This window comes from Mustela nivalis, assembly GCF_964662115.1.
Source record: "Mustela nivalis genome assembly, chromosome: 8".
Classification (NCBI taxonomy): Eukaryota; Metazoa; Chordata; class Mammalia; order Carnivora; family Mustelidae; genus Mustela; species Mustela nivalis.
The window spans coordinates 34,358,697-34,425,076 of NC_139027.1; the positions used below are offsets into that span (position 1 = coordinate 34,358,697).

The following is a 66,380-nucleotide window of genomic DNA, read 5'->3' on the forward strand; positions in this document are numbered from 1 at the left end:
TTTTGTCCCATTTCCCAGGGATGATTCTGTTCAGTGAAGCAAAGCAGAACGTGTTTGCCCCCGCGCATGTCAGGTGGACCAGATGCACCGTTCGTGTCTGACTAGAGAAGAAGAGTGCTGTTCTCTGGGCTCCACTCTCACTAAACCGTCTGCCTTGGATTCTTCCAGTGGTCCTGAGTTCATCACATTTTATTCTTCTGGATAAAAATGATTTATGAAAGAGAAGGTGGTGGTTTCATTTGGATACCTTCATAAGATTTCCACATGAGCAGGGAAGAAAATCAGGGAAGAAAAGAAAAACCTTTGTTGGGTTAAATGGGACAGTATTGCATCTGTATCTCTGGCACAGGCTGTGTCGTGCCTCAGTGAGTTGATACTTCAACGTTGTTCATTCTGGATGAAGTGTTTCTTCATGTTTATATTGTCCCTGCCCCATCTCTGCAATGATAATTCCGACTGTGTAGAGCAGCAGTGGGTGGTGGAGGTGGTTGAATTTCCAATGTAGATAAACTTCCTTTGTCCTTTAGGGATGGCTGACGGGAAAGTTTCCTTTTGGAGCTCTGCTAAGCAAGACTTATTATTATTATTATTTTTAATTTCCCCCCAGGAAGGAAGTAGAACAGTTTCCCAAATATCCCTGCTTGTCAGGAAGCTCTGGGAGCAAACTGTTCCAGATCTTTTGAATCCAAGGGCAGAGTACTTTTCATAACAGAAAATTTTCCCCAACCATAGAGATTGTTTTAACTGGAAAAGAATGAGTGGAATTCATTTATACCTGGGTTTTCCAAAGTGAAATCTGGAGACAGTTCCTGAGGAATTAAAAAGACTGCAGAACCAGAGTACAGAGAGGCTATTCCCTAAAAGAAAATGCTAAGGAATCAGAGCTGCCCTCCCTTTTCCTGCTGAAGGAGCCATCAAGACACCAAAAACTGGAGGCGAGTGGGCACCTGAAGGCCGGAGGGTGAAAACGTGCCCCTGTACCAGGAAGAAATATCGCCAGTGTGGAAAAAGAAATGAAGCCACCAGGGCTGAAATGCTCACCTTCACCCCGGATGTCCTTGGCAAGAACACTCGAGAACAACTACCTTGTCAAAACGGAAGACCCATTTGGGAAAACCATCTCCTATTCGGATAAACAAGAGCACTGAATTCAGGATATTGCCTTAAAAGTGTCCCTCTCTGTCTCTGTCACCTCCTACAAGATAAAGAGAGTTTCTGTAAAATAAGGGTGGGCGTTTTAAGAGTGACAGTTTAGTCAGGAGACAGAAACATGTGACATGAATAAAGAACTTATTACAAAGAACTGTTGACTAGGTGTGCTGGGAATCTAAGGTGTCAAGTAGCAACTGCCAGAAGCAACCAGCGCCAGAGCGGGAAAACAAAAGGAACAAAGAGGAAAACAAAAAGATTTCGAGAGGACACCGCAGAGCAGAAACTGCCCCCCTCCCGCCCCAGAGGGTGCTACCCAGCGGGTGCTGGCGCCCGATGAAGGATGCCGCGTAGGGGGTTCCGCGCATGCTCTTTTGGAAGACCTGTGAACCGCGCTGTTGGGACTGCCCACACCAATATGAAGAAGCGCCACTGGGGGCGCTCACAGGCTCAGGAAGCGGACAAGAGGAAGCACGTCCCTTTTCTTCTCCAGCCCTGCAGTCTCTTGCGGGAGCCTCCCCTTGACATAAACTAAATGGGAGTAGCTGGCAGAACAGAAATGTGGTTTGCAGGGTGGCCCAGAATAGAAGGTGGGTTTGGAGCTGAGGGATGATTACTCCATAGCCGGCACAGGCTAGGTCTCAACTATAAGGATTCTAGAATCCTTCCTCACTGTTTGACTTAGATTTATTTATATTTGCTCACCTATTGTCAGTGAGATGCTGGTAAATGTTCAACTGACTCTAAAGGTGAGGCTGGGGAGACCTTGAGGGACAGACAGTGGCCCATCTGCCTTGGAAGGGTCAAGACTGGCCACAGGCATTCCTGACTGACAAAGGAGCAAAGGTGTGGACTGAGGAACGTACAGGGGTACAGGTCTGTGATTCACCAGTCTTACATAATTCACCCACTGTTCAGGGGTACAGGTCTGTGTTTCACCAGTCTTACACAATTCACAGTACTCACGATAGCACATACCCTCCCCGGTGTCCATCACCCAGCTACCCCATCATTCTCACCTCCTTCCCCTCCAGCAACCCTCAGTTTGTTTCCTGAGATTGAAGAGTCTCTTATGGTTGTCCTCTCTGGTTTCATCTTGTTTCATTTTTCCCTTCCTTCCATTATGATCCTCTGTCTTGTTTCTCAAATTCCTCACATCACTAAGATCATATGGTAATTGTCTTTCTCTGACTGACTTATTTTGCTTAGCATTAATATCCTATGGTTCCATCCGCATCATTGCAAATGGCAAGATTTCTTTTTTTATGACTGCACAATATTCCATCATATGTATGTGTGTATATATATATGTGTGTGTTGTGTGTATCTATACATATGTATATATATGTATGTGTATGTGTATATATGTGTGTGTGTATATATGTATGTATATATACACACACACATATCTCACATCTTTTTTTTTTAAGATTTTATTTATTTATTTGACAGAGAGAGATCACAAGTAGACAGAGAGGCAGGCAGAGAGAGAGAGAGGGAAGCAGGCTCCCTGCTGAGCAGAGAGCCCGATGCAGGCCTTGATCCCAGGACCCTGAGATCATGACCTGAGCCGAAGGCAGCGACTTAACCCACTGAGCCACCCAGGCACCCTCACATCTTCTTTATCCATTCATCTGTTGATGGACATCTAGGCTCTCCATAGTTTGGTTATTACAGACCTTGCTGCTATAAACGTTCAGGTGCATGTGCCCCTTTGGATCACTACATTTGTCTCTTTAGGCTAAATACCCAATAGCGCAATTGCTGGGTCATAGGGTAGTTCTATTTTCAACTTTTTTTTTTTTAAGATTTTATTTATTTATTTGAGAGAGACAGTGAGAGAGAACATGAGCGAGGAGAAGGTCAGAGGGAGAAGCAGACTCCCCATGGAGCTGGGAGCCTGATGTGGGACTCGATCCCGGGACTCCAGGATCATGACCTGAGCCGAAGGCAGTCGTCCAACCAACCGAGCCACCCAGACACCCTATTTTCAACTTTTTGAGGGAATGCCATACTGTTTTCCAGAGTGGCTGCACCACCTTGCATTCCCATCATTGGCTTTTTAAAAAGTTGGTTGGAGGGGCGCCTGGGTGGCTCAGTTGGTTGGACGACTGCCTTCGGCTCAGGTCATGATCCTGGAGTCCTGGGATCGAGTCCCACATCGGGCTCCCAGCTCCATGGGGAGTCTGCTTCTCCCTCTGACCTTCTCCTCGCTCATGTTCTCTCTCACTGTCTCTCTCTCAAATAAATAAATAAAATCTTAAAAAAAAAAAAAAGTTGGTTGGATACACAGGTAAGGCTACAGTGCCTCAGGGAAACATCACTGGGGCTTGGGACTTGGATTTCATCCCATCTGGCAGTCTGGGGTATGGGGAGTTGACTGGGCAGAGACTTGCAGCTGTCAAGAACAAAGAAAATCAGGGCCCAGAGAGGAAGACGGGCAGGGGTGTGGTAAGATGCAGTGCAGATATGGCCTATTTGCTCTTTCCCTTTTTTTCCTTTGTTTATTTATTTATTTTAAAGTTTGCTTATTTATATGGTCTCTACACCCAAAGTGGGGCTCGAACAACCCTGAGATCAAGAGTTGCATGTTCTGACGAAGCCAGTCAGCTACCCCTGTTTTTTTTTTTTTTGTTTTTTAAAGATTTTATTTATTTATTTGACAGAGAGAGAGATCACAAGTAGGCAGAGAGGCAGGCAGAGAGAGAGAGAGAGGAGGAAGCAGGCTCCCTGCTGAGCAGAGAGCCTGATGCGGGACTCAATCCCAGGACCCTGAGATCATGACCTGAACCGAAGGCAGCGGCTTAACCCACTGAGCCACCCAGGCGCCCCCCTGTTTTTGTTTTTAAAAGCTCTACTCTGCAATGGAAACTGGAGAGAATGGGATAGTAGGGAGAGGGAAAGCCTAACAGGAGTTTCCCAGGGCAAGTAGGAAACTCAGCTTGTTTCAACTGTCTGTCCTCCATCTGTGGCAGAAGCCAGTCCTTGAAGCTGCAAGCCACCAGGGGCCTCATTGGGAACGGATCCCTCACAGAACCAGTATGAGCCGCACCTTGATATGTGGCTGGCTTTACAAGGAGTCCACCTCATATATGGTTAGGACATTATTCCATTTCTCAACAAGCATATGGCAACCTGCCCTCCAAAATGAGTTCTCAGGAGGCTCTGCGAATTAATCACCTGGTGAGGTGACATGCTTAGCCTAACAACGTGGCCCCAACCCACAACATTCTGGCAAGGCCACCCAACCTATAGCCACGCTACTGGGTATTCCTTGTCCTGGCCAACTGTCATCTCCCACGTGATGGCAGGAGTTTGGAGAAGAGCCAACAGCCATTCAGAGCCAAGTCTTGGGTGGAAGGGCCATGGGGTAAGACCATTTATAATAAACAAGGGTATGACAGAATGAGACAGCTTTCCCATGTTCAATTACAGACTGCCTCCAGATACAAAGTACTTCATAAATGCTTTTGAGAAATGCAGCTCTGTCGGACAGTCCTTTACCCTCACTATTTCCTGGCGGAGTTCTAGGTGCCCGGCACCCCTAAGGAGTAGGTAAAACTATCTCCATTCAACAGAGGGTGCACCTGAGACAGCAAGAACAGACCTAAGATTGCACAGTTGGGAAAGGGTGAAGCTGGGATTTGAACCCCAGCAGTCTGACACAAGAGATCATGCTTTTAATCACTACATCAAACTGCCTCTTGGTTAAAACAAGGACATTGCTTCCTATGGCGAAGACCTGGAAGGGAGCAAAGCCTGTTTAGAGATGTACAACAGATGAATTAATTAGGAAATCAATTTTGTCACTACATGGTTCAATCTTAAATAGTCACCTGCCTAGAATAGGTCTTGTTTGCTGGTGCAGGCCTGGAACCTGGTGTGATGACTGGCACAGAGGAGACAATGAAATTTTGCTAAATGAAGAAGTAAAGGAATGGAGTTCAAAAGTGTGCATGACTGGGTGAACTGATATTCTAGGCAAATGGAGACGGAACGTCCATCTACTGAATCCCTTCTCCACGAAGGACATGGTGTTTACTGGGGTCATTCAAGTCAGCCTCACTCAAACCCCAGAATGTTAGTGTTCAATCCTAGATCAGGAGGCATTTCACCACCTAGCACACAAGTTTCCAGGGGCTTTTTGGTGACCCAGTACTCCTCTTATCCAACCTCCATGGTTCCAGCAAACTAAGGGCTTCCTGGACACACCAGAGACACACCAAATCCCTTTGAATTTTGCTTCCCTGTCTAATGTTCCATTACCCCTGCCTGTGGTACGCCCATCAGGTACACATCTCTTGCTGTGCCTCCTTCAGTAGCCCTCCAGCTGTACTTCCTGTTTCTGATCCCCCCTACACCCCAGTCTCTCAACTACACCTTACCTAGCAATATGGGAATCACCTTCCTCATGCCCACCTCTGGGAGGAAGCCTCTGTACAGGGGATCTGGGATGAGACAGCCTGGCTTTGAGGTAGGTGAGGCCAGGCAAGTCAGTTATCTTCTCTGGGCCTTGCTTTCTTCATTGATAAAATGGGGGAATTATATCTGATAGGGCTTTATGGGGATTAAATAAGACCATGTATGCTGGGCGCCTGGGTGGCTCAGTGGGTTAAGCCGCTGCCTCAGCTCGGGTCGTGATCTCAGAGTCCTGGGATAGAGTCCCACATCGGGCTCTCTGCTCAGCGGAGAGCCTGCTTCCCTCTCTCTCTCTCTCTGCCTGCCTCTCCATCTACTTGTGATTTCTCTCTGTCAAATAAATAAATAAATTAATAAATAAAAGACCATGTATGCTAAAGTGGTACTAGGCAAATCCTTGCCATGTGATAAATTGTAAGTTTTTGCTTAACCTAGATGTATTCCCTCTAATCTAATACCTGCAATAAAGCTGCAAAGAACAAACAACCCCCTCCCTGCCTGCCCAGAAATCTGTATGGGTTCCTATGGTCTCCTAAAGTAAAAACTCTCTACAATGGCATTATGTTTTCAAGAGATTCTAAATTTTATCTATCCAAATTATATTACATTGTTCCATTCCTTACATTTGCCCTTCACTCAACTGAATTGAGTTCCTAACAGTTCCTAGGACATGTCTTTGTCTTCCTACCTTCTTCCTTTGCTTCTTCTGTGTTGCCTTGAAATCTCCTTGCTTCTATTGAAATCCTAGCCATCCTTTACGACTGTAAACTCTTGCTCATGCTCCTGAATCAAGTGGCTTCTCTGACCTCCCACAACGCCCCCTTGTGGCTATTGCTGCACCGTTGTTTTTTTTTGGCGAGGGTGGCGGGGGGAGGGTGCGGGGGGGGGGGGCGCTGTTTTTATGAGGAGCTAGTTTCCTGAATACCCTGCAATAGACAGGGGGTCAGGATAGGAAGGAGAGACTTTCTGACAGAGGTGGTGCTGGGGGGCTGTAGTTAAGGGGAAGAGGTGAAGAGGTATGGATCACATGGGATTTTTCTTTTTTGGTAACTTTCACTTTTTTAATTTATTTTTTAAAGATTTTATTTATTTATTTGACAGAGTGAGCGAGAGAACGCACAAGCAGGCAGGGCGGCAGGCAGCGAGAAAGGGAGGAGCAGGTTCTCTGTTGAGCAGAGAGCTCCTATGCCAGGCTTGATCTCAGGACCTTGGGATCATGACTTGAAAGGAAGGCAGAGACTTAACTGACTGAGCCACCCAGGGGCCCCAGTTTTTTTTTTTTTTTTCCTTAATTAAAACTTTTTGTAAAGGGTTTATTTATTTGAGAGAGAGAGATATGAGGGGGTGCAGAGGGAGAGGGAGAGAGAGAATCTTGAGTAGACTCCCTGCTGAGCGTGGAGCTTGACATAGGGATCGATCTCAAAACCCTGAGATCCTGACCTGAGCCAAAACCAAGAGGTAGATGCTTAACTGACTGAGCCACCCAGACACCCCCACTCAGCTTTTTAATTGCAGTTATTGTTACATTTCATTTCTCCAAGACTATAACTTCTCAAAGGTTCTAGCTGCATTTTGTTTTTCTCTGAGTCCCTAACAGTGCTCACAAAGTTTAGTGCACATATTTGAGAGGTTACTAAATGAAATGACAGGTCTTAAGGTACAGGAATGCAGGGTCCAGGAGCCTGAGTAACCCTGTGTCCAGGCATGGTACTAGGGAATATTGAATTCTGAATCTCTGGGCAGAGGCAGCACAATGGGGCACACATAAACTGGAAGAAAATTAAAGTTGAACCCAACTTGGTAAGGAACACCCCCCACCAAGGGCCCGTGCTTGTCAGGGTGTCTGGGTCCTTCAGCTTCCTGGGGATAATCCTGTTAAAATTAAAAAACAAAACAAAACAAAACACCTTCACCGAGATATAATTTATGTACCACACAATTCTTTCACTTAAAATGTATGATTCAGGGGCGCCTGGTTGGCTAAGTCAGTTAAGCGACTGCCTTTGGCTCAGATCATGATCTCAGGGTCCTGAGATCAAGCCCCGTATCAGGCTCTCTGCTCAGCGGGGTCTGCCTCTACTTCTCCCCTGCTCTTGGTCTCTTGCTTGTACTCTCTCAAATAAATAAAATCTTTTTTTAAAAAGGTGTATGATTCAATGATTTTTAATATGCATTGAGTTGTGCACCTATCCCCATAATCTAAAACATTACCAAGACCCCAGCAAGAAAACTTGTTCCCATGAGTAGTCAGTCACTCCTCACTCCTCCTCTGTTTCACAGATAGGCCCACAGCCCAGGCTTGTCTGTGAACATGAATACCACTCCTATAGAAACACAGAGCAGAATCCCTGAAATATTTTTCAGATATGTTTGTGTCAGGTGAGTGAGCCACAGGATGGTCACAAAATAAAAGTCAGTCTTGAGGATTCAGATTTAAATAACCTTCAGTGAGCCCCCACCTTGAGTCAGGCAATTAATTCATTGGGGCTTTTAAACACAATACCTCATTGAATCACAACACATGCAGGGGGAAAGTTATACTGACTCAATTTTAAGAATGACAAAATGATGCTTACCCCGAGAGACCAGGTGACCTCAGAGTCACAAAGCCACTGAGGAGCAGAGCTACCACAAGGACTTGACTGTCCCTTGGAAGGCCCAGGTAGACAAAAATAGGGTCAGGGCTGCAAACTACATGTCTCCAGGAGCCAGGTATGAGAAAACAGGAGCAGTGGGAGGAGCATGTGTATCCTCGAAGACAGCAAATTGCTGATTAGCACTGGACAAGGAGGCCAAGGAGGAGCGTGGGTCTCATGTGGCCAGCTTTCTCATTTCTCCATAAATGCTAAAAGTCCAGATTTTTCATGAACTATCCCAATTTTTAAGTAAGGAGTCAACAGCCAAAAATACCCCTGCAGGTCAAAATTGGCCTAGAAACTGCTATAGAGGGTGTGCATTCCTTTGGCTTACTATTATTTCCCCTTTCATTCCTTTTTCAACAGGCTCTAAGTGAGGTAACGTTCAGCTCGTAGCTGCCATTCCACAGGCGAGAACAGGTTGGTTAACTCGGGGTGGGAAGTCAGCGGTGCCTCGTGGCCCCGGGGACTCTGATGCTGAGGAGGAAATTAAGTCACTGCCTTCAGGGAGCTGGTCCTGCCAAGAGGGCAGCTAGCTGCCTTGGCCTCTGTGAAGGAATGAGACAAACATTTGGGTGCGAATAGGGGCCCGGGCCGGCCCAGAACGAGGGTCTTGTTGACACGTATGGGTTTCAGGTGGAACGGGTGAGAGTTTTCTTTCAACTGTTAAATACAGAATTGAAACCCAAAGTAGGATACCAGTAATTCCCACACACACACTCTTTTTTTTTTTTTTTTAAAGATTTTATTTATTTATTTGACAGAGAGAGATTACAAGTAGGCAGAGAGGCAGGCAGAGAGAGAGAGGAGGAAGCAGGCTCCCTGCTGAGCAGAGAGCCCGATGCGGGACTCGATCCCAGGACCCTGAGATCATGATCTGAGCCAAAGGCAGCGGCTTAACCCAATGAGCCACCCAGGCGCCCCCCACCCCCACAAACACACTCTTAAATCTCTCGCTGGGTGGGTGCTTCGGGTTCCTCAGCTGGAAAAGGAGCGGACTGCCACCCCTCGCCAGCACAGCTCACACGGGACGGTGGCCAGTGAGGAAGAAGCAGGTAGAAAAGCTCTTGGGCGAGGAGAGGGGGCTAAGCAGGAGGACGTTTCGCTCTGATGTGAGGGCTCCGGGAAGTAGTATCGCGGAGACAGCCTATCCGCGGTGGGCCTGAAGTCGCAAGAAGTGGCCAGAACCCGAGTCGGGGGTGACCGGATTCGCGGATCTGGGCGCCTCGGCCCCGCCCACCCCACCCAGAAGGCCGCGGGTCAGCTCTGAACGTTCACCGGAGACACGCCCCACTCACGCTTCAGGCGTGCGACCCGGAAGCGGAAGGGGCTCGTCTCTTTCCCTCTCCTGTGCGTCCATCCTGCGTTGTTGCGGCAGAGCGGGCTGCAACGGTTTTGGTAGCTTGCGGTGAAGGGAGCGGACTCTGAGATCCCCGAACAGCCGCCGCCATGGCGGATGTGACCGCCCGTAGCCTGCAGTACGAGTACAAGGCGGTGCGTGTGGGCTCGGGGAACGACCCAAGCTAGGAAACCCACTGGGGAGCGGGAGGCGGAGGTTCTAGTCTGAAGGCCTGCAGGTGAACCACGAAAACGGAGTCGAAATCAGATCCGGGAGAAGGTGGGGGTACATGGCGACATGAATAACCCCTGTAGGGACTAGGGCGGGAGGGATAGGCTAAGAGCTCTGCTAGGAGTGTTTGTTCCCTGTCCCCTCGGCTCCATACCCGCCCCTTTTGTGTCACCCCCAGCGTGCCAACACTTTTCCCAGGTGTGGGTTATCGCGGGCAGTGTTAGGAGCCAGGATCGTTCAGTTGATTTGATCTCTCTTTTCTCGTGCGCAGTTGTGTGGCGCTCTTCCATCTTAAGGAAGTGCTTATCAGCACTTAGTTGCTGCAGTTCTTACTAATTTTGATATTATCAAGTCGTATTCCTGTGATACAGGAAGTGGCCCTACTCCTGTCAGTACTTGGATAACATTGTGATCTTTTCAGAACTCGAATCTTGTCCTCCAAGCTGACCGCTCTCTCATTGATCGGACCCGGCGGGATGAACCCACGGGAGAGGTGCTGTCCCTGGTTGGGAAGTTGGAGGGCACCCGGATGGGAGATAAGGCTCAACGGACCAAACCACAGATGCAGGAGGAAAGAAGAGCCAAGTGAGTATCAAGAAGAAAATGATTTTGGGGGGATACAAAATCCAACTCTTCTTGAGCATTTGAGCAGTGTTTTTGCCAAAATGTTTAGTGCAAGATGAGTACTGAAGTGAGAAAACAACTCTTATAATGATTTTATTTATTTATTTATATATTTAGGAGACAGAGCAAGGGTAGGAGCAGAGGGAGAGGGACAGACACGTTCCCTGCTGAGCAATAGCCAACTCAGGGCATGATCCACCACTCTGAGATCATGACCTGAGCCAAAATCAAAAGTCGGACGTTTAACCAACTGAGCCACCCAGGCGCCCTGAGAAAACAACTTTTAGACCTTTTTCTAATATAAATGTTTCTGATCCTTAGGGAGATCTTAATTTTTTTCCATGGTATTTTCCCTGTCTCATTAACTCTTTTTCTTCCATTATAAACTTCCCACCCCTGCTTCTTTCCTCTGATGTTGCCCACTTCTGCTTTCATTGGTGTGGACTAATACTGAAGTATCCATAATATGAAAGACAGGTTGTTTTTTTGTTTTTGTTGTGTTTTGTGTTTTTTTTTTTTTTCTTTTTGGGGGCTATATTTCAAAACTGAAATGGTCATTGAACTTTACTTGATCCTTATATTTTGAAATCCCTGATATCTTTGTCTCTTTCCTCCCATGATGAAGTCTCAAAATATTGGTAGGCCCAGTTTTAATTAGTTATATTTGGGTTTGTTTGTTTTAAGATTTTATTTTTAAGTAATTTCTGCAGCGTGGGGCTTGAACCCACAACTCCCGGATCGAGTTGTTTGCTCTTTCGACTGAGCCAGCCAGGCCCCCTTGATTAGATATATTTAGAATGAGTTAATACGTCACTGGTTCTCCACTTTGCAGATTATGGCTTCCTTTCCAGGTTTGTTACAATTTGTTGGGAATCAATGGCAGTAGATTCTTTTGGAGCCTCTTTCTCTGGCTGGAAAAAGAAAATGTATGTGAAAGGTGGCAAGTCGAAATTCGATTAAATAGTGTTGTCATGCCAAGTAACAAGGGGTCCTTTTTCAAATGAATGAGGAGGCTATCTCATTGCAACGTTTATTGCATCTAAAGAGAATAACAAAGGATTCCCTTCCTGCTACTACTGTGTTCCCATAAAGATGGCCTAGTGGAGGGACACCTCGGTGGCTCGGTTGAACATCTGCCTTTGGCTTGGGTCATGATCCTGGGGTCCTGGGATCAAGTCCCATATTGGGCTCCCTGCTCAGTGGGGAGTCTCTGTCTCCCTCTTCCCTCTTCATGGTTTCTTTGTTTTGTTTTGTTTTTAAGATTTTATTTATTTGGGGCACCTGGGTGGCTCAGTGGGTTAAAGTGGGTTAAAGCCTCTGCTCTCTGCTCGGGCTCTCTGCTCAGTGGGGAGCCTGCTTCTTCCTCTCTGCCTGCCTCTCGGCCTATTTGTGATCGCTCTGTCAAATAAATAAATAAGATCTTAAAAAAAAGATTTTATTTATTTATCTGATAGATATCACAAGTAGGCCGAGAGGCAGGCAGAGAGAGGGGGAAAGCAGGCACCCTTCTGAGCAGAGAGCTCCATGCGGGGCTCGGTCCCAGGACCCTAAGATCATGACCTGAGCCAAAGGCAGAGGCTTAACCCACTGAGCCACCCGGGTACCCCAGATTTATGTTTTTAAATATTACCTGTGTGCCATGAAGCTGAGGAGAAGAGGGTAGGCTTGATTTAGTTTTGCTTTTGGGATGTAGGTTGTGCTTGTTAAACATCATGTGTTCATTAGGCGAAGAAAGCGTGATGAGGACCGACATGACATTAACAAGATGAAGGGTTATACCCTGCTGTCTGAGGGCATCGATGAGATGGTGGGCATCATCTATAAGCCCAAGACTAAAGAGACCCGGGAGACCTATGAGGTGCTGCTCAGCTTCATCCAGGCTGCCCTTGGAGACCAGGTGAGGAAGCCAGAGGGTGAAGCTGTGTTTTTTGAGAGGGAGAGAGTCACAGTGGGGAGGTACCAGAAGAACCTTGTCTGTGGATTTTTCTGTGTGGGCCATAGCAGTTTGTAGAAGTCGCTGATATTTAGTGAGCATTCACCTTTTGTACTTGCTTTCAGTCCTCACGTTAGCTCTGTGACTAGGTGCAATTAATACTCATTTTCCATTTTATCAATGAGAGATAAGAGGCAAGGAATAGTTGGGTAATTTTCCCACATCACAGAGGTAGTATTTGGCAGGGCCACCGTATGAGCCTGGGTGTTCTCTATCCGGAATCCCTGCTCTTGATCCTTATACATGTGGGATTAGATTAAGGGTCTTTATAAGTCTCAGAGGCTCTGGTGAGGATGAAGAATTACCAAAAGTTTGATGGGCTGGAGGAACACTGAGCAGTATCTCTGTCCCCTGGAGAAAGGCGCCAGACTGTTATGGAAGCGGGTCCTAATCTTTTAAAATCCACCTACCTAATCTTTTTAAAAACAGATGGGTTTTCCTACAGTTATTGCGTTGTTTTTTTGTTTTTGTTTTAAAGATTTTATTTATTTATTTATTTGATAGCCGGAGATCACAAGTAGGCAGAGAGGCAGGCAGAGAGAGAAGAGGAAGCAGGCTCCCTGCTGAGCAGAGAGACCAATGCGGGGCTCAATCCCAGGACCCTGGGATCATGACCTGAGCCAAAGGCAGAGGCTTTAACCTACTGAGCCACCCAGGCACCCCAGTTGTTGCGTTTTTTAATTAATAGTAATGAAAATGGTCAGAACATGTATTCAGGTTTTAAAGAGGTGTGGGTCTTTATAGCCCGTTGTTACATAAAGCTGGCCAGGGATGTTCTGTGTCTTGTTCTAAATTATTTTTTTTTTTTGCCGCCAGCCACGTGATATCCTTTGTGGGGCAGCTGATGAAGTTCTAGCTGTTCTAAAGAATGAAAAGCTTCGGGACAAGGAAAGAAGAAAGGAGATAGACCTGCTGTTGGGTCAGACAGATGATACCAGATACCATGTGCTAGTGAACTTGGGCAAAAAGATCACAGACTATGGTGGAGACAAGGAAATCCAGAATATGGGTAACTGAGCTCTTTATGTCCTTATCATATTAAGTGGTTGCTTTTGATCTCTAAACTTGATTTTCAAGCCTCAATCATTAAAACCTCTGAATGTGTCCTTGAGTTCCCATAACTTGTTGGGTGTTTGAGAACTTGTGATCTATGAATCCAAGTCCATAGATTGTAACAGCTGTTTCTTAGTCTTAAGACCTTTTGTATAGAACCTAGGGGAAAACGTAGGCAGAGCCTATGTGGAGGTGGGGGTGGGGTGTGCTCAGGTGGTTCAAGCTGTGTGAGGCTGTGTCCAGGGTTGGTGGGTTAGAGAAGGCCTTAGTGGTGGCAGTATGAATGACTCTCTTATGTTAAGTGTCTTCATCTCTGGGTCCTGAGACCATAGATATGTAGTGAGGCTGGGTAGGTCAGGTAGTTGGGGAGGAATTAGCTCCCTAGTGCCTCATTTCACTAATTTATTATTGTTTTTTTCTAATCCCTTATTGTTGCAGATGACAATATTGATGAGACATATGGTGTGAATGTTCAGTTTGAGTCTGATGAGGAGGTGAGTGATAAAGCAAACCGATCCATTGTCGGTTATATTGTTAAGGTGAGGGGACTACTTCTGGCGTAAAGAAGCTCCCTAGCTTAAGCCAGATAAATTTTTTTTTTTTTTTTAAAGATTTTATTTATTTATTTGACAGAGAGAAATCACAAGTAGATGGAGAGGCAGGCAGAGAGAGAGAGAGGGAAGCAGGCTCTCTGCCCAGCAGAGAGCCCGATGCGGGACTCGATCCCAGGACCCCGAGATCATGACCTGAGCCGAAGGCAGCGGCCCAACCCACTGAGCCACCCAGGCGCCCTAAGCCAGATAAATTTTTATGGTCTTGTATGGGTGTCAGCTTTGGGCATAAATACTACTTTTTTTTTTTTTTTTTTTAAGGTTTTATTTATTTATTTGACAGAGACATAGCGAGAAAGGGAAAACAAACAGGGGGACTGGGAGAGGGAGAAGCAGGTTTCCTGCTGATCAGGGAGCCTGTTTCGGGGCTTGATCCCAGGACCTTGGGATCGTGATCTGAGCAGAAGGCAGACGCTTAACAACTGAGCCGCCCAGGCACCCCATAAATGTTATTCTGCTAAAAATTTGCTATGGTTATCTTTAGGGATTTATAAAGCAAATTTATGCTTATAAATGTAAACATAACAATACTTTAAAACCAACCAAGTGGATCAGCAAAAAGACAAAAAGTACATTGTATACCTTCATCAAGGGTGTACACCACTATGTTTTATTCCATTTCAGTCTTACTGTGAGAATTTTCCACTTTCAGTATTGTGTCCTGCTGCCAGTTGCTAAACCATGCACATTGGCCCAGGGCCTGTTACTCATGGCTGTCTAAGTAATAGTTGTAGCACCGATAAAATTTACCAGCTCATCAGAATTCTTGAATATAACTAAATAGGTACAAGTGGGACCCTTGAAAAAATTTTCAGAGTTGCTTTATGGTTCTCAGTGGGCAAGTTTGGCTCAGGTAAGGTGCTGGCCTCAAAATCTCATATACTGAGTAAGACCAGAAGCAGGGGTAGCACAAGAGAGTCAGAGGAAAGAGCCCCCAGCTGGGAGCCATGAGATCTGAAGTTTGGCCCTGTATCTCAGGCAGGTCATTTTGCATGTTCCTCCTCCATCTGCTAAATAAGATGCCTGAAGTGGATGACTGCTAAGCTGCTTCCTGCAGTGTAGTTAATAGGATTATTTTTTAAAGATTTATTTATTTTTTTTTAAAAAGAGCGAGAGCATGAGTGGGAGGGCAGAGGGAGAGGGAGAGTTAATGTCAAGCAGACTCCATGCTGAGTGCAGAGCCTGACCTAGTGCTTGATCCCAGGACCCTCAAGATCATGACTGGAGCTGAAATCAAGAGTTGGTTGTGCACTACCCAGGTGCCATGATAGGATTTTTTTTTTGTTAGTTTCTGTTTATGTAATCTCTGCACCCAGCATGGGGCTCGAATTCATAACCCTGAGATCAAGAGTTGCATGTGCTCCAGGTTTGTTTGTTATTTAAAATCATAAAATCCAGTTAACTAGGGATGCCTGGCTGGTGCAGTCAGTAGAGCTTGTGACTCTGGATATTAGGGTTTTAAGTTTGGGCCCCACATTGGGTTCAGGTTACTTAAAACTTAAAAATAAAGTGGTAACAAACTACAGGGGAGTGTTTCACTTGTAGCATTCATTCATTTATCAGATGTTTTCTAATTAAGTACCTCTTTGTAACCCGATCCTATGCTAAGTACTGAGTACTTACAGTGTGAGAGAGTGTGAGTAAAGACAGTGGAGAGCGAGCTAAGTGGTCTCCACATCTCTGGATCACTGTGTGTTTTCCCAAGCGTAGTTTCTTTATTGTTCTTCTCTCCTGTTAGTTGATAGCTCTGTTTTTTTTTTCATTTATTGAATGTGCGTATACGAGAGAGACCGTGATCCAGTTGGTTGCCACTGTGGCAGCCTAAGGGGAGAGGCAGAAGAGAGGGTAGAAGCATCTCGTGAACCCGTGCCAAGGGGACTTAGAGTAGTGAGATCATTCAGTTACGTGTACTCTGGAATAAGGCTGACCCTGCCTCCGGGAAGCTATTGGTTTCCCCCAAGAGCCATTATTCCAGCCATGGAGCTAATTTTAAGGAACTCAAGGGAGAGGGTCTGTGGTGATGTTAGGGTCACCTCCAAATCATGAATTGGTGTTGGGCTATTTTTGTAGGAAGGTGATGAAGATGTGTACGGAGAGGTTCGAGAAGAGGCGTCTGATGATGACATGGAAGGGGACGAGGCTGTGGTGCGTTGCACCCTTTCGGCTAACGTAAGTACGGCTCTTCCTTGCCCTTTGCTGCAAGGCTAGGCGATTTCTGGGTGTAGGGTTTGTTTCTCCTACTTAGGTCCTGTTATATACTAACTTACCAAGGTAACCTTTTATAGGAGCCATATTAAACTTTTTTTTTTTTTTTAATTTTATTTATATATTTGACAGAGATACAGCAAGAGGGGGAACACAAGTGGGGAGTGGGGGAAGGAGAAGCAGGCTTCCTGCCAAGCAGGGAGCCTGATATGGGGCTTTGATCCCAGGATACTGGGATCATGACTTGAGCTAAAGGCAGATGCGCAGTGACTGAGCCACCCAGGTGCCCCCTTAATAAACTTTTCAGTGTCTTGATTTTATTAAGATTTCAGTCACTCATTCTTCCCAAAGGCATGTGTTGATGAAATGTTAGTTTGGTATGCTTCTGAACTCGATATAACAGGGTTTTGTTTTTTGTTTTTGATTTTAATTCTGGGAAGTCCTCAAACGGCTGGTAGGCTCTGGGTGGCAAGGGGAATTTTGTTGCAGGATTATGTGAGAGCAGTTGGGCAGACGGAGACATGGTGTGAGCTAACGACCCGGTTACTTCCGTAGCTTGTAGCCTCAGGGGAACTGATGAGTTCCAAGAAGAAGGATTTGCACCCTCGGGATATTGATGCATTTTGGCTACAGCGGCAGCTCAGTCGCTTCTATGATGATGCCATTGTGTCACAGAAGAAGGCAGATGAAGTGTTGGAGATCTTGAAGGTACGGCCAAGATGTTGTTTTGTGCTCATGTAGGTGTTTCAGCAGATGGGACAGTGGATGAGGCAGATGGCTGCGCTGTTACTAGTGGCATTACCTTCTCTCTGCAGACGGCCAGTGATGATCGGGAGTGTGAGAACCAGCTGGTTCTGCTCCTTGGTTTCAACACGTTCGATTTTATTAAAGTGTTGCGACAGCACAGGATGATGAGTGAGTATACAGTGGTCCTTTCTGGAGCACGTATGTAATGTGTGTGTGTGAAGGAGACGCTTAACTTCCATAGCTTCGGCGCCTGTTTTTGTTAGCTTGCTTTCTACCGCAGCCCCTCCTGTTCACCTTCCCTTTCTTCCTTTGCTGTTGGCAGTTTTATACTGTACCTTACTGGCCAGTGCACAGAGTGAAGCCGAAAAGGAAAGGATCATGGGAAAGATGGAAGCTGATCCAGAGCTCTCCAAGTTCCTCTACCAGCTCCACGAGACTGAAAAGGAGGATCTGATCCGGGTAAGACCTGGGTTGGTTTATCTGCCTGATTCCCGAGCTAGAGTGTTTGCTTTGGAAAAGAGGCATCAGTTAGAAGATTGTAGCTTAGGAGTACCTGGATTTCTCAGTTGATTGAGTGTCTGACTCGATTTCTTCTCAGGTCATGCTCCTCCTTGAGATCGAGACCCATGTCGGGCTCTAAGTTGAGTGTGGCGCCTGTTTGGGACTTTCCCTCCTTCTGCCCCTTTCACTCATGCACGCTCTCTCTCAGAAAAATTGTAGCGTAAAGCTGAATTCCTATTACAACGCGATGTTGAGGGGTGCCAGGGTGGCTCAGTCATTAAGTGCCTGCCTTTGGCTCGGGTCATGATCCCGGGGTCCTGGGATGGAATGCCACTCAATGGGGAGTCGGCTTTTCCCTCTGCCCTCTCCCCCACCCTGCTTGCGTGCTCTCTCTCTCTCTCTCTCTTGTTCTATGTGCATCCTCTCTCTCAAATAAAATCTTAAAAAGTTGGGGGTGGGTTGAAGAAGTAAAGTATTTCTCTGAATTCTTTGAGGTTTGTCACTGGTAGAAATTAGAATTAACACACTCACATTGGTGTGGTCAAGAGTCAGCCGGCTGCCTGTTGTCTTCACCAGCACCAGGGGCCCTTCACGGTTTACACAGTAAATCATGGTATCTACTGAAAATGCAGGGATAGAACCCGTATGTTGGCTGAACACAGAACCCACACTTCTACCCTTAGGGTTAGCCCCCGCTTCCCCCCCTTTTTTTGTAAAGATTTTATTAATTTATTTGACAGACAGAGATCACAAGTAGGCAGAGAGGCAGGCAGAGAGAGGAGGGGAAGCAGACTCCCTGCCCCCCGAGCAGAGAGTCCGATGCAGGGCTCGATCCCAGGACCCTGGGATCATGACCTGAGCCAAAGGCAGAGGCTTTAACCCACTGAGCCATCCAGGTGCCCCAAGTGTTAGTCCTTGATGCTGAATTGTTGAACATCTACTTTTGAAATCTTTGCAGTATGCACTGTCCTTTTATATATATATATTTTTTTTTACAGGAAAATTTTTTTTTTTTAAGATTTTATTTTTTCATTTGAGAGAGAGGAGAGTGTGCACACCCATGAGTGGAGGGAAGGGCAGATTGAGAGAGACAACAGACTCCCCACTGAGTAGGGATCTTGATATGGGGCTTGATCCCAGGACCCTTAGATTATGACCTGAGCTGAAATCAGATGCCTAACCTACTGAGCCACGAAGGCCCATCTGCATTAAAGCTATTCACTTGCTTTCATCATTCTGGTTGTCCCTGTGGCAAGTGTCTGAACGTAGAGGACTGTCTTTCTGTCTTGGACCTTACTGGTCAGCACCTGTGAATCAGGCTTCGCTAAGCAGGGACTGAAGGGGACCAGAACCTGCAGTGGTGATGAATTGTTGTTCTTTTGCCTTTCCCATTGCAGGAGGAAAGGTCCCGGAGAGAGCGAGTGCGTCAGTCCCGGATGGACACGGACTTGGAAACCATGGATCTGGACCAGGGTGGAGAGGTAAGTCTCAGGGTCATTTCCAAGGTGCTTCCGGATGGGAAGTGCATTTGTTCACCTCGCTCATTTTGTGTTTTTGTTTTTTATACTCCTAGGCACTGGCTCCACGACAGGTTCTGGACTTGGAGGACCTGGTTTTTACCCAGGGGAGCCACTTCATGGCCAATAAACGTTGTCAGCTTCCTGATGGGTCCTTCCGTCGTCAGCGCAAGGGCTATGAGGAGGTGCACGTGCCTGCTCTGAAGCCCAAGCCCTTCGGTTCAGAAGAAGTGAGCGAATTGCTCTTCTCCGTTTTCTTCAGTTTTCACCTCCCTTCCAGCTTAGATTTTAATTTTAGACCACTGGCCAGAATGTGGCCTTGTCTCATTGATGGTTTATCTGTGATGTGGAAGCTGCTTCAGGGGTCTCCGTGTTTTGATCTCAAGTCTGGGGAACAGTAGTGAATCTCCATCAGCAGAGAGTGCCATGGGGGGGCAGTGCCAGGAGGTGTGGTCCTGGCCATCCCCCTGAAACAGCCTGCGCCAGGGTGCTGCCAGCAGGATGTGAATAGCGTTTCTCTCTTCTAGCAACTACTTCCTGTGGAGAAGCTGCCCAAGTATGCCCAGGCCGGATTCGAGGGCTTCAAAACCTTGAATCGGATCCAGAGTAAACTCTACCGTGCTGCGCTGGAGACAGATGAGAACCTGCTGCTGTGCGCACCTACTGTAAGCATCGCCCTGACCGCTCTGCTCTGGCAGGAAGTGCCGTCTGTTTTCTGTGGCGAGATCGTTTGTCTTCACCCATGTCCGTCCATAGCACCTCCCTCGCCTGCCCCAACTTTTTTCTTCTCTGATGGAAGAGATGTTAAATGGTCAGATATAATTCCCACGACATGCTCCTGTATCTGTTCTGGTGATAAGCCTGGGAAGTGAGGGCAGGGGAGCAGACCTTCTCATCCCTGACTTCCACCTTAGGGTGCGGGTAAAACCAACGTGGCCCTGATGTGTATGCTCCGAGAGATAGGGAAGCACATTAACATGGACGGCACTATCAACGTGGATGACTTCAAGATCATCTACATCGCTCCCATGCGGTCTCTGGTGCAGGAGATGGTGGGCAGTTTCGGAAAGGTAAGGCGGTGGAGAGGTATTGGGGATGGGTCTGGGGCATCACTGCTTCATTTGCTGAATGTGAACTTGATTTGTTTCGGATATATGTTTTTAGTGTTTGTAGTCTAATTCATTTGATATCTCCCTGCTGGGTTGATACCTCCTTCCAGTACCTCCCTCTCAGACTTCCCAAAGTGTGATGGCAAGGCCCCCTTTTTTTGCCTGATGTGCCTCTCCTCCACCTAGCGCCTGGCCACCTATGGCATCACTGTTGCAGAACTGACTGGTGACCACCAGCTGTGCAAGGAGGAGATCAGCGCCACTCAGATCATCGTCTGCACCCCTGAGAAGTGGGACATCATTACCCGCAAGGGTGGGGAGCGCACCTACACGCAGCTTGTGCGGCTCATCATTCTGGTGAGCAGGGAGTACTTGGGGATGTAGAGACCAGGCCTGGTCAAGGAGGGTTTCCTGGGATTATTTTTATTTATTTATTTATTTTAAAGATCTATTTACTCATTTGAGAGAGTGAGCAAGTGAGCAGGGAGGGGTGGGGGTGGGGGAGAGAAAATCTCACGCAGACACCCCACGGAGCCCAGAGCCCACCGTGGGTCTGGATCTCATGACCTGAGCTCGTGACCTGAGCTGAAATCAAGGGTGGGATGCTTAACCAACTGAGGTGGGTTTCAGTGCTGACCATTTCTTCCATGCTTTCTTCCAGTCACTAGCCTGTATGGTGACAGCTGTTGTCAGCATTGCTGTTACCATTAAATGAGAATTTGCACTTAATTGAAGAATTTCTGAGGATGTGCATGGTATTTGCCATGTTGTTCCTCATGTGTTTTTTATGTCTGGAGTATTTTGAAATGAATGTCAACAGACATAACTGATTGTGTCTTCCCAGGATATTAAAGGCTTTATAAATGAATAATCCATTCTCAGGGAATGAGGAAGGAGTCAGGAGATTGTGTTCCATATACACAGAAGCACACAGGCAAAAATGACTTTGAGTCTGAGTGTAGTTTCCGTAAGTTGTCTGGGAGAGTGGAAGGAGGTCCTGCGTGTTGATTTTCAGTATCCTAGAGCAGGGGTTGGCTGACTCTGGCTCCTGGTTTTGGAATACAGCCGTACCCATTTATTTACATAGGGTTTACAGCTGCTTTTCTGCTGCATTGACCCAAGTTAACTATAATGGACTCTTGAATAACACAAGCTTGATCTGTATGGGTCCACTTGTATATTGATTTTTTAAAGGTAAATGCAGTATTGTATTATAAATGTTTTTTCTTTATATTTTTAAGTACCTTTTTTAGCATACTTTGTTGTAAGAATGTAGTATATAACACATATGAAGTACATGTTAGCCAACTGTGTATGTTATTGTAAAACTTCTGGTAAAGGGTAGGCTATTTGTAATTCAGTTTTGGGGGAATGAAAGTTATGAGTAGATTCTTGACTATGTGGGGGCACCCTAACCCTCTGTGTTGTACAAGGTTCAACTCTGTTTGTAGCAGAGATTTTATGGCCCACAAGCCTAAAATATTGATTGCCAGCCCCTGCTTTTGAGCCTTGCTAGTTCAAAGTTTTTTATTTTGTTATTTGACAGAGAGGGAGATGACAAGTAGGCAGAGGAGGGGGGGAAGCAGGCTCCCTGCTGAGCAGAGAGCCCAATGTGGGGCTCAATCCCAGGACCCTGAGATCATGACCTGAGCCGAAGGCAGAGGCTTAACCCACTGAGCCACCCAGGTACCCCAGTTCAAAGTGTTGTTACAGGCAGAGTACCTGGCCCCATTCCACGCCTACTAAAATATAATTTTTTTTTTAAAGATATTTATTTATTGAGAGAGAGAGTGAGCCAGGAGAGCTAGAGGGAGAGGGAGGGAGAGAATCTCAGTGCAGAGCCCCTGGGGCTTGATCTACTTTTTAGTGATATGCCCTGCTGCATGCTGAAATTCAAACAGCACTGCATTAGGCTATGTGAGCTCATCCTTTGATTCACGATGTCTTTTGCAAGTACAGAGTAGTAGGGATCACTGTGCAGAGGTGAAGCCTTGTGTGATAGAAATACTGTCCGCGCAGAAGCTTCATTTCTGTAAAGAAATTTTATCTTTGAAGTTGTGAGCTCATTGACCTAAAGCATCAGATTTTCTTGCATTAAAGCATATGTTTCACTAAACTAGCAACACAGCTCAATGGCCACAGCATGGTATTTCCTGGGGTATTTCCTAGTGAATGTTGTCTCACCCTTTGGGTTTCTCTTGCTGGGATCCCTTTTCTTCCTTATTGGGCATATCTGGTACATATTACAAGACAGGACTGTTCTCTGGAAAGAGGGCTCCATTTTTCTGGTTCTAGAGGTAATTTGTGGCCCCCTCATCCATATCTTAGGATGAGATCCATCTTCTCCACGATGACAGAGGTCCTGTCTTAGAAGCTTTGGTGGCCAGGGCCATTCGAAACATTGAGATGACCCAGGAGGATGTCCGACTCATTGGTCTTAGTGCCACCCTCCCCAACTATGAAGATGTGGCTACCTTCCTGCGTGTTGATCCTGCTAAAGGCCTTTTCTACTTTGACAACAGGTATGAGAAAAAGCAGGAGAAGTTTAACCAGGGTGACCTTCCTGCTGCCCTTCCCCTTTTTCAAGGAGCTTTGTTGGATTGAGTATTAGAAGGTTTTTGGGTTTTAACATGGTGTGAATCCAGAAAGGAGTTATCATTCCTGGGCAGTGAAAATGGTTTTATTTCCTCAGTTTTCTATGCCAGAAGCCTCATTTGTCTAACTGTTGAACTTCTAGCTTCCGCCCCGTGCCTCTGGAACAGACTTATGTGGGTATCACAGAGAAGAAAGCTATCAAGCGTTTCCAGATCATGAATGAAATAGTCTATGAGAAAATCATGGAACATGCTGGAAAAAATCAGGTCTGTCTGTGGTTTCTTGTTGAACTCCGTTTTTTTGAATTTTTGACTTAGGCAAGATTGACAAAAATAGAAGACACAACAGAGATCACCAATATTAGGAATAAAATGGGATAAAAAGTGGATATTAAAGGAATACGTGAAGAATTTTACATGTAAATTTTGACAACCTGGAAGAAATGGGACAATTCCTCAAAAAATACCAACTATCAAAACTTAGCCTAGATGAAATAGATAACCTGAATAGTCTTGTAACCATTATAAAAAATTGAATTTGTAATTTAAGAACTCCCCAAAAGAAATCCCCAGGTGTGGATAATCAGTCTGTCTCTGTATTATCAGGGATCCTGCCACAATAGATTTGGGTGGCTGACACTAAAAATGTAACACAGTAAGAATAAAGGTGAAAATTAAAAACTAGTGAGAGCATTTTACTGGAAAAGATGTTATAATTTTTTAATTGAGCACAGTTTAGTCAAGTTCACCAAGACACAAACTAAGGAAAAGCTACAGGTCATGTATAGATTTTTGTCTCATAAAAAGCATTTGCATTTAAATGAAGAGACGTATCTTTTCTAGTGCTTAATACTTGACTGACTTTCCTACCAAATAGTACTAGTCTCATCCTGAGACTTAGTTCCTCGGCCCTTTTTTAGAGGCTATTGCCCATCATTTAATACAATATTTCAGTTGTTACTTTGCAGACACATTCCTCAGGTGGCTTACAGTCCCGTCAGGTACCTGAACACAAAATTTGTAATTGAGATTCCTGAATTTCCATCCTCACTATGTTTAAACGTGGTTTCAAAGGTAGAGTGCATAAGAGTTAGCTTAGTTTCCCAGCTACAGGGCTCTGCCACGCTCCTTTGTAGTTTAATTCACATAGGGGCTTGCTGGCGTCTGAATCAGTATATGTTCCTGTATTGCTCCTTTTCTAGACCTCTGCTTCCTGCTGCTGGTGCCTCAGGGCCATAGGAGTGACTGTGGTAGCTGTGTCTCTTAAACAGTGATTTTTCCATAGGTGCTGGTGTTTGTCCACTCCCGGAAAGAGACTGGGAAGACGGCCAGGGCCATCCGGGACATGTGCCTAGAGAAGGACACTCTAGGTCTGTTTCTGAGAGAGGGCTCAGCCTCCACAGAAGTCCTTCGGACAGAAGCTGAGCAGTGCAAGGTGAGGAGAGACAGGCCCAGTTCTCTGTTTCCTGCCTGGTAACTGGCTCGATCCAAGGCTGTCCAGACAGTCTTTGCACTGTGCGGCTGTTGTTTCAGACAGGTTAAGGTCAGTTGGCTGGGTCTGGTTTTGTATACTAGGTTAAGGGGCAGGGTCTCCTGTGAAGAGATCTGCTCAGTCTCTGCAGCGTTCTCCCAGCGAGGCTCACCTCCTCACCTATTCTTTTTCTGTCCCACAGAACCTGGAGCTGAAGGATCTTTTGCCATACGGCTTTGCTATTCATCATGCGGGCATGACCAGAGTTGACCGGACACTTGTAGAGGATCTTTTTGCTGATAAACACATTCAGGTGAGGGTGGGCAAAGTGCAGGCTTCAGAAGACCTGAAAGTCAAACGCCAGACGTTTGTGCCCGGTGCTTTGTTTCTGGCTCAGATAAGCCAGGTCAGGGGTCATGGTAGTACAGTAGACTGAGTGTTGTGCCGCCCCTCCTAGCTCTTTACATACTGCATGAGGAAAGGTGAGTGATTTAGGAAAGTGTCTGAGAAGCATGACAGAGGAAGCATGTTCTGTGACTCCAGATACCTGCAAGCAGGTCCTCATGAAGTTAGGACCTTGTTTGTTCTCTCTCAGGATAGGGTGTATTACTGATTGTCTAGTAATCTTAAGTTGTTAACATTGGCTTACACTTTCGCCTGTTAAATATCTTTAGAACCATGAAATGTTACTGGGTTGAATAGAAACTAAGGACTCCTTCCGCCTTTGTTCCAGTGTTATGCTGACAAGTGGTGGGGCCTACCTCAGTCGCGCTAGGAGCTCTGAGGCTGGTTTCCTGGAGGTCTTGGGGATACTGACCCTCTGTTGGTAACATCTGTTTTCCTTATTACCTTGCCTTACTTCTGTAGGTCTTAGTTTCCACAGCAACGCTGGCTTGGGGTGTGAATCTCCCTGCACATACAGTCATCATCAAAGGCACCCAGGTGTACAGTCCAGAGAAGGGGCGCTGGACAGAACTAGGGGCACTGGACATTCTGCAGGTATAGAGTCTTTGAGGTTATTTTCAACTGGAAAAAGTTTACCATGTATAAAATGCAAGGAGGCCAAAAAGGCGGCAGATGGAGGAAGGTGGGCGTCTGTAAGGTAGAAGCCTGGGAACAGATCCATAAGCTCTGTGGTCACAGCCTTCTCGATTTGGTTTCTGACCTAGATGCTGGGACGTGCTGGAAGACCCCAGTATGACACCAAGGGCGAAGGCATACTCATCACATCTCATGGGGAGCTACAGTACTACTTGTCCCTACTCAATCAGCAGCTTCCTATTGAGAGCCAGATGGTTTCAAAGTTGCCTGACATGCTTAATGCCGAAATCGTGCTGGGGAACGTCCAGAATGCCAAGGTAGGGAAGGGCTCTGCTTTTGGTGCTTCTTGCTTTCTCGGGAGAAATTGGTACCAAGGGTGGGATAGTCTCCGTTGTGACATTTTGGGCCACCAGCACCCAGGGTCTTCCAGCCCTGGGCCCCACGTCTTTGATGGAAGCAGTCTCTCCAAAGCTTGTCAAGTCTGTGGCAGGCAGTTCCCCTTGTTACTGAGATCTCAGAAAGCATTCTGTCTCTTTAGTAATGGGATGTTAAAAACTTTCAGAAGATGACATAATACACATTTTTATAGTTGGGAATTAATTTGCAAGTGATCTGCGGGAACATTTCATTTGGACATCAGTTCTCCACGCTAAGATCCACGAGCTGTCTCTCCTTTTAGGATGCGGTGAACTGGCTGGGCTATGCCTACTTGTATATCCGGATGCTCCGATCCCCAACCCTCTATGGTATCTCTCACGATGACCTCAAGGGGGATCCCCTGCTGGACCAGCGCCGACTGGATTTGGTTCATACTGCCGCCTTGATGCTGGATAAGAACAATCTGGTCAAGTATGACAAGAAGACAGGCAACTTCCAGGTGAGTGTGCTGAGGGATGGAGGCAAAAGTCTCAGTAAAAGCAGTTGCCCCAGGGGACAGTTTCTCACATTGCGTTCTTGATTTGGATGCTGCCTAATTGCCCGTTGCTTGGAACAGTAGAAAAACAGGTGGGGTTAGACCGTGACTTTTGAATCTGGGAACTTCCAAAATGGTATATGAGAATCTGCTGGTGCCTCCTTTCTGTCACTTGGCTTCGAGGTAGCTAATTTAGCTATTCTGTATGGGCATCAGCTCACCATCGGTCAGTGTACTGTACCATCTTTCCTCATGTGTGTGCCAGGCTCTTGTGTTGCTGGGAATTCATCCAGTGGGCACCTGGGGCACCCACTGTCCACCATGAGAGGTTGCCACTTGTCAGTGATCGCTGTTGGATTGAATGTTCCTCCTTCATAGGTGACAGAACTGGGCCGCATAGCCAGCCACTACTACATCACCAATGATACTGTGCAGACCTACAACCAGCTGCTGAAGCCCACCCTGAGTGAGATTGAGCTTTTCAGAGTTTTCTCCTTGTCCTCAGAGTTCAAGAACATCACTGTGAGAGAGGTGAGTCCCCACAGCATGTTGGGACCGGTGGTTGGTACTCACTGCCGAGTTGCTGGATGGGTTCTCTCTGTGGTCACCTGGCTTTTCCATGACCTGTTTCCTTCTTTTGGCAGGAGGAGAAGCTGGAGCTGCAAAAATTGCTGGAGAGGGTGCCCATCCCTGTGAAGGAGAGCATCGAGGAGCCCAGTGCGAAGGTGGGCTGCTCCCCTGCTCGGGCCAGGGAGTAGGTGGTGGTGTAACCTCCTAATTCGAGTTTCTCCCAGTTTTTGCGTTCTTCTACATGTTCTTTTTATGTGGAATAATGATTATTTCATGCTTCTGAAGCAAGATTTTAACCTGGCATGTACTCCAGAATAGAAATGTGATTTGCTTTCTTGGACCGGGCTAGTCAATGACTGGTCACCCTCTGGCCAATCTTGCTTTTTTCCAGATCAACGTGCTGCTCCAAGCCTTCATCTCACAGCTAAAGTTGGAGGGCTTTGCACTGATGGCGGACATGGTGTATGTTACACAGGTGAGAGCAGACGGTGCTGCCAGAAGAGACCCGAACAGCTCCAGCCCCTGGTAGTGTGCGTCTTGGAGAAAGGTGGCCTGACCCTAGTGAGGGGGAAAGGAGGCCAGGTTTTGCCCTAGTTGGCTCCTTGGTTGATGTGTGTCTGTTATGGCTACTCTGTTTCACTGACCTTGAGCATGGGGAGAGGTAGGGCCTTAAGAGATCAGAGTCCTGGGGAGAGCCACAGACATGGTGTCTGCTTCCTCCAGAGGATGGTTTCACACTATGGCCACTGGGCTCAGATACAAATGCAGAAACGGCAAAAAAGACTCTTAGCTATGTTTTGTTTTTATTTCTAAGGCCGAGTCACTAGCTCTTGCTAGATCCCTAAGCGCTAAGTGATCTGAAGCTTTAAAATCATGCAGTGAGCATTAGGTTAAGAGGTACGGTGAGCTCGAGCTGCATTTTTCTATTTTATGTTCAGCAAGCATCTGTACGAAAGGGGAACAGTAATTACGAGAGGACTTTGTTTCTGAGTGGTGTGCCTAAGTGCGTCAGAGCTTGAGGTAATGAAGTGTCAGGTGGCTTCATTAGGGCTGGGGAGAGTGGGGACTTACCAGAGGGAGCGCTTTCTCTTTCCCCAGTCGGCCGGCCGGTTGATGCGCGCCATCTTTGAAATTGTCCTGAACCGGGGTTGGGCGCAGCTTACGGACAAGACCCTGAACCTCTGCAAGATGATCGATAAGCGCATGTGAGGGGCCGGGGGGTTGGGAGCTGGTCACTGCGAGTGAAGGTCCCCGGGCTGAGGGGTGGTGGGGAAGCCTGGGAGTACGCTCTCTCCGGCCTTCACTAGTGAAGTGGGACTTGCACTGGGTGGAAGTTGAGAAAGGGAAGCCTCCTTGGGTAGAGCCTGGGTAGAGGGAAAGGGGCGGGCAGTGATGGCTTTCAGGTGTCGTTGCCGGTGCAGTTCTGAATCCCTTCCTTCCTGGCCAGGTGGCAGTCCATGTGTCCTCTGCGCCAGTTCCGGAAACTCCCTGAGGAAGTAGTGAAGAAGATCGAGAAGAAAAACTTCCCCTTTGAGCGTCTCTATGACCTGAATCATAATGAGATAGGTGTGTGGGAAGCTCTCCTCTTTTTCTTTATGGCTCCAACATCTTTCTGCTCCTTCTTCCTTCCCAATTCCAAGGTCTGGTGCCCTGTTGTCCTGCGTTCACTTCCCACCACCCACTGAAGTAACAAGGCCAGCTCTTGGTCTTAGGCCTTCAAATCCTCTGGGCTGCACCGAGAGTGGGGGGAGGAGTCTGCACCCCAGAGTGGAATGTGCCCCTCGCCCTCAGGGCCCAGTTTGCAGCTCCTGTGTGGCAGGCTGCAGCCCCCATAAGCTCCTGTCCTTCTAGGGGAGCTCATCCGCATGCCAAAGATGGGGAAGACCATCCACAAGTATGTCCACCTCTTCCCCAAGTTGGAGTTGTCGGTGCACCTGCAGCCTATCACACGCTCCACACTGAAAGTGGAGCTGACCATCACGCCTGACTTCCAGTGGGACGAGAAGGTGCGGCCTTGCCCGGGGAGGGCCTGCTTGCAGACGCTCCTGAGAAGAGCTGGCCTAGAGCCGGGAGTCCACGCGGGCTCACATTCTCTCACCTGTGCTTGCGTTGGTAGGTTCATGGGTCGTCAGAGGCCTTCTGGATTCTGGTGGAGGATGTGGACAGTGAGGTGATACTCCACCATGAGTATTTTCTGCTCAAGGCCAAGTATGCCCAGGACGAGCACCTCATCACATTCTTCGTGCCTGTCTTTGAACCGCTGCCCCCTCAGTACTTCATCCGAGTGGTGTCTGACCGCTGGCTCTGTGAGTGTGTGTCTGCATGTTCCCGTGGGGGCAGCTCTCCTGGGGGAATTGTGAGATTGTCTGCCCTTTCTGTTGGACTGGACTCTGGGGTCAGAGCGATGCTAGCTGCTGACTAGCTGTTGCCTTGGGGTTTCCAGTGTGCTTGGAATGGCTCCGAGGGGCCATTAGTAAAGGGAGGACTTCCCGTGACCCTTCCTGTTTCTGTTGTGGCAGCTTGTGAGACCCAGCTGCCTGTCTCCTTCCGGCACCTGATCCTACCAGAGAAGTACCCACCTCCAACCGAGCTTCTAGACCTGCAGCCCTTGCCTGTGTCTGCCCTGCGAAACAGCGCCTTCGAGAGCCTTTACCAGGATAAATTTCCTTTCTTCAACCCCATCCAGACCCAAGGTAGGCGTTTCCATCCCCAGGAGGTCATTTCCTTTGGGAGCCTTTTAAGGTCCCCTAGAGACTGTTCTTTGGCAGGAAGGGCAGGAGGGTGCTCAGGGAGATGGAGCTCAGCAGAGCCAACCGCGGGAGCACCCCGGGGCTTTTTCCCTTCTCAGTCCTTGGTCACAGCTGGATTTCCTTTGCTTTTCTGCACGTGTCACTGGGGAGAGTCTGTAGAACAAGGCCTCCTGTGGTGCACTGTTGTTTCTCAGGCAGCTGGGTCCATGTGTGCAGCATTGACGGAAGCCTCCTTCCCCTCATTGTTTTTGACAACAGCCATGGTCACAGAGCGTGCCGTTTCCTAAGTCCTTTTGGCTGAGTACATCTGGGTGTTTTCTTCTCCCTGCCTCCTACCGATCCCATGAGGGATTTTCTGTCAGTGACAATACTGTTTGTACCTGTTGTGCAGATGAGGAAACTCGGCAGGGAGAGGCCCCTCCGCTGAACCACCTGATAAACAGAACTTGGACTTTAACCAGCCTTAATGCTGGGATGTAGGCTTTGCCTTGTTCTTTAGTAGACTGTTTCCAGGGACTAGAGGAGAGTGTTGGAGGGGCAGAGAAAAGCAGCCAGTTCCTTTCTGTTCTGAGTCCTGGGCCCTGAGAGGACTGGCAGACAAGCACAGGGTTATGCCATCCTGCAAATCTCCATGCTGCCCAGACTCTTGGTCCGTGCTCTTCCCGTGCTACCTGCGTGTGAGGGGAAGGGGGGCGGGATGTGGTAGGCTGACTGCAGGTAGAGGCTCCGATGGCAGCCCCCATGGTGGCACCTGAGGGCGGGCTGGCTGGCTGAGTTTCTTCTGGTGGCCTCTGTTCTGAGGAGCGGTCTGAGTATCTCCTATTCTCCCATGTTCTCCCCGCTGCTCTGCTGGCCTCCAGTGTTCAACACCGTGTACAACAGTGACGATAACGTGTTTGTGGGGGCCCCCACGGGCAGCGGGAAGACCATCTGTGCAGAGTTTGCCATCCTGCGGATGCTGCTGCAGAACTCGGAGGGGCGCTGTGTCTACATCACGCCCATGGAGGCTCTGGCGGAGCAGGTGCGTGGTGTGGTGGTGTGTCCCTGGTGCGCTTGCCCGGAAGCTGCTTTCTTCTGAGCCCAGATCAGAATTCCTTGAAATTTGCAGGGTCAGTTGTGGCAAGACTCTGCTCTCTTTTGTCGATGTCCTTGGTGTGTGTACCGAATGAAGACACTGCCATCCCTTCAAGGTTGATGTGGGCTTACAAAGTAATTTGAGATGCACAGATCAAGTCTGTTTGGCTTGTAGGGCTTTTCTCGTTAAAAAACGAAACGACGCCCGGCCTGATGTTTTCGGCCCTTCCTTTCCTTGCATGCCAGGTTTACATGGACTGGTATGAGAAATTCCAGGACAGGCTCAACAAGAAGGTGGTGCTCCTGACAGGGGAGACTAGCACAGACCTGAAGCTTTTGGGCAAGGGCAACATCATCATCAGCACCCCAGAGAAGTGGGACATACTCTCCCGGCGGTGGAAGCAGCGCAAGAACGTCCAGAACATCAACCTCTTTGTGGTGGATGAAGTCCACCTTATCGGGGGCGAGAATGGGGTACGGCTTGACCTTAAAGCACAGGAGAGTGGTTGTGATGGGCTGAGTGGCCTTGGCATTGGGACTTACCTTTGGGTCTGAGGCAAGAGACTAGGTGCTTCTACCAAGAAGATTCTGCTTGTCACTTCATTCCAGAGGGACAGTGTGGAACTTTTTTGGTAGTACTCTGGGAAAATAGCATAGCTTAGTGGAGAATGGGTGCCACAGAGGAGGTGGAACCAAAGGTAGGAGCCGTCCAGATTAGAAGGAGGAGATAGGCGATCATTTCGTGGTGGTTGGGCTGTACGGAAAGGCTGGGGACAGGGAGCCTGGGCCTGTAGTGACTCCCTCTCTGTGTCCCAGCCTGTCTTAGAAGTGATCTGCTCCCGGATGCGCTACATCTCCTCCCAGATTGAGCGGCCCATTCGCATTGTGGCACTTAGCTCCTCGCTCTCGAATGCTAAGGACGTGGCCCACTGGCTGGGGTGCAGTGCCACCTCCACTTTCAACTTCCACCCGAATGTGCGCCCGGTGCCCTTGGAGCTGCACATCCAGGTAGGGTCTGCCCTCCCCGCCTCCCTGTCCTCCCTGCTCTCCCCACTCCCCCGTGACCTCGAGTCAGAGAACCGGCTCCGACTTCTCTCTTGTTTCCTTCGGTCTCCAGGGCTTCAACATCAGCCACACACAAACTCGCCTGCTGTCCATGGCCAAGCCCGTGTACCATGCCATCACCAAGCACTCTCCCAAGAAGCCGGTCATTGTTTTTGTTCCGTCCCGAAAGCAGACCCGCCTCACTGCCATCGACATCCTCACCACATGTGCCGCAGATATCCAGCGGCAGAGGTGGGGTGGGGGGAGTTGGGCCACTGTGGTGGGCTCACCCTGAAGGGCAATCTGTTGCTGAGGGTGGCGGTTAGCCCCCGTCAGACTAGGGGCTGGCCAGCAGCACGGTTGGAAGGGTCTTGCCAGGGACTGGAAGCGCTCTGAGCTGAATCCGTGCCCATGCCCCCTAGGTTCTTGCACTGCACTGAGAAGGATCTGATCCCATACCTGGAGAAGCTAAGTGACAGCACGCTCAAGGAAACACTGTTAAATGGCGTGGGCTACCTGCATGAGGGGCTCAGCCCCATGGAGCGACGCCTGGTGGAACAGCTATTCAGCTCAGGTGAGAAAAAGTCTTGCGGCCCAGAGGGAGGTTCTAAGGGTGTATCACAGGCTGTGGGCACCTACCTTTTCAATGCAGGTGATACTTTGAGCACGCTAATCACCTTCAAAATACTTTTCTGATTCTTTTATCTATTATCTCATTCGATTGTCTCCGGGGTCTTGTGATATGGGTAGAATATCGTGCCTACATGCTAGATGAGAAAACAGGCAGGCACAAAAGGTGGTATTACTTAAGAACCGGCTTTTCTAGAACAGGACCTTTGACCAGTAGACCTGGTTTTCCATGGATACCACACTCGCCAAGGCTGTTAGACCTTAGAGGTGTAGTAAATGCTAGAACATGAGTCTCCTCTGGTGTGGTCTGGGTACTGCTGTCCCTTGCTGACTTGTGGCATGTCACGCAGAGCGTTCTCACTCTGACACTCTTCGGTGGAGCTGCAGTGGAGATGCTCCTGCCACAGTCAGTGGCACTCTCTGGTTCTTCATCCTGTCACTCACGGCTCAGCATTGCTTCCACGTACAAAGCCAGCCCATGACTGAGGTGGCGTTAACCCTTTCCAGTCAGCAAGGCCAGTGTGTCAGGCAGATGGCTAGGCCTCACTTTCCCTGGGTTTGGGATTCCTTTCCAGGATGACCCTGTTTCCTGTAGGCTGGTCTTCTGAGCTAGGCAACAGCAGCATGGGCCACCTCTTGGAGGATTGTGTCAGCCCTTAGTTATTATTAGGGCTCCTTCCTGGCCAGCTTTGCTGTGAGTTCTGAAACGAAGCACAGGAGAAGCCCTTACCTGCGCAGGAGACGAAGCCCCCCAGGGAGCCCTGCACTCAAGCATCTTCTCCCCTCTGCCTCAGGGGCCATCCAGGTGGTGGTAGCTTCTCGGAGTCTCTGCTGGGGCATGAATGTGGCCGCCCACCTGGTGATCATCATGGACACCCAGTACTACAATGGCAAGATCCACGCGTGAGTCTCGCCATGCTCTGTTAATGGGAACCTTCCTCCTGAAGGGAACATAATAGCTGCAGATCCAGGGCTTAGGAAGGAAATGGGTTAGGAAGATAAACAGCAGAGATTCCCCCATAGCCAGGCGTCCCAGAGTTTTTAGTCTCAGGGCCTATGCTCACTTTTGGTTCTATTGTGCATCTGTTGTATTTCAGCAAGTTGGAGAAATGGAGTTCGAGCTAGAGACTAGCTTGGGAAAGTGACATGGTTCAAGTCACATGCCTTACAAGAAGGCAAAGGTTTGGTTTTTCTTAGAAGAAGTTTGAATGATTTAATTCTTTTTTTTTTTTAGATTTTATTTATTTATTTGACAGAGAGAAATCACAAGTAGATGGAGAGGCAGGCAGAGAGAGAGAGAGGGAAGCAGGCTCCCTGCCAAGCAGAGAGCCTGATGCGGGACTCGATCCCAGGACGCTGAGATCATGACCTGAGCCGAAGGCAGCGGTTCAACCCACTGAGCCACCCAGGCTCCCTGAATGATTTAATTCTTAATACTTTATTCTCAAAATGTAGATTTTTTTTTCATGAAGTGAATGTTGTTTATAGTTTATCTTAATGTCTAAAATTCCTTCTAGGTTTAGATTTTAGTCAGGTGACTTACTGACTCATGGCATGCAGCTGTTTGAAAGCTTGACTTAATATTTGATCCTTTATTAGGGAGTTACTCGCTTTTGGCAATTGCTGGGTTTGTAGCTTTGGTTCAGGGACCATGAACAGCGAAGTCCGAACTCTCACACTGGAAAACAGCAATGACCTAGAGACAAATAAGTGACACTAGGACCTGAGCACAGGTCATCCTAACCACAGGGATTAGTTGTAATTTGCTACTGTCGCACTTATTCTTTGACATCGAGGGAGCCAGAGTCCCCTGCGTGTGGTCTCCGTGTTGACATACTGTTGTTGCCTTTCCTCTCTCCTCTTGCCAGGTATGTGGATTACCCCATCTACGACGTGCTTCAGATGGTGGGGCACGCCAACCGCCCTTTGCAGGATGACGAGGGGCGCTGTGTTATCATGTGCCAGGGCTCCAAAAAGGTCAGTCCTGTGAGATCGGGCAGCCTCTTGAGATCCTGGGCCTCAGAGTAGGTTCTTGAATAGGTGTCTTTCCTCGTTTACATTCTTTCCTGTCAACTTCTGTTTCTTTTATTTTCCACAATACTTTTGTAGTAAGCCTCTTAGCCACATGGAATCTTGTAGCCCTTTGTTTTTGCTGCTGCTGTTGACTCCACATGTTGAGGTCTTTACTTTCTGGCTGGTTCTTCGTGTACTATTAGGCCTGCATGACTCGCTTGATCCCTGTTCCCATTTTAAGGCTAACCAGGGATGCGGGTGGGAATAGGCGCCCACACCCACCATTCCGAGTGCACACCCGACGTGCCAGGTGCAGACCTAGTTCACCCTGTCGGTGTAGTGATTTCTTCCATTGTTGAATTAGCTGTGTCTGTCACACAAAGGCTATTCCCTGTCGATTTGCCCTCGGCCCTCCTTTGTGACCTTGATGTCACTGACACTTCATTACTATCTTTCCTTTTCTAATCCACAGGATTTCTTCAAAAAGTTCTTATATGAACCATTACCAGTGGAGTCACACCTGGACCACTGTATGCATGACCACTTCAATGCCGAGATTGTCACCAAGACCATAGAGAACAAGCAGGACGCCGTGGACTACCTGACCTGGACATTTCTATACCGTCGCATGACCCAGAACCCCAATTACTACAACCTGCAGGGTCAGTGGACTCGGGGGGAGGCACAGTGTCCTTTTGTGCTTCTCCCAGCCCTTGCTGGCCATCTCCTGGTGACTCCCTGCTTCTCTCACCTTCACAGGCATCTCCCATCGTCACCTGTCTGACCACTTGTCCGAGCTTGTAGAGCAGACCCTGAGTGACCTTGAGCAGTCCAAGTGTATCAGCATTGAGGACGAGATGGATGTGGCACCCCTGAACCTGGGCATGATCGCTGCTTACTATTACATCAACTATACCACCATTGGTGAGGGGCTGGCAGGGGCTGCTGTCCATGGAGTCCGGGGCAAAGAAGTCCCTTGCAGGGGCCTGTAGCCCACTGGGATGAGCAAGCCTGGGGCTTCGAGTGCCCTGTGTGCTCATTGGAGGGATGGATTATAGGGTAGTGCCAGGGGTAGGGTAGCCTCTTTTCTGACTCCTCCCCTTTCTGTGCATCCTTGGCTGTCAGAGCTCTTCAGCATGTCCCTGAATGCCAAAACCAAGGTGCGAGGGCTTATTGAGATCATCTCCAATGCGGCAGAGTATGAGAACATTCCTATTCGGCACCATGAAGATAACCTCCTGCGGCAGGTGAGAACATCTTGGATTCAGGACAATGTCGTTGGAATTGACACTTGGCCTCTGTGCCCAGGGTATATGGTGTCCTTGTCACCACCAGAAAATTCCAACATGTCCATCACCCACATTTCTCTTTTTATTTGTTTTGTTTTTAAAGATTTTATTTATTTATTTGACAGATCACAAGCAGGCAGAGAGGCGGTTGGGTGGGAAGCAGGCTCGTGCTGAGCAGAGAGCCCATTGTAGGGCTCGATCCCAGGACCCTGAGATGAGACCTGAGCTAAAGGCAGAGGCTTAACCCACTGAGCCACCCAGGCGCCCCCCCCCACTTCTCTGTTATTGAAGGGTTGTGAGCTTGGGCAGGTGGTACACCGGGCCAGAAAGCTGTCCTTGGGCAGGGTCATGTGTTCATCACTAGCTGTTTTTCTTCACCTTCCAGTTGGCTCAGAAGGTCCCCCACAAGCTGAATAACCCGAAGTTCAATGACCCGCACGTTAAGACCAACCTGCTCCTGCAAGCTCACCTGTCCCGCATGCAGCTGAGTGCCGAGCTGCAGTCGGATACAGAGGAGATCCTCAGCAAGGTAGGGGTGGGTGCAGGTACGGGTGTGGAGTGGAGGGGCCTGGGCTGGCCTGCGAAGGAGCCGTACCAAGCCTGTCTTCTCCGCTCCTCTACCCATTTAGGCAATCCGGCTCATCCAGGCCTGTGTGGATGTCCTTTCCAGCAATGGGTGGCTCAGCCCTGCCCTGGCAGCTATGGAACTGGCCCAGATGGTCACGCAGGCCATGTGGTCCAAGGACTCCTACCTGAAACAGCTGCCACACTTCACCTCAGAGCATATTAAACGTTGCACAGACAAGGTGAGCCGGGTCTGGACCTGGACCGTTGCATGGCTGAGCCAGGTGGCCTGGGAGGTGGGGGCAGTTGAAGGGCTTGTGGGTGGTGAGTCACGATAGGGGGAAGTTGGAGTTTCTCCGAGTTTTTCTGAGGGTGTTGTGTACTAAGATACTAGAGAGCATGATGTCTGTGCAGTTGTAGGCTGTGTTTTTTCTTAAGCTGTATCTTTAGATGATCTGATAGCACAGGAAGTAAAACTAGCAGCTGTATGGAGCCAGGTTTCATTTGCTGTTAGTATGTGTTCTCCTCCCTTGACCTCCGGATCCCCCGCTGCAGGGAGTGGAGAGCGTTTTTGACATCATGGAGATGGAAGATGAAGAACGCAACGCGCTACTTCAGCTCTCAGATAGCCAGATCGCGGACGTGGCCCGCTTCTGCAACCGCTACCCGAACATTGAGCTTTCTTACGAGGTGGTGGAGAAGGACAGCATCCGCAGGTGAGTCCGGTCCAGCCACGTGCCCTGCCCCGGGGTCCCTGCTGGGCTCGGCGTGGCGGTGCACCCCGACCCTCCTGCCGCAGTGCTGATGAGCTGCCCTGCTCTTCCCCACAGTGGCGGGCCAGTGGTGGTGCTCGTGCAATTGGAGCGTGAGGAGGAAGTCACCGGCCCCGTGATCGCGCCTCTCTTTCCACAGGTGGGTCCTGATAGCTGGACAGGAGTAAAAACCAGATAGAAAGCTTCCTAAAATTTTCTCCTGAAAGTTTGTTATAACTAAGATTTTAAAACTGTCAAAAAGAGCCTCAAATGAACTCCCTTTAAAAAAATATATTTTTATTCATTCAAGAGAGCGAGAGAGAGCATGAATAGGGGTGAGAAGTAGAGGGAAAAGCAGACGTCCCTGCTGAGTCAGGAGCCTGACGTGGGGCTCAATCCCAGGACCCAGAGGTCACAGCCTGAGTAGAAGGCAGACACCCAACCATCTAAGCCATCCAAGCGCCCCATGGACTCTCATTTTTGAATAGCAGTATGCAGTTTCTTCCAGAGGCCTTGACCTTTATTTAGCTAGTGTTCAGAGTTCAGTGGTAAGTTGTAAGGGGAGGGCAATTTAGGGTAATGACGAGCCCCAAGGCCGAGAATGGGGCCATGGGTGGTTTTGTTGTTTTTTGCTTGAAGACAGTTCAGGTGACTGGTCATTGTTAAAGACATCAGGGCTTTTCTAGTTGGTATTTCTTCTCTCTCACTGCCATTTCACTCTGCATTTGGTTACTTTGTTCTTTACCACCAGAAAGAAAATCTGATCTCTTAATATGAGAAAATAATTAAAGACTGAAAGCAGAAACCAGATGCAATGTAATGTTTCATTTTATAAACTAGTGGTTTAATAGGCTCTGGGGAAAGAGCTCTTTGAACTAGAATACTTGGGCTTTCTGACAGGGATGGCCTGCTCTGAGTTGTGGGGAGCCATGCAGCAGAAACAAGGAGTCACGTACTAAGCGAGGCCTGAGGAGTGAGGGATGTGACCGATTGACCCTAGGAATGCAAGGAGTCCGGTACCAAGCAGAGCCTAGGAGTAAAGACTATAGATTAACTTAAGGAATGTGAGTGCTTTCACGGGTGACGTTTGATGGATACCAGGAGTCCTGGGAGAGGCACATGATCTGGGGAGCCATGGAAACCTATGGAGTCACATAGGTGCTCACGAGCGCGCCGTATGCACACAGATAATGTCATAGGTAGCCCTTCTGATTGGTAGTTATGTTAGCCGTGGTGTACTCTTATTGGATATAGTTTGTACTCGGTGGGTATATACTGGGGGTCTTAGACTAGTGCCGGGGTCCCGGCGTGATTATCAATAAAGAAGCTTGCCACTCACCTCGTCTGCGGGTCGTTCTTGCGGGCCGAGAGCGACACTGAGTCATCTTGGCGTCAGCGTGTTTCGCTTATCTGACTTAAGTGCTTTGAACCTAAAAGGGTCTCGGAGTTAGGCCTTAAAGACTAGATCTCTGATAGTGGAATCTTGGATTTATTGGCAAGCATTGAATGTCAGGAGAAGGTATTTTGAGATAAGGAAATGAGCCAGAACCAACAGTGAGTTCATCTACTTAAAAACAGAGTTCATTTGAGCGACCTTTTTGACAGCTTCGAAATCTTAATTGTACCAAATTGTCTTTTAGGGGGAAATTTTATTTCATTTTAAAAGATTTATGTATTTTATTTTTTTAAAAAAGATTTTATTATTTTGAGAGAGCATGAGCATGAGGGAGATGGAGGTACAAAGGGAGAGGGAGCAGCAGACTCCCCGCTGAGCAGGGTGGCCAGTGTGGGGTTTGATCCCAGGACCCTAAGATCATGACCCGAGTGGGAGGCAAACGCTTAACCGACTGAGCCACCCAGGCGCCCCTTATTTATGTATTTTAGAGAGAGCACGTGTGCTGGCTGGGGTGGGTGGGGGGAGACGGAGGGAGAAGGGCAGAAAGAATCTCAGGCAGACTCCCTGCTGAGTGAGGAGCCCAACGGATGGTCTCAATCCCAGGATCCTGAGGTCATGACCCCAGGACCCTGAGATCATGACTGGAGCTGCAATTCAGAGTTGGCCACCTAACTGACGGAGCCGCCCAGGCGCCTCCAGGAGGAAATTTTTAGAAAGCTTTCTATCTGGTTTTTGTTTTCCTACTTTTATAACCATTCTCGTGGTCTCATGGCCCTCAAGTTCTACATGCTGAAATTCTTGGCTTTTGGTCACTGCAGAAACGTGAAGAGGGCTGGTGGGTGGTGATCGGTGATGCCAAGTCCAATAGCCTCATCTCCATCAAGAGGCTGACCCTGCAGCAGAAGGCAAAGGTGAGTTAACACTGACCCCAGCATTTGATCTGAGATGGGGTCAGGGTGAGGTTCTTCCTCCTGTGTCTGTGCTCACCCTGGTTTCTGCCTGCTCACTCTAGGTGAAGCTTGACTTCGTGGCTCCAGCCACTGGTGCCCACAACTACACCCTGTATTTCATGAGCGATGCGTACATGGGATGTGACCAGGAATACAAATTCAGTGTGGACGTGAAGGAGGCGGAGACAGACAGTGACTCGGACTGAGTCCAGAGGCACTTACTCTTAAAAAGACAAGAGAAGAATTGCACCTGAATCAGGAACATGTACAGTTCCATGGGGACCAGGTCTGTTGTGAGATCTGGCCAGCCAGGGCAGGTGCTGTCCATGGCCTCTTACTTGGCCCTCTTACTGCTTTGCCATCTCAACTTCAGATCCAGTGTCCACAGGTGTCCTGTCACTGTCCAGCAGAAACTATGTACAGCATTTTTAGGCATTTTCTGTGTAGTTCCGTTTGTCAGACAATCTCATCAAATAACTTGGAGAAGCCATTTGTCTTTGGAGTATTTCCAAATTAAAGTTTCCTTCCTCTACCTAAGGCCCTTGGCCAAAAGCATTTGGATTTTTTTTTTAGTCACTGAACTTGCTTCTAATGAATACTTCAAGAGGACAGGGCTGCTCTTTAGTTGGGCTGTCACCTGCAGCCTTTCCAGTCAGTGCAGAGAAGGGAACAACGTTAGATAGCTGTCAGGTTTATGCCCTTGTCTCCCACCTCTGTTGTTACCCAGGTATCAGCACGACTATAGGAACTAACACAGAACTTGAGTCTCAAGATCTGTAGTGTCCCCTCCCTTAAGAAGGTAGTACAAGAAACAGTATTAAAATGCACCAGCTGGGTGTGGCCCAGTCTTGGTAACCAGTTTTCTGGTCTAGATTTACAAATTTTGCTCTTCAAATTCTTGCCTTCTGTTATTTAGGAATAAATGTGCATAAAATCAGGAGGTAATTTTCAAGCGTAGTTTCTCTAGGTCAGCAGTTTTCAAGTAATAGGACCTCAGGACACCTTTACATGACAAAAAGTTAAGAACCCCAAAGATACCTTATCATCTTGGTTATATCTGCTGATGTTTACTATATTGAGGATTAAAACAAAAAAATGCATTTTAAAATCATTTTTAAAAAAGATTTTGTTTATTCATTTGAGAGAGAGAAGCCAGCTTCCCCACAGAAGCCCAATAGGGGCTTGATCCCAGGACCCTGGGATCATGACCTGAGCTGAAGGCAGATGCTTAACCAACTGAGCCACCCAGGGGCTCCAGTAACTTAGATTTTTTTTGGTTTGTTTTTTGTTGTTGTTTTATGAAAAATACCTTCTAAAACAAATCCAGGGAGAAGACTGCATTTTACATTTTTACAAATCTCATTAGATCAGGTCTACTCTAATGGAAGACATCTTCATAGCTGTTTCTATAATTTTGCGTATTGTTTTTGAAGTGAAATGAAGTAGAACTGTCTTTACCCAGATATGATGTCAGAAAAGGGCTTTTTTTATTTTGAGATTTTTATTTATTTATTTGACAGCACAAGTAGGCAGAGTGGTAGTCAGAGGGAGAGGGAGAAGCAGGCTCCCCGTTGAGCAGAGAGCCCAACACGGGGCTTGATCCCAGGATCCTGGGATCATGATTGGAGCCAAAGGCAGACACCCCCACAAAAGGGTTATTAAAGCCTCTTCAGGTGATTATCTATTTGATACTACACTGAGACCCTGCAAGTGGTAGTTTTTTAAAGGCATTGAGGAATCTAAAACCTCATCAAATAAGCCTCAGTTAAAACTACTGGTCTTAGGGAGCCTGGGTGGCTCAGCGGGTTAAGCCGCTGCCTTCGGCTCAGGTCATGATCCCAGGTCCCGGGATCGAGTCCCGCATGGGGCTCTCTGCTCAGCGGGGAGCCTGCTTCCTCCTCTCTCTCTCTCTGCCTGCCTCTGCCTACTTGTGATCTCTGTCTCTCAAATAAATAAATAAAATCTTTAAAAAAAAAAAAAAAAAAAAAAACTACTGGTCTTGGGGTGCTTGGGTAGTGCAGTCACTCAGGCATCTGACTTGGTGTAAGCTCAGGGTCATGAGGTAGAGCTCCACACTGGGCTCTGCTTTAGATTCTGTCATTTCCACTCTTGCTCTCTAAAATAGATCTTAACAAAAATATCTCACTGGTTTTTACAACTTTTGTTTATGATTTTATTTATTTGAAAGAAAGAGTACAGGGAGGGGTAGGGACAGGAGAGGGAGAAGCAGGCTCCATGCTGAACAAGTGCAATTCGGGGCTCCATCCTAGGACCCTGGGATCAGGGCCTGAGCAGAAAACAGATGCTTAACCTACTGAATCACTCACCTGGCCCCCACCCCACTTTTTAAAAAGATTTTATTTATTTGGTCTTACACTTTGAATGAATTTCTTAATCATGAAAGATTTTGTAATGCCACACATTAGTCGTGTGGAAAATGCTCGTTCATTGATTTAGGCAGATCTTCCAAATGACACATTTGGTCATATAGATCACCTCTGTTGATACCACCAATCTCATCAGAAGAGTCTTAAGCGTTGGGAAGATGTCAGGCTCAAGGTGGCAATATAGCTTTTCAAAAACTAATTTTTTTCTTGAGAGCTTTGTTTTTTTCATTGGCAATACCACCAGTTTCCCTTGAAGTAAAAGGCTTACTCCATCCATTTCCCAGAAAAATGTCTGCCAGATAAGCCAAGTTCACCTAACAGAATTTGCTAGTTTCTTCAAGAAGGGGCCAGGAAGACAGTTAAGCTTGCACAATGGCTTTTCGTGGAGACAGCCTTACTTCAGAGTTCGGCAGAAGGGCTTTATCCTGCTTCCTACTGTCGGCACGTTAGCTGTGTTCTTGAGGGTCAAGATTTAATGCAATTTTTAACCGACATTTCTAAATGAGTTTGCCACTGTTTGTACTGTGAAGACAAGTCAGTGATGACTGGCCACTAGAGTGGTGTGCCACTGCTTTGACTCCTGGCTCTCAGGACCACACACTGACAGCCATTGCACTAGACACTGTCCTCAGCTCTCTTTTCAAAATCTAAGGTCGTGAGTGATCTCAGTGGAAAAAAAATCAGGTGAAGGCTATAGCTTTGGGGAGGTCCTCAAGTCCAAACCCATTATGGAAGTGACTTCCAGAAGACAACGTGAATGAGGTTGAAGTGATAGCTTAAAGACTGATTCTCTACCATTCTTCATTATCATCCCCCTAAATGAGCCTTATTAGATGCCTTTTTTCTATTCACCCCCACCATGAAAATTTAATACTGGAGGTTCATTAGAGAGCCACAAATGATGGTCTCTCAGATTCCCCTCCCCCCCAAGAACTGATTTTCAGCTTCAATGAGAATGTATGCCTGTAGCCAATAATAACTCTTTTAGGGTTCACACCCTTCCGGATTTATTTTTCAGCATTTTCAGTTGCCACCACAGCATAATGGCTGGCACAGAAGATACACGAGTTTCTAAGGGAAAGCAGAAGCATGTCTCACTCTAAGCCAGCCTACATTAAAAAAATTTCCTTCTAATACTGACTGAATGTCTTAAATGTAAGAATTTACCCAGAAACCAGGAAGGCAGGACCTATTTCAGAAAAGGACTCACCATGGAATTCTTTTAAGTTGTGAATGTCCTTATGAAATAGGACTTGGGATTCAGATGACCTATTTCTATAAAGCTTCCAATTTCTGAAAACCCTAAGATGTACCCCTTCTACACAGAGGTAGGGTGATTATAAATACTTTATTCACCCCCCAAAACTGAACACTGGGCCCTCAAGCAAGCAAAACCTGTGGCATAACCACAGCCCACTGCTGTTCTATAGCTCTTTACCAAGGGCCCCATGTCAGAGGGGATGAGTGAGTGGTTCTGTGACTCTGCACTTCTCCCCAAGTCTGAATGGAAGAGAGCCAAGTTAGGTGAAGGTCAAGGGTCCTCCTCCAGCTCATCTTAGGGCTGGGAAAGTCTTAGGACATTTTCTGGGGAACTATGATTCTGTCCAAAGTCAGGGTGGCTCAGATGCCTTCTGGTCGTTGATACTTCCAGAAGGCCACCTCCCCGTCATCGCTGCAGGAGGCCAGAAGTCCCTGCTCCTTAGGGTTCCAGGCCACACAGTTGACATCCTGGGAATGGGCCTGAGGCAAGTGGGCTGTCAAGGAGAAGGTGGGCTGCTGTGGATCTGAGCTGGGATCCTCCTCGAACACACGGATGGCATCATCGCCACAAGCCGTAGCCAGGGCCCCTGTCAGCTGACACCTGGGAGGAACATGTGCACCGGTGAGTATGCAGGTGGCTCCTCCCTCCCTAACCTGGCAGATTAGGCAGAAGACATTACAGTCTTCCCGCAGCTCTTCCCAAACTGCAAGCCTCCACTTAAAGTCTATTATTGAAGAGCTTCCCTAACACAAATATCACCTCCTCATTCTTCAAGGGCTGCCATCTAGGTTAGATCTCCCCAGTCAACCCCAAAACTCCTTGACTCTGAACTGCACTTCTGTCACTTAGCACAAGCAGCTTCCCTTATCACCAAGTCATCCTTAACTATTGAGATAGTAATAGGCTGCTGAATTTTACCATACTTCCCCTAAAGTCACCTTTGTCATTGCTAAACGTTTGCTAATATAAAAGCTTATATAAGCTTAATATATAATATAAGCTTAATTTCAAGAATAAATGAATAAATCTTTCTGGATATATAAGGCTGTGTGATTACCCACCCCCACCCCCCGCCAACACAAGGCTAGTGCTGACCTCACAGCTTGTCAACTTAAAAGTAGCTATAGGCCAGGCTATAGGCCTGGGTCTCCTATGAACCTCAGGCCAGCTGGCACTAGGCCAGCATGGTAGACAGTCTATTGGATTGGAAGAAATGAGGGTAGCTGCTCCCTGTCCACGTACTCCCAGAGGTGGTAGAGAGAAGCATGGGGTTTTTTGTCCTCTCTAAAATCTCTCCAAATGGGTGGGTGTGGGGATGGAGGTCTTACCAAGCAACGTCGTAAATGGTCCTGGAGTGGAAGCCTGACAAAGTGCAGATACATTTCCAGCTGGGGTCAGAGCCGCTGCATGCCACCCCTGCACGACAGACTTCTCTTGAGCCTAAGACATGTCTGTGTCCTGGGCACCTCGGGGGCGGAGCTCCTCACCTGCCCTCCCTCACCCCCACCTTCAGTCACCAGGCCTCATTTTTGTTCCTCTGTCCCTATCCTTACTGATCTGCCTTACATACTGTGGCCAGACAGGGATTTTTACAGCAGAATTCTGAGAAGGAAAGATCCTGTTCTTTAAAAACTTTCTGCTGCAGACTAAGTCTGACCAGTTAGCCTGCCTTTTAAGGCCACCAACCAGCCCAACCAGCCACCCGACTCACCCTATCACTCCCCAAATCCTTTTTGCCCTATGCTCCATCTAAAGGAATCACAGTGCCTGATGTAAATCTAGGCTTTTGCACCTTCAATGCCTTTGCTCATGCTGCTCTGTTCTCAACCAGAAATCTCTTCTCTTATTAAATTCTTCTTGTGTTAAAATCTTACACACATTTTCCAGTTCAGATGAAATGGTTCCTCTTCCACACAGCCTTCCCTGACTCTGCCAGGACTCACTTGGGAGCCCTCTCGTGCCACATGTTCCTCTCTACTCCAATTTGCTGTGATTCACCTATGTGTCTTAGACCCTTAGTACACTGTAAACCTCAGGAGACAGGTGTCTCCTTTAGCTTTCTTACTGGCCCCTCACCTTGCTCATTGTCCGGTAGATACTGGCGCCAGATACGCACAGTACGGTCGTCACTGCAAGATGCCAAGCGCTGGCCACTGGGGTCAAAGGCTAAGCTCCACACAGTGGATTCATGGCCTTCAAGGGTGGCATAGCATACCCAATCATCTTCTTCCTCCCGGTACAGCTTCACTGTGTCATCATAGCTGGCAGAGGCTAACAGCTGAGGGGAAGGGGGGGGAAACACAGCACTTGTTTATATGGTTCAGGAAGTGCCTAGAGTTCCAAGACCTCTCCCAGCTAGGACAGTCCCAGCACTCTGTCTCTAGAAAGGGATTAATAAAGTCTTTCAGTCTCAGATAGAGATCCACAGGTGGAGGTTGAAGAGCAGAGGAAGGCTGGGTGCAGCCCTCCACACCAAAATCCCTTCCCACCAAGAAACTCCACCTCACTCTTACCTCCTGGCTTGGATGCCAAACCACATGTTTGACATCCTGTGTATGAGAGTTGAGGACACTGACACATTCATACTCATCTTCTTCATCAACTGTGGGAGGGAAAAAGAAAAGAGCCCATGAGCTGACTCCTATCAGGGACACAGAGGGGGATGTCTGTTCACTAGCTCCCAACCACATCTGGAAGGATCTAGACTCACCTTCCCAGACCCACACACTCTTATCTCGGCTGCAGGTAGCAAGGAGGTTGCCAGAAGGGGCCCAGGCCACTGACTTGACCTCATTTTCATGGCCCTCCAGAGTAGTTACACACTGCGAAAATAGAAGAAAAACAAGAATCAAGCAACTAAGACCTCCAGTGTTCTTTTCATAGGTACAGCCAAGCTAGCCCAGGTTGGCTCAGGTTCCTGAACCAGCCATGGGGAGCAAAAGGACAACAATCCTGCTCCCATCCAGCCTGGTTACCTCAAAGTCATCCTGGTTCTTTTTCCAAATGCAAGTGGTAGCATCAAAACTGGCGGAGGCCAGGTAATTGCCACAGGGAGACCAGGCCACCTTCCGCACAGTGCGCTGGTGGCCTTCAGAAAGGACAGATTTGCAGATCCAGCTCTCACCTAAAAGCAAATGACAGGTCAAGCTCTAGAGCTGGGTGCACAAGAAGGTGCAGAAGCACTATCAATGCAGTTGGATAATGGGGGTTAGTACTGTAACCAGAGCCAGAGCCAAACTGGGCTTACCTAAGCTGGGCTTAATTGGTGTATTTAACAACAGGCTTTCAGGGGCACCTGGGTGGCACAGTGGGTTAAAGTCTCTGCCTTTGGCCTAGGTCATGATCCCAGGGTCATGATTCCAGAGGATTGAGCCCTGCCTAGGGATCTTTGCTCAGCAGGGAGCCTGCTTCCACCTCTCTCTTTCTCTCTCTGCCTGCCTCTCTGCCTACTTGTGATCTCTGCCTGTCAAATAAATAAATAAAATCTTAAAAAAAAAAAAAAACAATACAGGCTTTCAGAGAGCTGTAACTAACTACTTCCTCTGCAGGAATCTAAAATCAGAGGAGTCCCTCTTCTGATTTAAAACTGTCAACGGTTCCCAAATTCCCTCAGAATAAAATTTAAACTTAACATCCTGTTGTAAATTGCTCTGGGGACTACATTCCTAACACCCTTCTCTCCTTTTCCGGCCTCAGCAACTCACAATTCCCTCAATACTTCCAGCCTATGGATGTTTTTGCTTCCAATACTTGACGACTCCTTCACCCAAAAAGTCTTTCCTAGAGTGGAAAACGTCTAACTTGAAGATGGCTTGTCCCTCCTTCCCCCAGGCCTGTAACCTCACTGCGGGTCGGCTTGCCCCAAAGGTTGCGCACTCCCTGAACCCGGCACCCACACTATGCGCAAGCTGAACCCTCTGCAGCAGGAGTCGTCCAGCGAGGCCAGGACTGACCTTCCGTGCCCCAGATGCGGACTCTACGGTCACCACCGCACGACGCCAGGAGGGTTCCCGCAGGGTTCCAGGCCAAGAACCAGCAGCGGGAGTCCGGATGCGCCGGGACACGAGCCAGCAGCACCAGCGAGTCCTTCATGGCGGCCCAGAGGAGTGTGTTGAGGAGGTGGGCAGAGGTGGTCGCGCCGACCGCGAGTTCCACGGCGCAAAAGCCCGCGACGCCCACTACAGCCTCAGACGGCCCGCGGATCCCGCTGCTTCCGCCGGAGGGCCTGGGTTGTCCTGGGAACTCGGGTGCCCGCGGCTGCGGCCGTGCTGCCCTCTGGGAGTTGTAGTCAGCTTGCCACGCCTGGCGGCAGGCACCGCGGGGCAGCCTCGAACTACCAGTCCCGTGAGGCCCTGCGCAGGGAACCGGGGGCGCGCCCAGGCTGTGACGCGCGCGGGGGACGGGGCGGGGTGCCGGAGGAGGCGGAGGCAGAGGTGGAGGAAGCCGGAAGTGGATCGGGCCCGGGTCGGTCCGGGCGTTGCGGGTTTAGGGCCTGGGATCGCTTTGCCCCAGGCAGCTGCAGAGCCCGTGACGGAACGGAGCGGCGCCATACCGGCCTTGAGGCCTGCTGACCGGTGAGGAACAGGGGTCGGTGTGGTGGAGGGTCGTTTCTGGCCACAGGTCGCAGCCTGAGCACTGTTCCCAGATCCCGGATCCCCGATCCCAGCGGCCCAGTCTGGTTCTCGACCCCTCGGCACTCTCTGGCCGAGACCCCAGAGCCGGGTGTCTCTCGCATGGGTAACCGATACCCACGCCCCAACTCCGGTCTGCCCAGATCCCGACCGGCTCGCAGTCCTCTCCGGGTCCCTGTTCCGCACCTCCGCAGCCCCATTCCAGAGACCCCGTCCCCGCCCCCCACCCCCCACTCCCTGCAGCCCTCCTGTCTGTGCTTGGCCCCAGGTCCCACCCCCTATCCTCCCGTGTTGGCCCTAACACCGCTGTGCCGGCCTCCCCTTCTGTGAACCCAGCGTCTTGCTCTCCTCCCCGGGACAGGCAGGCTCAGCGCGCCCTGCGGAGGTCCGCGGTGATCAGCAGCGACCTCGGAGCGACGGCGGGCGGCCCCGGGCATGTACGCCCCCGGAGGCGCAGGGCTGCCGGGCGGGCGCCGGCGGAGGAGCCCGGGAGGCAGCGCTCTGCCCAAGCAGCCGGAGCGTAGCCTGGCCTCGGCTCTGCCGGGTGCCCTGTCCATCACGGCGCTGTGCACTGCCCTCGCCGAGCCTGCCTGGCTGCACATCCACGGTGGCACCTGTTCCCGCCAGGAGCTGGGGGTCTCCGACGTGCTGGGCTACGTGCACCCGGACCTGCTGAAAGGTGAGGGCGCTGCGCGCCGGCCCTCTTCTTTCTGAGTGGTAGAGCCTCTTTGGCTGAGAGCTGAATGTGGTGCGGGCTGGAGCAGAGATAGCCAGGGGCAGGCACTTGGCTTGAAGGAAGCAGCCCCATTCCTGCCTAGTGTTCATGCCCACCAGGTGGCTCTGTTTGGGGTCTGGCCCCTCATTAATTCTGATGTTATTCAGCCAGGCACCTACTTCTCACGCCGTGCTAATCTGGACTGCTGCTATTTTCGGATTCTGCCGGCGGAAGGGCGCTGTGTATTGAGAACAGATAAGGGTGCTAGGCATCACAATTAGCTGCCCCCTTCTAAGGAACCCATGGGATATGGGAAGGTTTTTTGGGGCAGCCTGTTGAAGGGAGAAAAGGAACTTTTTTTTTTTTAATGTGGCAGGATTTTGAAAGATATTTTGGAGTTCTGCTATAATGGAATTTTTGCTAGAGAAAAAGGAGTCTATGGCATTTCCCATAACCAGAAGTCAGTTTTGTTGCCACTCTCAGTAAAAACAATTGGAATTTGACTCTTGGAACCTTTACAAATGGTCTTGACTGAGGTAAGGTTGCTTTGTTCATCATCCTGCTTCCTAGCTAGGCAGGCAGAGCAAAGGAGAAAGGGACTGTGCTCTTTACTGGGCACAGAAGAGACCAATGTGGGGGTGGGAGTGGGGGGCTGTTCCAGGGAGCCCCATAGGTCATCCTGCCTAGCCCTGTCTCCAGTAATGAGAGTAAAGGCTGTGTGAGGGCAGGACTGCACTTGCCTGGTGTCTACCCAAAAAATGGTCAGAGGACCCCAAGAAGCCTTTAGTAACAGCATAGTTCATCACCCCCAAGGTCTTTTGAACCATTTGTGAAGGTCTTCATATTTTCCTCTCTGGACCACTCCCTGGGGCTATGATACATTCCAGATGTTCATTACCCCATGTATCAGAAGCATTAAATATCTTCACCTTGCCTCTTTAAGGATTCAGGCCCTGGGATTTGGTGAAAAGGTCAAATTCCCTTCTGTGCTGTGACTTACATACCACTTCTGCAGGTCTAATCTGAAAAGCCGTAACCTTGTAGCCTAGTGTTGCCTTTCTCCAAGAGTTCTCTTGCTGTTTTGCATCTCTGAGTTTTTAAGGCTTTAGCTAAGTTTTGTAGAGAACAGGATGGGAATGTCTGGTTTATTTCCAGATTTCACCATGATGATGGTCTATGCTGGTTTGGCTCATTAAGACCCAAGTTATACACACGATGATGGAGGCCTCAAGACATGCAGCTTTTGTCTGGCCTATAGCTGGTGGCAGAAAGGCCATCAAGCTGGTTTGGAGTCTGGATGGTTCTTCCCTCAGCATGGTACCTTCTTTGGAGCACAACTGCTGCCTTTCCACCACTCCAATCAGGTCTTTGCCATCGATTCCCTGCTGTTCCAGGGTTTTGGGGATGTAGTATCTCCCACAAGCCAGGAGAGAGTTTATGATGCTTCTTCTCCCTTTCAAATCATTCCTTGGGAGGCTCACCAAGTTCGTATGATGGAGGGGGTGGCACTCTGATCCTTGTTTTCAGAGGTCAAGGAAGCTTGGCTCAGACATGAAGTGATCTCTCCAGGGCCTCAGAGCTGGGGGCACAGCTGCATTGACTCCAGTGCAAAATGATGCTGTCTTGTGTGTGTGCGCATCTTAACCTTTGCTTGACTTCTGTGTCATCGAGAATGACCTCCCGTCTACTCCACTTTGGAGTGCACCCTTGTCAAAGGCATTGAAAAATAAAAATAAATTCTTGATGCAGGTTCTCCTTTGTTTACATACATATTTGCCCTTTTTAAGAAGTTTTGAAAGCCAGATTTTGTCTTTTATAAAGCATGCTGCCTTAATCTTTACATTACATTTACTCATGTGTTTAGGGATCTTAACCCGTGGATAGTTTTTTGCTTATGTGGTTCTTTTAAGATTTTTCTTTTTATTGGGGGGGCGCAGGGGGAGAGGAACAAGCAGGCTCCACACTGAGCGTGGAGCCTAACATGGGGTTTGGACCCACAACCCCGAGGTCGTGACCTGAGCCAAAACCAAGAGTCAGACGCTCAACCACGCAGGCGCCCCAACCCGTGGATAGTTTGAACCTGCTTTTCTGTGGCCATTTTCTTGGCTGTTATAAGCTAGGAGCACACGGGTGTCCATTTATAAGAGAGGGGACCATGGTACCTCATGAACCATCACAGAAGAAGGCAAGGAATTAGGAGGGCCCAATTGCTTCTTCTTCCTTTACTCTGTACCTGTTGGGTTTTTGCTTACCCAGTGGGCCTTTAGACACGGGCTATCCTATGGGATTTTGTTGATCCTTAGGGTCTAACCCTTGTCCTAACATGGAAGCCTGGGATATTCTCTATCTTGGGAGGGAACGGAGCTTTGGGGCACAGATGTGATGGCAGTAGATGCTACCAGAGGGAAAACAGGCCTTATCAGGTCTGTGCAGGGGAAGGAGGATGGGCAGGGCTGGCAGGCCTCGGAGCAGTCCCTTCCTGTTTCTCAGCCCCCTGCCCAAGTGCCAGGCATTGTGCTAGGCACACACCATGTCTGGCTTTAGTTTCTCCTAAGTGTCTTTATTGGATAGGTGCTGCCTCACTTCCAGTTCACAGAAGTTGCAGGCTCAGGGAGGTCGGGTACCACGGGCTTGGAGGCACAGAGCTGGTGTTCGTGCTGTGGACCCCACTCTTCCCATCGCACCTGAGCACACTCTAGGTTTCTTTTTCCTTCCATCAGAGTTGTCCAAGGCTTCTTATTTCCCGATTCTAGTGGAGTTTTTCTCACAAGTCCCGCCGAAGCTGTGGTTCTTATCCATCATTGCCTCAACATTCTGGCTCAAGTCAGTGAGCCTGAGGCAAAGCCACTCATGCTCCCGCTGTCATTTGCAGATCTCCAAAAGGCTTTATCCAATGCTGGCCGGCTGAACAGATTTGGTCCTGAATCCTTCTGCTCCCCAGGGGGTGCCTGCTTCTCACACAGCTCCTCGACAGGCCCAAGTCCAGAGATTTGCTCAGACTGCTGGTGGCCCCAAGCAAGGGCGGGGTGGGGGGCACAGATAATCATTCCTTCTGAGCCCCAACCCTCTCTATTGAGTGTGGCCAGCAAAGGGCAGCTCTGACAACAACTTCAGGAAGCATCTTTGGAGAATGAGGAAGTTTGGGGGGTTGAAGTCAGTGAATCACAGTTGACAACAAGCCACTGGAAATGCAGGGCCCTATCAGGAAGGGCCAGTGCGCCTGCTGGGTGGTGACTAATGCAGCTGGCACTTCTGATGCCTGCCTGGCCGTGGGGGCCTGTCCCCAGAGGCAGCTCTGCTAGAAGCTCGTATCTGGTGATACCCAGCCAGGCACTAGAGGGCCCTGCTGGAGTCCTGTGTTAGAAACCTGTTTGGAAGCCCAAAAGTCACAGTGGGCTATGCAGGTGGGATGGCTGAGCTGAGTGCAGAGAATGATACGGGCCCCGGGGAAGGGTCTCTAACTCCCAGGGACTCCAGTGAAGGCCGAAGGGAGGGAAGATGAGGCAGAAGAATGGTACTGTCCAGACGCCACTTTATTCTTCCTGCCTGTAATGGGAGCAATGGGCAGGTAGATGGGAAGTGCCAGGGCCTTCAAAACAGATCCAACCCAGTGACTCACCAGTGACCTTGGACAAAGTCAATTCCTTGGGATCCTATTACACAGCAGCTGCCTTCTTCTCTGGTGACTGGAGGGGACAGTCAGCAATAATTACCAAAATAAATAGCACGACGGGAGAATGGGCTGTGTTCTCTGTCTTACCAGAGTGTATACACTGCACCACTTGTTTGAAATTGGGACCCTGCTCGGTGTGCCATTTCTCTCCACAAATAAAATCATACGTATATCACCCTTGGGGATTTTGCTTCCCCGGAGCAGCCCTCGAGGCGCTGGGCATTCATTGCTCCCCCTGCCAGACATCAGTCTGGGAAACAGACATGGGAGATCCTGACCCGAGGAGAGTCAGAGCTAGGTTCCGAGTGTGTCTGGGGTAACTCCACCTGGCTTCTCCGTGTGCTCTGAGACCCTCCGATGAGAAGCTGCCTGGGATGCGAGGCAGACCCCTGGTGTATCTGTAAGCATCACTCCAAGGGAAGTTTACGTTCGGCTTCCCCACCAAACCTAAGGGTTCACTCACGGCTTTGGAGTGGAGAAGGCAGTCATGTTGAAACAAAACCCATTTGAATTTTGGGTCAGAGGCTCTGTATCTGCATCATATCATTATGATGGCCGGGCAGAACCTTAGTCTGGCTTTAGTAGGCTCTTGCCCTGGCCCACACTGGCTGATGTGTGCTGACAAAGTACCAGTGGAAGGAGGAAAGGCATACCAGGGACGACGCCGTGGCGGCCCAGCTGTATGGCCCCGTGCCGAGGGAGTAGGCTGGTGGCAGGCCCCACAGGCTCGTTCCTGGCATGGCGTGAGGCGACTAGCAGCACAGCCCTGTGTATGGGGAGCAGGTGTTATAGCTTTCACTGGGTGCATGAGGGCAGCTAAGTGACTTGTTGGAGCTAACACAGTCTGTGGTCCGTCTAGGATTTGGTGCCACGTCTGGTGCCTTTCCGGTGTCCCTGCTGCTTCTAAGAGCCAGGCTCTCATGGCTGCAGAAGCCTAGACCACATCAAGCAGATATTGCCCAGTAACTGCCAGTGTAAGCACTCTTCATGGCTTCATGAGCCAAAACTTTTCCTGCCTAGAAGAGGTTTCATGCTTCCAGCTGTTCCCCTAGTGAGCTCAGCAGCTGCTGGCTCTGGCGGTGACTCTAACAGCATTCCTTTTAGGTTTGGAACCTCCATTCAAAGACTGCCCTTTAGGGTTAGATTAATTATGTCCATCAGGGAAAAATGAAACTGCTAACTCTGGTGCTTGGTGTTTCCGAGCATCATGGTGCAAGGGAGCCTAATGCAGGTTTGGGGTCTTAACTCCATCTACTGTGTGACCTGGAGGAGGTCACGTAACCTCCTGGAGCCTCTGAGTTCTTCAAGCTGTGTGATGAATCCCCCGGAGTGCAGGGAGGCTTAACCAAAATAACATCTTTTTTTTTTAAGTCGGCTCCATGCCCATTGTGGGGCTTGAACTCATGACCCTGAGATAAAGAGTCACACACTCTATTGACTGAGCCAGGCTGACACCCCAACTAGAAACTTTGACCTCTCTGGTGCACAGAGTGGTACACCAGAAACAACCAACAATGTTTGTCTCTTGGGAGGAGCAGTTGGACATTAGGAAAGGGAGGAATATCTTCCCTGAATCTTCTTATCATGTGCAAGTTTTCCTTATTATTTAAATAAGAGTATTACGAAACATAAGACATGGGAGTGTACATAATAAATGTATATATTTTTAAGATTTTATCTATTTATTTGAGAGAGAGAATGAGAGAGCATGAGAAGAAGGAGGGTCAGAGGGAGAAGCAGACTCCTTGCCAAGCAGGAAGCCCGGTGTGGGACTCGATCCCGGGACTCCAGGATCATGACCTGAGCTGAAGGCAGTCACTTAACCAACTGAGCCACCCAGGCACCCAATAAATGTACATTTTTAAGGATGGTAATAAAATGGACATCCTGTACTTCCTCTGCAGCTGAAGAAAGTGTCTGAATTCAGCCCTGGTGTATTTCTTTCTTCAGTGAAAACTAACTGTTGGGTGCCTGGAAGGTGCAGCCAGTTGACCTCTTACTGTTGGTTTTGGCTCAGGTTGAGAGTTCAGGGACTGAGATCGGCCCCACATCAGACTACACACTCAGTGCACCGTCTGCTTGGGAGTCTCTCTCCCTCTGGCCCTCTCTCACCTGCACTTGTGCATGTGCTCGCTCGCTTTCATGAATAAATAAGTCTTTGGGGAAGAAAAGTAATGGCTCAAGTTGAGTTGATTTTTAAGAACCACAATTAAAGCACCACTCGGAGTACCTGGCCACATTAAGGAACGCTGCTGGAATCAGAACAGAGCCTGCTGAGCTCGGAGCGTGATGTGAGCCCTGCCGCTCTCAGGTTATTCTCGGAAGTCCTAGAACACTGGTCCTGCCCCATCCCTGCTGCCTGCTGAGTGGAGCCCGATAGGAGCTATCTCAGAGAGCTTTTAAAGATACACCAATAGGGACGCCTGGGTGGCTCAGTTGGTTAAGCAGCTGCCTTCGGCTCAGGTCATGATCCCAGCGTCCTGGGATCGAGTTCCACATCGGGCTCCTTGCTCAGCAGGGAGCCTGCTTCTCCCTCTGCCTCTGCCTGCCATTCTGTCTGCCTGTGCTCGCTCTCTCCCCCTCTCTCTCTGATAAATAAATAAAATCTTAAAAAAAAAAAAAAAAAAAAAAAAAAAGATACACCAATAAAGGCAGGAAATAGCGTCTGCCTCTGGGAGCTTTGCTTGCAGAGAGGCCCTTGGGTTTCTAGGCTCCTTCAGGCCAGCTGTCTTAGGCTCCGCAGGGCTGGGTTAAGTGAAGGCTAGCCCCTGCTGCTGGCCAATCTTACACAAAGGAAACCTCTTGGCCGCAGACAGTTTCCCAGGCTGGAATACTGGGCCCCAGACAGATGGTTAGCTGACAGGAGAGTAGCGGATAATTCTGGGGCAGCTTAATGGAAGATCTGTAGCCATAACAAGGCTCAGGAGTCCCGTGTGGGCTAAGCCAGCATCTGCCTGGTGAATTCTGAGCCTGAGGCAGGGAGTGTGTGCTGTCACAAAGGCACAGAGTCTCTTGATACCTGGTCTGGTTCTTCAGTATGGGAGGCCAGACTCTCTACCCAAGACCCAGGGATGTCAGTGTCTGTTGGTTTGAGTCTGCCTTGTGGGGGTCAGGTCCCCTTCCAGGTTCTTGGACTTCAAAGCAACAGTCTACCTTCCTCTAGGTTCAGGATCAGTGTTTCTGGGAATGTAGGGCTTGGCCCCACAGCTGCTTGTTGTGATCCCACAGCCTTTCCGCCTGAGATCAGGACCCAGGAAAAGAGCCTATGGTCTAAGTATTGCCAGCCGTTTCCAAATTGTCCCAAATTAGCTGACAATCCATGGCCTAAATGAAAGAAGAACTTGCCCACCGCTAGACTAGAGGAAAGAGAGGAAGTTGAGGCCCATTTCTCTTTATCAAAGCTTAAAATGGTTTCTTTTTGGATCAGCCTTTATTCTGTGTGTTTCTGGGAGCACTCGTTCACATAGATACAAAACTAAATAGATATAAAACTGGACTGACAGTGTTGTCTAGATCAATTTTCTTTTTTTAAAAAGGTGTTAAGTCTTAGAAGTTCACTTTATGTGTCTGGTATATGGTTGTCATCCTGGGACCTCCCTTCTCCTTGACCCCAGGGACACTCTAAATGTCGGGTCTCCTGTTTGAGCACCTTTTTTTTCTTGGTTCACTCCTTCATTGTGGTGGGGCAAGAGCATGCACCCGTCAATGGCTTCACCCTCATTTTAGAAGGTGTCAGTTTTGGAGTCTGTCAGGCTTTTGTGGTATAAACTAGTCTCTTCTTAGCTTTTCACACTTCTGGCTTAGACTTGAGCTAATCTAGTCCTTTAAGTCCATTCTAAGTAGGTCCAACTCTTTAATTTCCGGTTCCCAGAATTTTGTTTTGACCCTTTCTTCTTTGTGAGGGTTTATGCCTTAAAATTTCCTTCTTTTGTTTTAGTAGGGTGCAGGGAGGAAGCAGAAATAAATGTGAAAGTCTGGTCTGCCATCTTTCCTAATTTATTCAGTACTTTTAATTCTGTGTTTCTCTAAACCGCTTCAGTGTCTTTCAAGGGACTGAATGAGTGACTGGATAGACAGTGTTAATCGGCCTCTGAGGCTGTCTCGGCTCAGAACTCAGTGGGCTTTTCCTGCCAGTCTAAAGCACGCTTTAGCAGAATGGGCTGACATGTCAGGCTAATTGTCAGGGTCTTTACAAATGGTTAGCAGAGTGTGGCAAGTACAAGGAAGTGGAGCCCTGCACTTAGCGTGATTTTGTTGGAAAGGGAAGAAGGACTTGAGGCACAGGGGAGCCTGTCTGCAGTTCCTCTCCTCTGCAGACTGGCTGGGAGCAGGAGCAGGAGCAGGAGCTGAGACGTGCCCCTCGCCATACTCCGCTGATTCCCCAGGATTGGGGCGGGGGTGGCGGGGGGTGGGAGACACAAGCTCTTCCCAGCAGGAGGACTTTGGGAGGACGTGGGGCCCTGATGATTTGGTTCTTGCCCTACAGATTTCTGCATGAATCCCCAGACGGTACTGCTCCTGCGGGTCATTGCCGCCTTCTGTTTCCTGGGCATCCTGTGTAGTCTCTCCGCATTCCTCCTTGATGTCTTTGGGCCCAAGCATCCAGCCCTGAAGATCACCCGTCGCTATGCCTTCGCCCACATCCTCACAGGTAAGCATGGGCCTGCTCGCCGTGGGGAAGGAACTGCCATGGGGCGGAGGCGCCCGTCTGGAGTTGCAGGTGGGGACGAATAGGCTTCTGTGAGTAGATACCATTCCAGATGCTTCTTTCAGCTCTAGCCTTTCACAAAGCAATGGACTGTGATAGCGACTTGCTGCTTGCGTTTGCATGTATGCCTGCCAGGACCACAAACCCACTCAGCCCAGCTGTAGAAGGGGACCATCATTAGTATTCTGCAAGAAATCTCAGTGCTAAGAACTGGAGCTAAAGCTCAGTGGGGCTTATGGGGCCCACAACGAGCAGGGAGGGAACCAGGGTGTCTCACTGTGTCTCCCCGGGAATGCATGGTCTCATCAGACTTCTTTTGGCTCGTCTGCACGCCACCTTTCTCTGCTTCGATGCAGCTTCTCTTCTCCCTCCTGACTGGGCTGCTGTGTTAATTTTGACTTGTGATGGTGCCGACTCCGGCCCCCCAACTGCATGACCCAGTCTATCCCTTTCAAGCACCCAGTGACTTCTAGCAGCCTGGTATCCCAATTCCAAATTCTGGAAACAGAAAGACTCTGGCCCAGAAGCAGTCAGGCGTCTGGCCCCAGCCCCCATCCCCATCCCTGTCCCCGCCGGAGAATCCCATGGCCAAGAAAGCTCCCCGTCACAGGGTCTGGGAGCAGGCAAGTTCTCTGTGAATGGGGTTTGGGGAGAGGCTCAGTTGGTTCTTGAAGCATCCTGACTGCAAGATGCCTCCTAACTTCCCTTCTCTGCTGTCTCTCTGTCTCCCAGTCCTGCAGTGTGCCACCGTCATCGGCTTTTCCTACTGGGCTTCCGAACTCATCCTGGCCCAGCAGCAGCAACATAAGAAGTACCATGGGTCCCAGGTCTATGTCACCTTTGCTGTTAGTTTCTACCTGGTAGCAGGAGCTGGTGGGGCCTCAATCCTGGCCACGGCAGCCAACCTCCTGCGCCACTACCCCACTGAGGAGGAGGAGCAGGCCTTGGAGCTGCTGTCCGAGATGGAGGAGAACGAGCCCTATCCAGCAGAGTATGAGGTCATCAACCAATTCCAGCCACCCCCGGCCTACACACCCTAATGCTGGCCCAGGGCTTTCTTCTGCAGCAGCCCCTCCCCACTCTGCAGCGCCTCTCAAACCCAGAGGAGCTCCTCTCCCCAGCAGGCCTCACTGGTAGGATCCTGACCATTTCACCAAACCTTCCCAGGAGAGACTCTGCCTTTAGGGTGGTTCATGTATCCCTGCTCTCGAAACCTGGGATTCACAGATTTTTTATATAATGCACTGTTTCCCCTCTTGTCACCTTCCTGTCCCTTTGTGGTCACTAGCCATTACCAGCCAGGGATGGTCATACAAGTTTTCTCCCTTCATGGGCCATAGCTTTGAAACTGGGACTTTCCCTGGGGAGCTGCTGATGGTGGGGACTTACAGATAGAAGTGTCAGCAGGCCCAAAGGGAAAGGGGGACTGGGCCCTGTAGGCTCATTTCGTAACAGTCAGTGTTTGTCCCACCACTATAGCCCTGGACTGATCCCCACCCCCAATTCCTACTTGGAGTGCTGCAGCCCCGGGCCGCTCGCTCCGTGGAATTCTCTGCACTTTAGTCTTTGGACTTCCCATCACACATCTTCTGGTTTTCTGGGAAGAAGGAATTGCTGTCAGGAAGCTGAGCCTGCGCTCTTCCACCCTGCCCTTGAGTGGGCGGCTGGAGCCCAGGCAGGGAGCGCAGCAGCTGGCATGGGCCTGAGGCCCCCTGGTGCCCATAAAGGATCAGAGTAAGGGCGGGCCACGTCTCCCTAGCCCCTTCACCTTTTAAAATGTGAGTGGTTTTAAAAGGAAAAAGCAGAACCAATCAACAGCAACAATACTCTTTTTAAACTAGCGACAAGCCTGTTGTCGTTTTTTCAGACATTTTATCCCATTCCTTTTGGCTCAGCACTGTTTTGAGCCACGGCTTCCCCCAGGCAGCTCTTCCCCGAACCTCTTCCAGCAGAATGCAGCCTCTTCCCTTGCCTCCTCCCCCACAGCGACCCGGCTCCCTGGACCCTTCCTGTGGAACCCAGTGCCCTGTCGGCCCCGGCCCTGAGGGCTGAGGACTGTGGCCTGGCTGGCTGGCCAGCGTGGTGCTCCTCAGGACTGTGGCACTGAGATGTAACCTGGCCTCCGTGCAGGAACAGGGGCCATAGCAGGGCATGAAACCCGCCATGCGCCACATAAGAACCGCAACCAGTGGGGTCCCGTTGCGTGAGGTGCCAGAAGCAGCCCTTCAGAGCAGCAGACCTGGCTGTGTCCTTCAGGCTCAGTGTGTCCCCTAGACTGTGATTTGGGGCAACAGCTTGCTGCATGCCCCTTTTCTCTTCTTGAATGTACTCTGGTCTTGCCGTGCGCTCCCGGCTCTTTCTTGCCCGGCCATCATTCTGTCCCGTCTGCCACACAAGGCTCTGGGTCTGGCTGAATGCTGGGCCTGGAGATCTGGGGCACAAAGTGGGAGAAACTTGAGAGACCTTCAACGTGGATCCAGATGGCCAAGCTCTTTGAAATCAGTGTCCGGTGCTGAGCTGAAAAGCAGATTGGATCCCAGTTTCCTTTCACAGGCAATAGACAGAGCAAGACTGGAGAGTGGATACCACTGTCAAATTGTGGCTAGAAAGGGACTCTCTTGTCCCTTGTCCTTCTTCAGCGAGTTTGCCTGGGGATGTCTGGACAGATACCTGTGTGGGAGGTGAAGACCATGTCTGTGCATGAGTGAGCAGCTGCCTGGAGTTCACTCTGATGCCAAAGTGTGTCCCAGGGTGACTCTCACTCTTCCAGACTCTTCCCTTAGGCAAGAAAGACTGCAGTATGATACCTGAGCACAAAACCAAGGAGCTAAATTAAGTCTTATGTCTTTCTGTAAAGTCCAAGTTTGCCTTTGGCAGATCTCCAGGGTGTGGCCAGCTCTCTCTGACCATGAGGGTCTAAGCAGGCAGAACAAGAGAGTGGGCACCAAACACGCATGCCAAAGTGACTAGTCATCTCGTGAGGACCTAGACATGACCCTGTGGACCATTCCACGTGACTCGGAACCCACTTTTTATTAGCTTCCCCACACCTCTGGCCTTTCTCTTTTCCCCTGCCATCCTGACATGGATAGTTTGTCATATAAATTCCCCTGGTTGTGTTTTTTTTTTTTTTCTAGAAAAGAAATTAAAAAGCAAAACAAAACAAAAAACAAATTACAAATAAGAATGTAAATGCCAGTGGCTCCCTGTCATTTTTCTGTCACAATTTCCCTGACTTGGTTTGTTCCCTTGCTCCTAGAAAAGCAGGAGAAATTTATGATTAAGTGTGTAATTAAAAAAAAAAATGGGGAGGGAATGCTTGCATGTGTTTATTCAAATGCAAGGCATTTTTCCTTTTAAGACCCTCCTAATCCTGACAACTTCTGCACCAGGGTCCCAAGGCTAGGAGCAGTAGAGACCTCCAGCCCAAGTCCCTGACTTCAAACCCTGAGCTCTTCTCTGTAGCTGCTCGTTAGTGGCAGAAGAGAAAGCTGCTTCTGAACTCCAACCATTGTGTGGGAAGAAACAGACTTTTTCAGAGCTAGGACTTGTGGAAGGAGCTGCACTTTCTTTTGAAACCACAGGGAATGGTCACTTCCAGGGAGAGGCATGTGAATGGAGACAGTTCTGGGAGTGTACCTTGTGGAAGAGCTCTACAGTATCCATGCCTCACACGGTTACCCACTTTCCCTTCATTCAGCCGACACTCTGGGCCCCAGATGGACATCGCAGTAAAAGAGCTTCAGGCTGCCTTTGAGGAGCACCCCGTTCAGATGTTCTTTTTTTATTCCTTGGGAGAGTATACATACTTACTGAGAGCTAGGAATGTGTTCTCTCTCCTTTCATTTCAGATATTTACGAATGGTGCCTTGCATTATATACAAGGTACTGTTGGGCACTACAAGAAGAAACATGAGGACCAATGGGCCTGTCTCCAAGGCTTTTATATTCTTAGTTCAGGAGATAGACTTGTTCACAAAAAGGCAGTGAAGTAAGTGGTCTAATGGACAGTCGGGGAAAGTGTGCCAAGAAGGGAGGCTGGTTGTGACTTGAGCAATTATGAAAGGCTTCCTGGAGGAGGAAGCTTGAGTCAGGCCTGCAGTGAGGGTTTGGAGGTAGGGTGTGGGGAACTCCCACCAAGGGGATAGCAAGAGCAGAAGCACAACTGAAGGCCAGGATGTGAGAGAAGAGGTTAGAAAGGTGAGAGGGGCCCATTTAAGGCACTCTAAGAAGTGGGGAGTCCTGGACAGGTTTTGAGAAGAGGAAGGAGAGACCCAGGTTTATTTTAATGACTGGTGGCAGTGTGGAGGAGGCTCAGCCTTATACTAAGTGGAAGAGTCAGAGGGTATGGGAAACAGGAAGTGGTGTGGGGCCTGGAAGCGGGCAGAAGGGGAAGAAGAGAGCAGTCACTCTTGGCTCCCAGGGCCTGGCGTCTCACGACATGGAGGCAGAGCCAGCAGTGCGGGCCTAAAGGGGCTCATGGATAAAAAGATGCAGGGTATGAAGAGCAGCAAGGAGAGAACCTTGGGGAACAGAGGAAGAGGTGGTTACATCTTGGGGAAGAACAGTTTTCTTAAAATAACTAGAGAATCTTCAGCTAACATCTCACCTACAAATGTGCACTCCATCAGCCACTAAATTCATAGGACTCAAGGTTCTGTGGGGAGACAAAGGAACTAATACACTTTGGGCCCTTGGTTTCAAATAGCCTAAAATCCTTCGGTCCTGCATTTTTTGTGGGAGTGGTATTTAATTTTAGTTTTCTAAGATTTTATTTGTTTGGGGTACTTGGGTGGCTCAGTGGGTTAAAGCCTTTGCCTTTGGTTCAGGTCATGATCCCAGGGTCCTGGGATGGAGCCCCACAGCAGGATCCCTGCTCAGCAGGGAGCCTGCTTCCCCCCTCTCTCTGCCTACTTGTGCTGTCGGTCAAATAAATAAAAAAAAATCTTTTTTAAAAAAAGATTTGAGAGAGAGTGAGAGCAAGCACATGAATGAGCACAAGCAGGGGGAGCACAGAGGGAGAGAGACAAGCAGGTTCCCCTCGGAGCAGAGAGCTTGATGTGGGGCTCGATCCCAGGACCCCAGGATTATGACCTGAGCTGAAGGATTTAAGGAGGTGCCTGCTGACTTAAGTCGGTTAAGCATCTGCTTCTTCTCCCCTTGTCCTGCTCTCCTGCTTACTCATTCAAACAAAAAACAAAACAAAACAAAACTGAAGGATTTGTATTGGCCTGACCTGCCCACTAAGCTGAGTGGGAGAACAACACAGTGGGTAGTGGGTAGTGAGGTAAGATGAGTTCAAGGAGAGGTAGAGGCTCCTTACCCCAACCATGTGTCTATAGAATTTAGTAATGAAAAACTTTAAGAGACATCTGTGGTTCCATCTTACTTAAGGGCTTGTATGGCTCTGAGGATGGGGCTGAAGGCACAGGGCCTGTAGGCAGCCCTGTCTGGAAGCTTCCTGTTCTTTTTGTCTCTGTAGCAAGAATGGCAGCTAGCCCTTATGTAAAGGATCTTCCCTACATGGTGAAGTCTGATTAGACACTGTAGCTCAGTCTTCCATCTTGGTTTTACCTTCCTTTTGGGGTTCTCTCACCTAGATTTCTAGTGCCACCACTATCAGCAGGGAGTTTCCTTCTGGAATAACCTTGGGGTGGTGGGTGGGTTTTGTTTTAAAAAGGAGAAGGCTGTCCCTTAGTCTCATTCTTTCCCACCTGTTTGCTTCTAGTAGAGTGGTGAGAGAATTTTGTGCGTTTTTTGACCTTTGAACACACAATTATACTGAAAGGCTTTATGTCTTGTTTTTTACATTTTGAGTTCATTAGGACCAGGGGGTGATGTTTTCTTATGCATTGTTCACACACCAAATAAAATGAACACAGTGTGCTTTGTGAAGGATGCAAAATTATTAACAGTCTTTGCCCTCAAGGACCTTCCAGTCCAGCTGTCAGAAAAAAGGAAATCTGTAAAGCAGAGACCTGACAAGGGCTCCTGACTGCCCCTTGAGACTGTAATGGTCCAGGAAGGCTTCATGAAGGGGGAGAGACTTTATGTGGGCCTTGAAGAATGGGTAGGCTCTCTTGAGGGTAATGTAATCAATGGGGTGAAAGCCAGAAAGAAAGGGACAGGCTTTGGGGGACAGTGAGTGTTTTGAGCAGTGTGATAACCCACTGGAGGGGAGTGATAAGGTGGATGGACCCAACCCATGAGGTCCTGGAATGCAAAGGTATTATCAGAATACCTAAAACCGCAGGATCCAGAACTCTTAACAGAGAACTATTTTTTTTTAAAGATTTTATTTATTCATTTGACAGAGATCACAAGGAGGCAGAGAGAAAGGAAGGGAAGCAGGCTCCCTGAAGAGCAGAGAGCCCGATGTGGGGCTCGATCCCAGGAGCCTGAGATCGTGGCCTGAGCCAAAGGCAGAGGCTTTAACCCACTGAGCCACCCAGGCACCCCACCGGATAACTATTTTAAATAGAATTTATTGTTTCCTATAACTGAAAAGGTGACCTGGCTAGATCCAGGTGCTCAAATGATAATGTCACAACATTATTTCTCTTTCTCTCTCTCTGTTCTGTTCATGGGCTTAGGAAGTCTCTCTCCACAGGTGGGGAAGATGGCCAACAGCAGCTCTAGGCTCACACTAATTTCTTGTTTAAGGGCTGGAGTGAGTCTCTTTTATCCAAGGGATTTTGATCTGGTTCTGGAAGAGCTGACACGAGGTATCTTTGGCCTGGTGGTTTCAAACACAGCTCTGTCCTTGATGACAAAAACAGATGCTTCCATGAATTGTTTCTAACTTGTAAATTAGGAGAAACTGCCTGCTAGGAAAAGATTGCACATATGGATGAGTAAGTGGATGAATGCTGTCAACACTTTGTTCTGAATAATTAATGAACAGAGCTTTTGGTTACATACCATTTTGAAGGGAAGAGAAGGCAATTAGTGTTGCCTTGTGGCTGGACAGTTGGAGTCCAGGGTTTGCATCAGACTCAGGCAAATTACTTTCCAAGTACTTGGGGAAAGGACCAAGGCATGGGCATCAAAGCCGAATTAGCTTACAACTTGGGCCCATTTACTTCTCTGGGGAATGCCTGTCCTCAGGTATAATGCCTACGAAATGGTTTTTACATTTGCTGCCAAGTCAATGAATTGGTGCTTCCTCCTCCTGCCAGATCCCCAAACCAGGAGAGATGATGTCCAGTGTGGGACCTGGAGCCTGCATGAGGAACCTGTCATGAGGAAGGGCAGGTCAGAGGACAAGGGCATCTGCTAAGGATACCAGAGAAAGACAGCTGGAGGGGAGTATGCAGTGCCCATAGCACTTCCCAGGCAGAGAGCCCATGACCTGACTTCCAGTACCAGCTCTCTGGACAGACACACTCTACTGAGCTTGATGACAGAGGCTCTTTCAGGTTGGGTCCCCTGGGCAGCAGACTGAGATGAAGATTAGCATGTGGTATTAGAGGTGATCTCGGGTTCAACACATATGGAGGAAGGGAAGGAAGTAATCTTGGTCAGAGGAGGAAGGTGTGGTGTAAATGCCTGAGCTAACTCCCCAGTTCTGAAGCTGGTTTGGCCTTTTGAGTTGTCCTGAATTGGGGTGGGAGGACCAAGCCTTTACACACTAGCTTCGGTCAGTCATTGGATGCATTCTGTACCTACAGAGGACAGTGTTACCTTGGTTGAGGAAATGTGTCACCCGAGGGCAGTTCCTGAAGTGGGCTGGTAACTGAGTGCTGTCTTCCAGCTACTCAAAGTAGGTAGGGGCAAGAAGCCCTTCAGTCCCGAAGGTGGACCTGATGGCATATCATGGTGTCCAATATTCCTTATGCCTACTACTCAGACCCACCTCTTTGTATAGGCTTTGGGAGCAGCTTGACTTTTTTGAGGGAGGCTGATGGTTAATGGGATGAGCCACATTTCCCACCACTACAGCTGGTCTTGAGCCCCCAATTGTTACCTTCTTCCTCCTCTACCACCCATTTTAGGTGCTTCTCCCCTCAAGAAGCCCCTCTGCTGAGTGCCTGGTCACCACGTCCTTTTCAAGCCTTGGCTGCTGCACTTCTCCATTTACTTTCGAAACTGAGCCAGGGTATAACAATGAGACAGCCAGCTGGACTGCATCAGGGTTGAAAACATCTTCCTCTTTGCTCCTGGTTGTATAACTGCAGCCCTGACTCTTCCTGATAATCAGGGTCAGTTACTGCTGCCAGGGTGGTGACTCCTGCTTCTTGCCTGCTGCTCCCTTGGCATGAAGAGCTCAAAGTGCCACGTGGCACTTGTAAATTAAAGTGCAATGGGATTTTTGCTGTAGCCCCTGATGAAAAGACTTCATCTTTGGGAAATAGGACCTCAAAGCCCTTGGAGTGCAGAGTTGCAGTGACAGAAATACCCAACGGGATCACTGGGCTTAATGCTAAGTGAAGTCACTCCTATTTCCACCCCTTGCGCCAAGGACCTATCTCTATTCTTCTTCTTCTTCATCTTCTTCTTCTTCTTTTTTAAAAGATTTTATTCATGTGACAGCGAGAGAGGGAACACAAGCAGGGGGAGTGGGACAGGGAGAAGCAGGCCTCTCGCGGAGCAGGGAGCTCAATGCGGGTCTTGATCCCAGGACCCTGGGATCCAAGGCCAAAGGCAGACGCTTAATGACTGAGCCACCCAGGTGCCCCTAGACCTTCTTATTGGGACATAGCAGCACACTGACAGTTGACAGACCGTACACTGTGCTGTGGTAGGTGGTAGCCCATCCTTAGTTGGTACCATCTCTATGCTGGAACCTCAGCTGTGTCTTCACAGGCTGTTCCTTCTCTGTTCATGCTGGCATCCAGATGGTACAGAATGTGATAAGGCCAGTGGATCCCATGGTCACGTGCCATTGTCCTGCCTCCAAACAGTGCAATGGGTCCTTTGCTCTGATGCATTTTGACGAGGGATCCTATGTCAATGGGTCAGACAATCAACACTGAAGATACTAGTGCTGGCTGAGGTCCTGCGGGCAAAAGAGGCAAACGACACCCAGAATGTAGTAATTCCAGTCAACATAAATTGATGCCATTCCTAGGATGGAAAGTACCCAAAGTTGTCAAGCACCTGGTTGCTTTCCTTGAGGTATACTGCCATTGGGAGGCTCAGCATTGGATTCACTGCTGCAAGGCTGGGCATTTAGCAGTGGAATCAGCCTTTGTGAGTAGGAGCCCATGCTCTTGGGTCCATGTATTACTCCCATCCCTGCTACGTGGCTACTCCATTCACATGCCCATTGTGCTGGTACTGAGGTGGCTGATAGCATCTGACATTAATTGAGTCATTCTCTCTACTTGGTTGTTTAGTGCCTCCTCCATGGTAGATACTCTTGGATGGGCATCTGCGCACTTCGGTCCCACTCACATAGTCCATCTACATACGTACCTCTCTCTCAGACCTTTTCATCCTTCATCTTTCTTTCTCCTGCCAGGTCCGTCAACCAGCCAAGTCAACTGCCAGTCCATATATATTCTAACTATGGTTATTACATGTCTTTCCACACAAAGTGAATGGCCAGGTTTAACCACTGAGAGAATTTATCCACTGGGAGAATTTCCCTGGCTGATGTCTTTCAAGATCACCTCAAGGTGGGGCTACAGTACAGCCACAGTTCATTTTCTGCTTGTACCCACATACCATTCTGACCTATCTGCCAATTAAATTTTGCTTTTTTCCCTCCTTTGTCGAGTGGTCATAAAGGGACCCCACTTCCTGTGCAGCCATACGGATGGACTGATGGAGAGGTATTGGTCCACAAACGGCAGATGATATGGATGTCTAGACTACC

General features: G+C 48.9%; 3 protein-coding genes across 4 annotated transcripts; 2 read left to right on the forward strand and 1 right to left on the reverse strand.

Annotated features, from left to right (window-relative positions):
- Positions 1-9,447: 9,447 nt before the first annotated feature.
- Positions 9,448-39,717, forward strand: SNRNP200 (small nuclear ribonucleoprotein U5 subunit 200). Its single transcript, XM_082743279.1, has 45 exons — positions 9,448-9,698; positions 10,196-10,359; positions 12,124-12,295; positions 13,208-13,400; positions 13,883-13,938; positions 16,126-16,224; positions 16,816-16,968; positions 17,076-17,175; positions 17,330-17,466; positions 18,906-18,989; positions 19,082-19,255; positions 19,553-19,690; positions 19,940-20,095; positions 20,321-20,491; positions 22,463-22,656; positions 22,872-22,995; positions 24,014-24,163; positions 24,402-24,512; positions 25,067-25,198; positions 25,369-25,557; positions 25,920-26,117; positions 26,532-26,684; positions 26,798-26,878; positions 27,115-27,198; positions 27,822-27,928; positions 28,171-28,289; positions 28,575-28,729; positions 28,840-29,029; positions 29,243-29,416; positions 30,334-30,494; positions 30,794-31,021; positions 31,364-31,555; positions 31,665-31,843; positions 32,014-32,165; positions 33,016-33,124; positions 34,090-34,198; positions 34,707-34,896; positions 34,994-35,158; positions 35,360-35,481; positions 35,909-36,052; positions 36,153-36,329; positions 36,643-36,803; positions 36,918-36,999; positions 39,054-39,146; positions 39,248-39,717. The coding sequence occupies exons 1-45, from the start codon at positions 9,654-9,656 to the stop codon at positions 39,389-39,391; spliced, it is 6,411 nt and encodes a 2,136-aa protein (XP_082599405.1). The 5' UTR covers positions 9,448-9,653; the 3' UTR covers positions 39,392-39,717.
- A 1,617-nt stretch (positions 39,718-41,334) lies between these two features.
- CIAO1 (cytosolic iron-sulfur assembly component 1) lies at positions 41,335-47,132 on the reverse strand. 2 transcript variants are annotated; one of them, XR_014314833.1, is made up of 8 exons: positions 46,787-47,132; positions 45,809-45,957; positions 45,544-45,655; positions 45,347-45,435; positions 44,910-45,111; positions 44,162-44,249; positions 41,811-43,433; positions 41,335-41,778 (listed from the first exon to the last, which is right to left on the reverse strand). XR_014314833.1 is itself a non-coding variant. In XM_082743306.1 (7 exons), exons 1-7 carry the CDS (start codon positions 46,923-46,925, stop codon positions 43,193-43,195), a joined length of 1,020 nt encoding a protein of 339 aa, XP_082599432.1. In that variant the 5' UTR covers positions 46,926-47,132; the 3' UTR covers positions 41,335-43,192. The 2 variants fall into 2 exon arrangements, 1 of the variants encoding a protein (XP_082599432.1); XM_082743306.1 differs by having other exon boundaries at positions 41,335-43,433.
- A 91-nt stretch (positions 47,133-47,223) lies between these two features.
- Positions 47,224-59,758, forward strand: TMEM127 (transmembrane protein 127). The gene is made up of 4 exons (XM_082743323.1): positions 47,224-47,407; positions 47,826-48,143; positions 56,339-56,503; positions 57,293-59,758. The coding sequence occupies exons 2-4, from the start codon at positions 47,900-47,902 to the stop codon at positions 57,598-57,600; spliced, it is 717 nt and encodes a 238-aa protein (XP_082599449.1). The 5' UTR covers positions 47,224-47,407; positions 47,826-47,899; the 3' UTR covers positions 57,601-59,758.
- Positions 59,759-66,380: the final 6,622 nt, after the last annotated feature.

Coding starts and splice junctions, on each gene's coding strand:
- SNRNP200 (XM_082743279.1), top strand. CDS start 9,654: ATGGCGGATGTGACCGCCCGTAGCCTGCAGTACGAGTACAAGGCG. Junction 35,482..35,908: donor AAGATAACCTCCTGCGGCAG/GTGAGAACATCT, acceptor TTCACCTTCCAG/TTGGCTCAGAAGGTCCCCCA. Junction 36,804..36,917: donor GAGAAGGACAGCATCCGCAG/GTGAGTCCGGTC, acceptor TCTTCCCCACAG/TGGCGGGCCAGTGGTGGTGC.
- CIAO1 (XM_082743306.1), bottom strand. CDS start 46,925: ATGAAGGACTCGCTGGTGCTGCTGGCTCGTGTCCCGGCGCATCCGGAC. Junction 45,112..45,346: donor TTTGGCATCCAAGCCAGGAG/GTAAGAGTGAGG, acceptor CCTTCCCCTCAG/CTGTTAGCCTCTGCCAGCTA. Junction 44,250..44,909: donor TCTACCGGACAATGAGCAAG/GTGAGGGGCCAG, acceptor TCTGTCGTGCAG/GGGTGGCATGCAGCGGCTCT.
- TMEM127 (XM_082743323.1), top strand. CDS start 47,900: ATGTACGCCCCCGGAGGCGCAGGGCTGCCGGGCGGGCGCCGGCGGAGG. Junction 48,144..56,338: donor GCACCCGGACCTGCTGAAAG/GTGAGGGCGCTG, acceptor CTTGCCCTACAG/ATTTCTGCATGAATCCCCAG. Junction 56,504..57,292: donor CTTCGCCCACATCCTCACAG/GTAAGCATGGGC, acceptor TCTGTCTCCCAG/TCCTGCAGTGTGCCACCGTC.